The 56,753-nt window shown below is 47.7% G+C and overlaps 1 protein-coding gene across 1 annotated transcript; it reads right to left on the bottom strand.

Annotated features, from left to right (window-relative positions):
- Positions 1 to 14,229: 14,229 nt before the first annotated feature.
- LOC140398220 (A disintegrin and metalloproteinase with thrombospondin motifs 8-like) lies at positions 14,230 to 56,072 on the bottom strand. The gene is made up of 8 exons (XM_072486617.1): positions 54,880 to 56,072; positions 49,737 to 49,869; positions 42,842 to 43,009; positions 33,837 to 34,129; positions 32,003 to 32,189; positions 30,256 to 30,428; positions 18,521 to 18,696; positions 14,230 to 15,833 (listed from the first exon to the last, which is right to left on the bottom strand). Exons 1-8 carry the CDS (start codon positions 55,789 to 55,791, stop codon positions 15,095 to 15,097), a joined length of 2,781 nt encoding a protein of 926 aa, XP_072342718.1. The 5' UTR covers positions 55,792 to 56,072; the 3' UTR covers positions 14,230 to 15,094.
- Positions 56,073 to 56,753: the final 681 nt, after the last annotated feature.

The raw sequence follows: 56,753 nt of genomic DNA, 5'->3' as shown, positions 1-56,753 counted from the left end.
GGAAGACAAGGAGGCGCTCATGAGGCGTTTGGTTAGTAGTGGTACACAGTAGCGACCGGATGGAGTGGAGGGCGTCTGGGAGGACCTCCTGCCACCGTGAAACTGGGAGATCCCTGGACCGTAGGGCCAGTAGGACGGTCTTCCAGACCGTGCCGTTCTCCCTCTCTACTTGCCCGTTCCCCGGGGGTTGTAGCTGGTCGTCCTGCTCGAGGCTATACCCTTGCTGAGCAGGAACTGGCGCAGCTCGTCACTCATGAAGGAGGACCCCCTGTCGCTATGGACGTATGTGGGGCAACCGAACAGTGTGAATATGGTGTTAAGGGCTTTAATGACTGTGGCCGCTGTCATGTCAGGGCAGGGGATGGCGAAGGGGAAACGGGAGTACTCGTCCACCACGTTCAGGAAGTATGTGTTGCGGTCGGTGGAGGGGAGGGGCCCTTTGAAATCCAGACTGAGGCGTTCAAAGGGACGGGAGGCCTTGATCAGGTGCGCACTATCCGGCCTGAAAAAATGCGGTTTGCACTCTGCGCAGATGTGGCAGTTCCTTGTGACTGTACGGACCTCCTCCACGGAGTAGGGGAGGTTGCGGGACTTTATGAAATGGTAGAACCGAGTGACCCCCGGGTGGCAGAGGTCCTTGTGGAGGGTTTGGAGACGGTTAATCTGTGCGTTGGCACATGTGCCGCGGGATAGGGCATCGGATGGCTCGTTCAGCTTTCCGGGACGGTACAAGATCTCATAGTTGAAGGTGGAGAGCTCGATCCTCCACCTTAAGATCTTGTCATTTTTAATTTTGCCCCGCTGTGCATTATCGAGCATGAAAGCTACCGACCGTTGGTCAGTGAGGAGAGTGAATCTCCTGCCGGCCAGGTAATGCTTCCAATGTCGCACAGCTTCCACTATGGCTTGGGCTTCCTTTTCCACTGAGGAGTGGCAGATTTCTGAGGCGTGGAGGGTTCGGGAGAAAAAGGCCACGGGTCTGCCCGCTTGGTTAAGGGTGGCCGCTAGAGCTACATCGGAGGCGTCGCTCTCGACCTGGAAGGGGAGGGACTCGTCGATGGCGCGCATCGTGGCCTTTGCGATATCCGCTTTGATGCGGCTGAAGGCTTGGCAAGCCTCTGTCGACAGAGGGAAGGTCGTGGTCTGTATTAGGGGGCGGGCCTTGTCTGCGTACTGGGGTACCCACTGGGCGTAATATGAAAAGAACCCCAGACAGCGTTTTAGGGCTTTTGAGCAGTGAGGGAGGGGAAATTCCATGAGGGGGCGCATACGTTCGGGGTCGGGGCCTATTATCCCATTGCGCACGACATATCCCAAGATGGCTAGCCGGTTTGTGCTAAAAACGCACTTGTCCTCGTTGTATGTGAGGTTCAAGGCTTTAGCGGTCTGGAGGAATTTTTGGAGGTTGGCGTCGTGGTCCTGCTGATCGTGGCCGCAGATGGTAACGTTGTCGAGATACGGGAACGTGTCCTGCAACCCATGTTGATCAACCATTCGGTCCATCTCTCGTTGGAAGACCGAGACCCCGTTTGTGACGCCAAATGGGACCCTTAGGAAGTGGTATAATCGCCCGTCTGCCTCGAAGGCTGTGTACTTGCGGTCACTTGGGCGGATGGGGAGCTGATGGTAGGCGGACTTGAGGTCCACGGTGGAGAAGACCTTATATTGGGCAATCCAATTGACCATGTCGGATATGCGGGGGAGAGGGTACGCATCTAGCTGTGTGTACCTGTTGATGGTCTGGCTATAGTCTATGACCATCCTTTGCTTCTCCCCTGTCTTTACTACTACCACCTGTGCTCTCCAGGGACTATTGCTGGCCTGGATTATGCCTTCCTTCAGTAGCCGCTGGACTTCGGACCGAACGAATGTCCGGTCCTGGGCGCTGTACCGTCTGCTCCTAGTGGCGACGGGTTTGCAATCCGGGGTGAGGTTTGCAACAAGGATGGGGGCTCAACCTTGAGGGTTGCAAGGCCGCAGATAGTGAGTGGGGGTATTGGGCCGCCGAATTGGAAGGTTAGGCTCTGCAGATTGCACTGGAAGTCTAATCCCAGTAATGTGGGCGCGCAGAGTTGGGGAAGGACGTAGAGCCTGTAGTTTTTAAACTCCCTCCCTTGCACCGTTAGGGTCACTATGCAGAAGCCTTTGATCTGTACGGAGTGGGATCCTGCAGCTAGGGAAATCTTTTGCGCACTGGGACGGATGGTCAAAAAACAGCGTCTTACCGTGTCGGGGTGGATGAAGCTTTCTGTGCTCCCAGAGTCGACCAGGCATGATGTCTCGTGCCCGTTGATCAGCACCGTTGTTGTCGTCGTCTGGAGCGTCCGGGGCCGTGCTTGGTCGAGCGTCATTGAGGCCAGACGTGGTCGTAGTGCTTCAGCGTCTTCCTCGAACCCCGTGGAGCCGTCGATGCTGGGGTCCATTGTTGCCGTCCAAGATGGCGGAGGGGGTGAACAAAATGGCCGCCCCCATGCATCGCACATGGCTGGGGGGTCACAAGATGGCGGAGGGGGTGGACAAAATGGCCGCCCCCATGCGTCGCACAGGTCTGGGGAGTCCCATGATGGCGGCGCCCCTCCTCCCCTCGTGGTGGCCGCGACCCAAAATGGCGGCGCCTGCGGGTCGCACATGGGGCGCTGGGGGGGTTAGGGAGCATTTGAAACGCGCAGGACTCCTTGTTCTCCGGGGACAGCGGTGGCCGGGACCCAAAATAGTTGCGCCTGCGGGTCGTACATGGGGCGCTGGGGGTGTTGGGGAGCGTTAGAAACGCGCAGGACTCCTTGCTCTCCGGGGACAGCGGCGACCTCCCGGGACCGGCACACAGCCGCGAAATGGCCCTTTTTCCCTGCAGCTCTTGCAAATTGCTGCGCGGGCCGGGCAGCACTGCCGGGGGTGTTTCGCCTGGCCGCAGAAATAGCAGCGGGCTCCCCCGGGACGACTTGGCGTCTGAACCGCGCAAGCCTGTGGGGTGGGGGGGGGGGGGGGTTTGTTGCGACGGGGGTCCACGGAACCCAAGGTGCTGCCGCGCAGTCGGGGCCGTACGCGCGGGCGTTTCTCGCGGCCACATCTAGTGAGGCTGCAAGGGCCCGTGCCTATGAGAGTCCTAGCGACTCTTTTTCTAAAAGTCTTTGGCGGATTTGGGGAGAGTTCATACCAGCCACAAACGCATCGCGAATTAACATTTCCATGTGTTCAATCGCGTTTACCGGCGGGCAGCTGCAGGCCCGTCCCAAAATTAGCAGCGCGGCGTAGAATTCGTCTAGCGATTCTCCGGGACTTTGCCGTCTCGTTGCGAGTTGGTAGCGTGCATAGATCTGGTTCACTGGGCGAACATAGATGCTTTTTAGTGCTGCGAACGCCGTCTGGAAATCCTCTGCGTCTTCGATGAGAGGGAAAATTTCCGGGCTTACCCTCGAGTGCAGGACCTGTAGTTTCTGGTCTTCTGTGACCCGGCCGGGGGCCGTTCGGAGGTATGCTTCGAAACAAGTCTGCCAGTGTTTAAAAACTGCTGCTGAGTTCACTGCGTGGGGGCTGATCCTCAGGCATTCCGGGATGATCCTGAGCTCCATAGTCCTTTAAGCACGCTTAATAAATTGTAGCGCACAAAGACTCACGAGAGACGAATAGAGATGAAGTCGATGAGGCTTTATTAAGCGTGACTTGTTCCCCGCAGTTCAGCAACAGACTGGCCTGCGGGGGAGAACTCCTGGTTCTTATACTCCGCCTTCAGGGCGGAGCTGGAGGTCAACCGCCAACCAGGACCCGGGATCTGTCAGCCAATGACATCACGGCTTCACAGTCCCACATGACCCCTAATGCATATTACCACACACTGTATTATGTGTAAGGTGGTAAACCACTGCTGATGGCTCCACCTCCCCCCGAGCCAGTATAAAGGTGGCTGGTCTCTGCCTCTGATCCAGTTCGGGATCTGAGGCCAGGAGGCTTTCTGTTTAGTGTATTAAAGCCTCAGTTATATTCACCACTCGTCGTGTGTTCATTGATGGCATATCAATTTAATACACTAAACATCTGGTATGAATTCCCTCAAGCCGGATCACCTGGAGCTGGACCCACAGGTAGCCGTCGCCACGGCAACGTTCGAGCACTGGCTGAGCTGCTTCGAAGCGTACCTTGGATCCTTCACCGAAGACTTCACCGACCTCCAAAAGAAGCAGATCCTCCACGCACGGGTGAGCCCGTAAGTCTTTCTCCTCATCAGGGACGCCCCCTCATATACGGAGGCAATAATGCTGCTGAAGGGACACTATGTTAAGTCTGTGAAGAGGTGTATGCTAGGCACCTGCTTGCCACGAGACGGCAGCACCCGGGGGAATCACTAGCAGAATTTCTGCATGCCTTGTGGGTACTCTGCCGGAACTGTGACTGCCAGGCAGTATCAGCTACACAACACGTGGAGCTGCTGGTCAGGGACGCTTATGTCGCAGGCATGAGGTCAAACTACATCCGCCAGCGATTGCTAGAAGGGGGGGACACTCGGCCTCCCAGAGACAGTGCAGCTCTCCAACTCGCTGGAGGTGGCCTACCAGAACATGGGGGCCTACACCTCTGACCGCACGGCACCCTCGTGGTCCTCGTGGGCGTCGCCATCACCTGACCCGAGTACGGCGCAAGCCTGTGCCGCGCCGCAGCCCGCCAACGCCGCCTCTACCAAGGGCAGCACGGTAGCATTGTGGATAGCACAATTGCTTCACAGTTCCAGGGTCCCAGGTTCTATTCCGGCTTGGGTCACTGTCTGTGCGGAGTCTGCATATCCTCCCCGTGTGTGCGTGGGTTTCCTCCGGGTGCTCCGGTTTCCTCCCATAGTCCAAAGATGTGCAGGTTAGGTGGATTGGGCATGATAAATTGCCCTTAGTGTCCAAAATTGCCCTTAGTGTTGGGTGGGGTTGCTGGGTTATGGGGATAGGGTGGAGGTGTCGGCCTTGGGTGGGGTGCTGTTTCCAAGAGCCGGTGCAGACTCGCTGGGCCGAATGGCCTCCTTCTGCACTGTAAATTCTATGAAAACTATGAAAACTTCCTCAGGGTTCCCTTTGGCGTCACCAATGAGGTATCGGTCTTCCAATGAGAAATGGACCGAATGGTTGATCAGTACGGGCTGAGGGCCACGTTATGGTGCTTACACAATGTAACCATCTGCGGCCATGACCAGCAGGACCATGATGAAAAACTCTGGCACTTCCTCCACACCGCCAAACACCTGAACCTCACTTACAATAAGGAAAAATTTGTTTTCCGCACAACTCGCCTGGCCATCCTCGGCTACGTTGTGGAAAACGGAGTCCTAGGGCCCGACCCTGACCGCATGCGACCCCTCATGGAACTCCCCCTCCCCCACTGCCCCAAGGCCCTGAAGAGATGCCTGGGGTTCCTCTCCTACTATGCCCAGTGGGTCCCCAATTATGCGGACAAGGCCCGTCCACTTATTAAATCCACCGTTTTTCCCCTGATGGCTGAGGCCCGCCTGGCCTTTAACCGCACCAAGGCAGATATTGCAAAGCCGCGATGCACGCTGTGGATGCACGCTCTCGTCCCAAGTGGAAAGCGATGCGTCGGACTTTGCTCTGGCCGCTACCCTCAACCAGGCGGGCAGGCCCGTGGCTTTCTTCTCCCGTATCCTCCATGTCTCCGAAATTCGACACTCCTCCTTCGAAAAGGAAGCCCAAGCCATTGTAGAAGCTGTGCGACATTGGAGGCATTACCTGGCCGGCAGGCGATTCACTCTCCTCACTGACCAACGGTCGGTTGTCTTCATGTTCAATAACACACAGCGGGGCAAAATCAAGAATGACAAGATTCTGACGTGGAGGATCAAGCTCTTCACCTACAACTACGATACCAATGAGCCCCCAGATGCCCTATCCCATGGTATATGTGCCAGCACACAAGTAGACCGACTCCGGACTCTCCACGATGTCCTCTGCCACCCGGGGGTCACCTGTTTTTTTCTCTTTATAAAGGCTCGCAACCTGCCTTATTCCATCGAGGAGGTCAGGACCGTGACCAGAGACTGCCAGGTCTGCGCGGAGTGCAAACCGCACTTCTATCGGCCAGACAGAGTGCACCTGGTAAAGGCCTCTCGCCCCTTTGAGCGCCTCAGCATCAACTTCAAAGGGCCCCTCCCCTCCACTGACCGTAACGTGTACTTCCTCAACATTGTTGATGAATATGCAAGATTCCCCTTTGCCATCCCATGCCCTGACATGATCTCCGCCACCATCATCAAAGGCCCTGCACTGTCTTTTCACCTTGTTCGGGTTCCCCACCTACATCCATAGTGACCGGGGTTCTTCCTTCATGAGCGACGAGTTGCGTCAGTTCCTGCTCAGCAAGTGTATCGCCTCCAGTAGGACGACCAGCTACAACCCCCGGGGCAACGGACAGGTGGAGAGGGAGAACGCGACGGTCTGGAAGGCCGTCCTCCTGACCCTACAGTCTAGAAGTCTCCCAGTCTCCCGCTGGCAGGAGGTCCTCTCCGATGCGCTCCACTCCATCCGGTCGCTCCTGTGTACTGCCACCAACGAGACTCCTCACAAGCGTATGTTTGCCTTCCCCAGGAAGTCCACCTCTGGGGTCTCGCTCCCGTCCTGGCTGACAGCCCCAAGGCCCATCCTCCTCCGGATGAATGCAAGGAGCCATAAATCAGATCCCCTTGTCGAGAAGGTTCTGCTCCTCCATGCCAATCCACAATGTGCCTACGTGGCACATCAGGACGGGCGACAGGACACAGTCTCCCTCTGGGATTTGGCACCTGCAGATTCACCAGCGACCATCACCACCACCCCCGACCCTACACCGTCTCCCCCCACCTCTACGCACCCACCTCAAGATCTGGCGCCCGCAGGCCAACCGGCGACCTTCACCACCACCCCCGCCCATACACTGCGCCCCCCCCCCCCCGCCCCCCCCTCCACCGAGTCAACAACTGGGTGAAGAAGAGGACAATACACTCCCGGACGTGCAGGTCTCGACACCGGTGCCCACACCACAGCCGGGACTATGGTGATCACGGCGGAAGGTCAAGGCCCCCAACAGACTTGATCTTTAAGCCCACTTCACCCCTGCTGGACTCTTTTTTTTTAAACAGGGGTGAATGTGGTAAACCACTGTAATATATAATACATATATTGTGGTAATGGCCTAATGGCCACTGTATTATGTGTAAGGTGGTAAACCACTGCTGATGGCTCCGCCTCCCCCCGAGCCAGTATAAAGGTGGCTGGTCTCCGCCTCTGATCCAGTTCGGGATCTGAGGCCAGGAGGCTTTCTGTTTAGTGTATTAAAGCCTCAGTTACATTCACCACTCATCATGTGTTCATTGATGGCATATCACAACGGTGCCTGGTACAAATGCTGTTTGTCCATTTCCAGACTTGACTGAAAATTGCATCAACGGTTTTAGTTTCTTTTTCATGAGGATATATCTTTTCCAATACAGATTGTATTTGACTATTTGAGCAGTGAGTAATAAAGAACCAATCAAACAAGGTTTTCTGGAGTCAAAGAAAGAGCAAATTTATTAAACACTAAACCTGAGAAAAGTAATAAAAATGTGACCAAGCAGTCGACCGTCATGCAGCCATTGAGGCCACACACACACACATCAGAAATAAAGGGGGTTCAGAACCTAATACAAAAAATATTAAAACATATATGGTTAATTGTCCTTTGATACTCCTTGAGGTGTATATTTAATCATTGCAGCTGATTTGGGTTAGCTGGTTTCTTGGATATAGAAGAGATTGCAATTATTGCAAAAGCTTGGTTTGTTGGTAGGCTTCTAGTCGAGTTGGCTTCTTGAATCAGACAAAACACACTGCAAAAGTAAGAGCGGGAGGGAACGGCCTTCTACCTATTTCCTCTGCTGAAGCCTTTCTTGACATTGCTTGTGTCACCTGCAACCTCCTTCAAGCCTTGCCTTGAATTACTTCACCCATTATGTATTGCCACGAGGTTTTGGGTATGTTTGTCTGTGGCAGCCATTGGCCGAGACTTTTCATGCCCCACCCCTCCCCCGCATCCGGGAGAGACTTTCTTGCAGTGAGCCAGATATACCTTCAATTCACCGAGAGGCAGAGAGAGCGAGTGAACATTAGGCTTTATTAGTCATGAACTTCCCTAGCCAGAGTCGGCTGTACAGATGAATGCCGTCCACAGGCGGCCAGTCTATATATGGCCCTGGTGAGGGAGGAGCCAGAGGCGAAGCCCACCGGGGTTACAGTACAGTACCTGGAAGCAGCTCGTATTACCACTTCCAGGTCATAGGTCATAGGTTACAGTATCATGCATGCATTAGGTGAATACATTCACCACAGAGCCATTGGTCACTGGTGGGATATTTTGGTCCTGCCAAGGTCTATGGCATTTTCCATAACTCACCCACCTCGCTGTTGCCGAACCTGCCATGGGGTGTTTGACTTTAGCGCCACTGGAAGAGCTGGGACTAGAAAATCCTGGCCATTGTTTCAATATCCCTTCTTGGGTAATTGTGAGACTCAGTGGGTGTCTGGAGTATGGAAAATGCCTCTTTTTTCACAGAGGATGATTTGTTAGTTCCTCACATTCACCTTAGAATGTGGCCTTGCATTTTCAAACAGTTTGCTTTGTCTCAGTTCAAATTGCAAAATTTCCAGTCAGTTGAAAATTGAAAAGTCACATTTTCAAACGTAAAGAGGCAGTGCCTTGTGCCAAGATGAAATATTAACCTGAGACCCTGTCTACCCTATCAGGTGAACATAAAATGCTCATTCTAATCCTATGAGCATGAATGAGTTTTGAATAAGTTAAATCTGACCCAAAAGATCCAATAACACTGTTAAAAGACGATCAGGGGAATTGTCCCAAATGTCCTGGCCGACATTCATCCTTCAAACTAACACCACCAAAAAGGTTATGGGGCAAGAATCTTGGTGGTGGGATGCAGCCCATTGTTGGCCATTGCTGTCAATCGGATTTCCCATTGAATCCATCCCATGCCGCCAAGAAACCTGTGACGGGGCGCACCATCAGCGGCACCAGAAGCTCCCCCCCGGCGATAACAGCGGGAAGATCTGGTGTACTGAAAATGGTAGAGGATTATTCTTATGGCATTTGTTTTTATTCATTCTTGGGACGTTAACATTATCGGAAAACTCAGCATTTATTTGCCATTTCTAATGTGAGCCACCTCCAACTGAGTGGCTTCTTGGTAAATTTCAGAGAGGCGTCAAGAGTCAACCATATTGGTGTTTGTCTGGAGTCACATGTAAAGCAGGGAATGAGTTTCTCTCCTGAGAGGAATTTGTGAACGAGATGGGTTTTACAACAATCCAGTAGTTTTATGATCACTATTGGTGAGACAAGAATTTTATTCCAGGGTCATTCATTAATTGAACTTAAATTCCTCCAGATGTCAGGGTGGGATTTGAAATTAGGTTTCTGGAGTGTTAGTCTCGGCCTTTGGATAACCAATAATATTATTATGATGTGACCTTCTCCCAGTGGTATGATAGAAAATACCCAAACATTATCCCTCAGTAATGTATCATGTAAAACTATGTCTATTCACTAATGGTTCCTTTGGTTGAGACAGTGAGTGGCAGAGTCAAATAAATCAAATAGTATTCACTTTTACAAATCAGGCTAGGGCTCTTACGCCATGACACTGTTCAGAACATAAGGGCACAGTTTTGGCAAGACTGAGATCAGTCTCAAAGAACAAAAGAACAAAGAACAATACAGCACAGGAAAAAGCCCTTCGGCCCTCCATCTCAACTGAGACTCCATGAGCGAAATTCTCCATCCCGCCCCGCCACATTTCTGCCCCGACCCGCCGGCGGGATGCTCCGTTACACCGGCCGGTCAATGGGGTTTCCCATTATGGGGCAGCCCCACGCCGTCGGGAAACCCCCGGGCGCCGGCAAAACGGAGACTCCCGCCGGCGGAGAATGACGCCCCATATGATTGAGTAGCTTGGTAGCATTCATTTTCTGGGTCCACTCATTTATGTTCACTTGGACCTGGTAATACAGGGCATTTAACATGGGAACATATCATAGTCAGACATCAACACTTGTAACGGAGGGGGTAAAAGGTAACATTAAACATTGAAGAATTAATCTTTTTTAAGTTTAGTTCTCTGAAACTATTAGATAACCTGGAAGTATGTTTGAAAATAGATAAAAATTGACAAGCTGCTTGAAATGCCGTACAATGGTTAGTGGGGAAAGGTTTGTACTGTGGCAAGTATCCAGGTGATTGATGTTAATTTAAATTAATGGCAGTAAAGCCTCTAAAATGGAGCAGTTGAACACAAGGGAGGAAGTTGAGCATTAGGACATTTGTGAAGATGTATGTTTATAATGTAAAGAGGTTTGGCAGTTAATCAAGGGAGTATAATTGAATTCCTAGAGCGAGGAACCAAAAAAAATGATCAAAGCTGCATAGAAACAAGGTTTTATTTTCTACAAAATCCCCCCACGTAGGTAGATTTATTATTTAGAATGTAATGTATTAGTTATTACAATTATTTAAATATTCAATAATCATTGTGCATGAATGAATAACCACTTCCCCTGTTCATGTGTGCCATTAGACTTCAGGATCATAGCAAATTGTCTATACATTTTGATTATTATAGTAAATGTGGCACAATTATTTACAGTAGTTCCATTATAATTGTGGGCATAGACATTTTTAACATTAAAAAAAAATTTAGAGTACCCAATTATTTTTTTCCAATTAAGGGGCAATTTAGTGTGGCCTATTCACCTAACCTGCACATCTTTGGGTTGTGGGGTGAAACCCACGCAGACACGGGGAGAATGTGCAAACTCCACACGGACTATGACCCAGAGCCGGGATCGAACCCGAGTCCTCAGCGTCATAGGCAGTAGTGCTAACCACTGTGCCATAGTGTCACCCAGGGCATAGACATTTATATGGGAAGTTGACAGAAAGTCTTTAAATCTGTAAGATAGGTATGTGTTTTTAAAATGTATTCTTGCTCGAGAGTTATGTTATAAATTTGACCTTAACTTTTCAAACATTTGTGTGCTCACTGGGAACGTTGCACCATCTTATTCTATGGCAGTTGGAGTTCATTCCATTGGGCAAATGGAGAGGAATGAATATCATTAACGGCAGTAATGCAGATGACATTGATGCTTACTAGACAAACATACTCAGAAATGGTCGAAGTAAAACGTGCTCAGAAAGGATAACACAGATCACAAATCCATTTAGACAAAAGTATCCCTGTTTCTAAGATTATATATAATAATTTGATTACATTTGTTCTGCTTAAACCCGAACTGTCGTATGATTAGAATCTGTACTGTCGGATCAAGAGGGACAATTTATAGATCCTTCTACCACATCCACCTGAATGACTTAATGCAGTCAGTGTGTCCAACCTATGGCACTTAAATATTTCAAGAAAAATGCACAGATGTCTAAAAGGTATTGTTTCTTCAACGCAATGGACCAGGTTTATTGCATAAAGCATTAGATGCTCAACTAACTCGTTTAAAAAAATCTGAATTAGAATTTTGGACCAAAGGATTGAATTTGGAGTGGTATAGAATGCAAGGAGAATGGTGGGGTACAATGAAATAATAAGCTGTGGCAATGTATCTTATACGATAGTTACACCACGTTTACTTATGGTGGGATTTTCCGTGCAATCTGCCGTGTGCTTCGTGGTGGTGGAAGCAGCCCACTATTGGCCAGTGGCGGGAACTTCTGGCCACGTCATTGTCAGCGGCATTTCCTGTTGAATGCACCCCATGTGCCGTGAAGCCGGAGGTGGAGGCGTGCTGTCAGCGGGACTGTAAGATCCCACTGGCGTGAACGGCTCGAAAGTTCCAGCCATTGTGTTCTAATGCCACTCCGATCCAGGTTTCTTCATACCCAGATTCATCTCCTCAGTGTAGTGGCAATGGGATCACGTAGAAGGTCTATTACATCTTATGACTCATTCAAAAGGTAGAAAATAACATACAATAAAACCAATGTCTGCAGGCTAAAAGCTACCATGTCAAATTTATTTAAAGATCAAACAATACACAGAACCAATAATTCATAGGAAGATTCTTAACCGACAAAATAATTAAATTAAAAGTAGTGAGTCCATTAGGTGTGTAAAATACCCTTTTTAATACTGTATTTGTTGCAGTTTGCTGAGTAACATAACTATTGGATGATGCAATAATGTACAATCCTAAACCAACTTTCCAGTTCATCAGCGGATTGTGGACCTTTTGCTCAACCTGAAGTCGAACAACAACCAGAGATATGTCATGTCTTCCATAATATATTCTATTTCTCAAATGTAAATGAAGCCTGCTAAGTTTACAGGCCACAGAACTTGTTTTCATGCATGCAGCGTTCTTAGTGGCTCACTGACCCATTAACCTAAATCTATCTCTTCCATATTCGGCATTCATGAAAACTTCTGTTTGTTAAAAAAACTTTTGTTTTGTTGAACGAAGACTTTCAGCTAGTCAGGGAAAATCCCGTCAGGATAGAAAATTATTGGCCAGTTCAGAATTTTGGTTATTCCCACAAATTTGAAGTACAGGCCAAGCCACTATGGACTATGCATGATGTGCAAAAGGAGTGGTCCTACGAATTGACTATCTGAATATCCTTTACTCATTCCAAACTTTATCTTATTCTTGCTGAACAATTGAGCGAAAGATGTGAAATATTCTATATCAGTCATGGGAAGAATCTGAATTTAGAGCTGTTTATAAAAGTTCGACTGAGAGGTTGCTCTGCATAATGAATAAGATCAACCTTTGATCTAAATGTGAGAAGTTTACCCTTCAATATTCCTGAATTTGAAGTTCTCTTGAAATGCAAAGCTGAAATTTGCCTCTTTTGCGCCAATTCTTGTACATTTATTTTCCCCCTTACTTGCCCAGAACATAATAAGTAACATATCAACAGAGAGATGACAGGCCATTCTGTAACTAGATAATAAAAAGATGTGTGACTGATATTTTTCTTAGTAGAAACCACACAGTTTGTATTGATATTGCAGTTATAAATTTGAAAATGCCTGAATAAAAGCTAAAGCAAAAGGTTGAGATTTTTAGAATCATAGAATCCCTAAAATGCAGAAGGAGGCCATTCGGCCTATCGAATCTGCAGCGACCCTCTGAAAGACCACCCTACCTGGGCTCAATCCCCCGACCTATTCCAGAGACACAATCTTAATGGGCAATTTAGCATGGCCAATCCATCTAACCTGTACATCTTTGGACTGTTGGAGTAAACTGGAGCATCCAGAGGAAACCAACGCAGACACAATGAGAATGTGCAAACTCCACACAGACAGTCACCTGACGTCGGAATTGAACCGGGTCTCTGGCGCTATGAGACAGATCACTGTGCCACCGTGCCGCCTTAATAGAATAGAACAGAATCCCTACGGTGCAGGTCTGGCCCATCGAGTCTGCACCGACCTTCTGAAAGAGCACCATACCTAGGCCCACACCCCCATTCAATTCCCCCTAATCCCACCTAACCTGAAAATCCCTGAAATCTAAGGAGCAATTTAGCATGGCCAATCTTTGGACTGTGGGAGGAAACCCATGCAGACACAGGGGGAATGTGCAAACTCCACATTGACAGCCACCCAACGCCGGAATCAAACCTGGGTCCCTGGCACTGTGAGTCAGCAGTGCTAACCACTGTGCCATGCTGCCCCTGTTTCATTCTTTTGATGTAATCCCAGGCTTTTACCTCACGACAATGCCATTGCACTCCTGTCAATTATGTCAAAAAGAATAAAGGGATTCTGGGATATGGTGTACGGGCCGGAGAGTGGAGCTGAGTCCACAAAGGTGAGCCATGATCTCATTAAATGGCGGAGCAGGCTCGAGGGGCCAGATGGCCTACTCCTGTTCCTAATTCTTATGTTCTTATGTTCTAATTATTGCAGTGTCACCTCGAGCAACCTGATGGTTCAGAGATGAACTTCAACATGTATGTTTGCTTTGACTGATTTTTGGCAGCCAAGCATCCTTTTGTTTTGAAATAAGATTTGGAATGTATTATTTGCAACAGAAATTAGAGACTTGCATTCACATGGGTAAAACCAATGACTTTGATTTATCTCCTTGAACAATAATGAAGAGGATACAAAGAAAAATAATGGAATAAAGCACGAGACAATAAGATAAGGAAATAATTACTGAGGAAAAGATTTTTAAAAATACCAGAGGGTAGAATAAAAGTTAGAATCCATGATTTATTGTGCGAGATTAAACAGGGCTGTTGACAGGACAAATTCTGCATTATTCACTAAAGTGGCAAAGTTCAGACATAAAAATCAAGATTTTATAAAATTGAGTTGATTTATTTCAATGCGCTCTCAGTTTGAGCAGAGTCTCCTTATTTGTCACATGAGCTAATAGCCAGGTGTACAAAGTAAAGCATCTCTTTAGATAAAGGGGAGAAAGAAAAGTCTCTCGTTTGTAACACAGCAGCAACTAAAAAAAATGAAGTCATTAAGATATAAACTGTACAAAAATAAATAGCTTTAAAAGGAAGCTTAAAAATAACTACACTCCTTCATTGAAGGTATATGATACCTCAGGTACTCTATATATAGTATTGGAATGCTACATCTGAATTAGGTTTAAAATCTTCAATAAAATATACACACAAGATGTATGGGACTGATATGTAACAAACTATTATAGACACACCAAAGGCAGTAACTCTTAATTCTTAAATTACAGTTCTATGATTACAAGTTTGTCGTCTTCGCAATGGCCGACTTGTCGAGCGTTAAGACTGAAACAGCAGCATATAAGAAAATCTTACAGTATATTAGCCTAACTTCTGAAAGGCAACGTTCTCTATCATCTGAGGTAGATAACTATCTGGCAAAACAACAAAAAGAAGATATACAGTGGTATTTTCTGTCTTACTACATCAAACAGGTCTACTTTGTTGACCTATTTGGGTCAGTTAGTGCATTTTCTCCATTTTCCTATGGCTACACAACCCTGAAGCTAAGCAAGGTTGCGTCTGGTTAGTAGGGGCTGTCAGATTGTATTTCTTCTTGAAAATAAAATAGCCATGTTTAGCACTCCTGTAGGAAGCACTCCTCAGTCACAGATTTGGGTTGTTTGGAAAAATCGCATTTATCGCCTTCTGCAGTTTTGCCAGTGTATTCAACACATAAAGCAGTCCGCTTCCTTTCCCCCTTGCCACAAGTTCTTGAGCAGGTAGACCAAGCACCCAGCTGCCAAAGTGGGCATGGCATATCAGCACAGGGTCTGATGTCCTCTGGCTTCAATGCCCAGTTACATTCCAAGGACACTTTGCCATCATTGTCCTTGCACTCTACATTTCTCCTTTGCCAACCAGATCCACAGCTCCGAGAACATTCTGACCATTCCCCAAGAGTATACTGAGAGGTCATGGATTGTTTGATGGCATTGGGGGACTTCTTGTTTACTTTCACCTTCGGCTTGCTGAATAACACATCTTTGGGGATGAAAAAACTGTACTTTACCCTGGGAAGCAATGTATCTATACTAATGGACAGCAGCTGAATTGTCAGTGGCTCTTGCAGTTGTTTGAAGCTTTGAATTCTTTCCAAGGTGGTAGAGGACCCACTGTACTTGAGAATAGCCCCTCCAATTGGAATATCGTGTTCTACTGTTATCACTGAATAGTCTCCATTCAGAATGTACTTATCATCCAGCAACTTCACAGCCAGGTAATTACCATCATGTTTAATCCCTTTGTGGCTCCGTTGTTTGATATCTATATTGGTTGCTCCAGCAGGGATTGTCACAATGTCATTATATCCATACCTAGGAAGACAAAAAAAAACCCAGTTAAATCCATAAAAACTAATGTCTAATTGCAATGAATTCATTATTGTTGCTGGGTGAAATGAGGTTCTGCCACAATTAAGGGTGTTCTTACTTTGAATGAAGAATGCATTAAACGCAATCTCAGGGTTCTGGAATTATGGCAGAATTATCACCAACAATTTCTGAATCTTTGATGGAATCTCAACAAAGTAAACGTGCGGCGATGAAGGAATGTTCCCTTTATTGTTTAACGTATTTATACTGGGTTGAGGTCCAATTTGCCTAAAATCTCCATCATTGCTAAAATCATGGAACTATTGAGTCCATCATACACCTATATTCATGCTAACTCTTTAGCTATAGCGGACTCCTCTAGTTCCATTTCTCTCCTTTTCCTCGGCATACTTTTATATCTCTCCTTTTTCAACTTGTTATCCAGATTAGTTTGTGCCTCAATAGCCAATTGTGGTATGTTTGAATAACCATCAGTGTGGAGAAAAAAAATAATCAATATTTATCCTTCCACGAGTATTCCTAATGCTATGCATCTTTTTAAAATCAATTCAACAATTCAACAGTGACCCAAGCTGGGAATTGAACCCGAGACCCTGGTGCTGTGAAGCAACAGTGCTAACCACTGTGCTACCATGTCGCCCTTTATCACAGGTATAAATCTTCAATCCAATATTATTCCAATGACTATTGTACCCTTTCCATGACTTGGAACTCCCGTCCAACAATCGGGTCCCCAGAACACCAACTGTCATCGAACTATCCTTTTATACAAATTCAGCAATACTGACTCATTTTTAACACCAATCGCCCGATGTATAAAACCCAGAATCCCATTGCCTTTTAAAGGCCTTTGCTATCTGACTTCCAGTTTTTATACATCTATATCTGTAAAGCTAAGGCTGCCTATTCCACCACTCTTGCACCTTACTGTTTTGGGTATACTTCCCTTCATTGTATTTCCCCCCCAGGACATCCTATTTCATATTGCATTGCATCTGCCACTCATCTGTTAATCTGTTTACATCCGCCTGTAATATCTTCCATTCTTCCTGACAATTTGGTCTTGTCTTTATTTGATTTGATTTATTCAATGCTATTATTCTTGTGCCGACAAATCTTTGGTAAAAATAAAAACAAAGTAAAAATCTCCCAACATAGCTCCGTTGGACCATAAATCATAGGAGCAGGCGGGCCATTCAGCCCATCGAGTCTGCTCCACCATTCAATGAGATCATGACTGATCTGATAATCCTCAACCACTTTCCCGCTTTATCTACATAATCCTTGATTCCCTTGCTGATTAAAAATCTGTCTATCTCAGCCTTGAACATGACCCAACCTCTACAGCCCTCTGCTGTAAAGTATTCTACAGATTCACTACTCTCCTCATCGATGTCTTAAATGGATTACCCCTTAGTCTGAGATTATGCCCTCTGGTCCTAGACTCTCCCACAAGGGGACACATCCTTTCAGCATCTACCTTGTCAAGCCTCCTGTGAATCACATAAGTCTCAGTAAAGTTGTCTCTCATTCTTCAAAACTCCAATGAGTACAGGCCCAACCTACTCAACCTTTCCTCATAGGGAAATCCCTCTATACCCAGGATCAACCTAGCGAACCTTCTCTGGACTGCTCCAATGCCAACATATCTTTCCTTAGATAAGGAATGACCCACATCTCGCCAATCTTGAAATACATGAATCTGTTCGCTTACTCGTTGTACCAACCTTTTGAGAAGCATTTGGGACCAATTTGACTCCACTCATTCAGGTATTTCAGATTTTTAAATTTAATCTATTTTTGTTTCCCTTCCAAGTTTGTCAGATATCCAGACTTAGTCAGGAGGATTTAATGGTGGAGTATATTTGACTTCTTTACAGATTCACTATTAATTGGTTGTCCAAGATGCTTTGTAAAGCTAATCTGGGCTGCAGGACCTTGTAGGCTAAGAACAATGGACCATAATTTGAGTCACTTCAGTGCAGACAAGGCAAACTAATGTAAACTGGATTGGCAAATGGATCAGGTACTGTTTAAACTAGATTCTGTGTGACCCAGAAAGAGGGGTGAGCAATCAATAATGCCATCTGCTGGGATAGCCCTCCCCAAAGAAAACAAAGGTTTGAAAGTCAGTTAGAACTAAAATTAAAACTTAACTCTTGTCAATGAGGATCTATCATATCAATCTTGTAGCCATAGATCCAACCATTATATATACTTTAAGAGATCTATGTAAACGTTTTTGTCATGTGTATGTTATTGGTAATTTGTATTCATGGTCTCTCTCATTGTTTGTTCACCTCACACCATCATCTTTGACTAAGAGAGTGGAAATATCCTTAAGCTTGTTTTCTTTCATTCCCAAAGTAACAAGCTTGCAAGTGACCAATTCACCCTTTAGAATATGTCTGAGTAATAATTCAAACAAGATATCTAATTAAGAATCTAATGTGCGAGTAGTTTAACTATTGCCTACCACAGACAATAGTTTAACCAATACTACCTCATCAGTAGTTTATCAAATTTGCTAAGTATTTTTCTCCAGCTGCAAAATCTAATCATATAAATATTTCTAAAATACTAAGCACACATCTTCCACTGTATCGGATAGATTTGTCAGCCGGTTTTAATTTTGAACAGCGTAGAAGCTACGATAGAAATGGACGTACTTAGACTTGGTCAGAGAGCCACTTATTTTCCTGCATGATGAGCTATTCCCATCACAGACTGCGCACTTGTCAAATCTCTTGCTGGATCCAATGACATGGTCACAACCCGCTTTTACGCATTGACCTTGAACACAAATCGATGTTGTATCAGGACCACACGACGTTCCATCAATCACCTGCAACACCAATAATGTATTTAAATTAGTTTCCATTCCATCACCATAAAGATATTTTCATGAGCAACATTTCAAAATGTGATTAGTAGAATGGAGCATTGATTTAAACCAGGGTCAAAATTTCTCAGATGGTTGAGTTGCGCTTCCCACCAAGCAGAGCAAACCAAGTGCCCCGCAGCTACGCCACTCCCAAATGAGCACTCAGTGGCTGCAGGTTGATCTTCCCCCACCCCCGCCCGACCTGGGAAGGAGTCCTAGAGAGCTGCCATAAACATCTAGCTATGACTGCAGCTCTTGAACACGTCAAAAACAGTTCAGTGCTTTCTACCATGAAGAAGAGAAAGTGAAAGCACTTAACTCCTAAACATTTCAGTTAGGTTCAAAGCAGGGTACTTGAGATACGTTCAAGCGTGAAGGGAAATAAAAATAATCAAGTGGCTGTCTGGAAGCTGTTACCCTGTCAATTGCAGCCTATTAAAAGCTATTTCTCTTTGAAAGTGAATAGAAGTCTTTCTGCGCAAAGGATCGGAGAGGGTTTAAAGCCTTGTAATGTGTTTTGACTTTCTAACAGCTGCTGCTTTCTTGACATCTATCTGAGGCAGCAGGGGTAAGGGGCAAATAAGTGAAAAAGCAGTGATTTGTCAGTGTTTCTGCCTGGACTGCTCTTCAGCTTCCAGGCAGGTGTGACTGATTGGCGGTGGGGTGGGGGGGGGTCTCTGATGAGGATGCTCTGATATAGAGGGCGGGGGGGGGGGGGGTGTCTCTGGTGGGCCTATCGTATGTGTGCTGTGGGGGGAGGGGTGTGTGACCCAGCCAGTCCCGTGGTGGTGGTGGGGAGGATGCCTCCACATGCCAGCGTGGGGGGTAGGAAGGATTTGCTCTGTGTAGGGGGGAGGGCAGATGGGGGCCAGCTACTGCTCCTTGCTATTGGGCCTCCGGCTCAAAGTGACGGCCTAATAATGGGATTGAGAAAGGAATCCCTTGCGTTCCCCACTATACATAAATTTGCATGGCTGGGGAGAGTGAATTGCTTTTGGACACTGCTCCGAGTATCAGCGCAAACCAGAAGCAATTCCGGCAGATCATCCAAAATGGAGAATCCAACTCTTTATATGTTCCGACCAAAATCTATAATAATATACAGCATGATTAATTGTGTAGGACAGGCATATAAAAATTCCATAAAAGTTTGGAGTAGGCATTAGAAAGGAAATTTGCAGTGTTTTCCAGTCTGACTGAAATAACTTTCTTTCCTGAAGCACAAAAGGTTGGGAATTTTACATCAGATTTTTAGTCTAGAGGATTTGATAGTTTGGACCCAGTGACCCTTTTAGTTACGAAATTAGGCTTCAAGGTGCCATTTGGTGTTAATTTATTATTAACATTACGCGTGTTCATTTATCTTTCCCCACACTGTTGTATTAATGGTAATCATTTAGGTGAACAGGACACCAAAATAAGCCTTGATCTAATTGGCTGGTCTAACAAGAAATTAGTCAACATTGACATAAAAGTGTCAATTTGATTATATATCTGAATTGTTTCCTCAGGAAAGGGAAATTAGGAAGAGGGTATTACATCTGCAGTTTATGGTTTCTTATTCCGCCTGCATAGAGTTTAAACTGCTAATTAACTACTGTCGCCAACATTGGGCTGTGAAGAATTTTTTTTTCAGTATCATAACATTTTACATGCCAGAAGGAGGCCAATTGGTCTTTTGCCAGCATTCCAATTAGTCCCATTCGTCCCATTCCACAGCCTTTTCTTCCATCGCTTTAAATTTCTCATTTCAAAATATTTTCCTTGCTTCCATTTTAAAAGCTCTTTTCAACACTGTTTCTAACATGGCTTCTGTTTAAAAGTAAATATTTCCTCTATTCCTTCCCTTTGTTATTTTGGTGTTCGTCTTAAAATGTACGTCCTCTGGCATAAATTTACTGATTTCTCCTAGTACAGCCCCTCACTTATCAGATTCATTGAGCAGGATTTTCCACACACCCCCGTGGTGTGTTTTGCAATGGCAGAGGCAGCCTGCCATTGGCCAGGAGTCGGATCTCCCAGCCCTGTCGACAGGGTTTCCTGTTGTTCGCACTTTCCGCTGTGGCGGGGGATCGCCATTGGCGTGACCGCAAGATCCTGCGGGTGAGAATGTCTGAAAATTCCGCCCGTAATATCCAAGCCTATCTGACGACTGTATGTGCAAGTACCTATTGCCTCTATTAAAATCAAAGACAGACGCCGTTTTTTTTGGCCTGGTGGATCCCATTGTGGTTGATGCGGTGAGCTAGTCAAAGGTCCATTGACTTTGAAGGGACTGGAATATCTTGCCGGTGGGCAGGACCGGAAAAACTCACAAAGTAATTTCATAGAAATATGTTAAATGGACATTAGTACTGGAAAGCAACAGGTTTGGGCACTAAATCCTTTTCTGACTATTTTATGAGATACAATAAACTAATACAGTCAACCAAAGTATCAGATTTTCAGAACTTGTCATTTGAAGTTACTTTTCAGAAAACTGTAAAAGGACCCAACATATTTTGCAGTTGGCCCATATGTAATTATTTGTGCTTTATTGCAAAGAGAAGGAACTTTGCAGAATATATTATTTACTTTTATGATGCAAAATTAGTGTCTCCAAAATAATTAAATGCAAATGCCACAATATAGTTAAAAGCCTTCAACTGATCACATCAAAGCTTGATGGTGCCAAAACAATGATTCATAGTTATAATTCATCCATTGCAATAAACAGAGCACCGAGGTGCTGACAGCATGGCTATTATCCTTGACAATCTGGCCAGTATCTAAAAATAATTAAACATAAAAATGTTTCAATATCCTTTAAAAATGCAGCATATAGCTGAGTTACGTTGAGGATACCCAGTGGTTTCTTATTTTATCTTATTCTGCACAAAAGAAGAAAAATGCTTGAGAATAGGATTTGTTGATCATAACTGGGTGTTTGAAATCCCAGCAGCGAGTGATGCCAGCATTGGAATGTCACTCTTTGCTGCTGTGTACATGCCTTTGCTTTGTAAGTTTATGGTGGACGGTAAAAAAGTAAAGATGCTGGAAATAGAGGGCGGGATTCTCCATTTGAGAGGCGAAATGCTGATGCCGGTACTGAAGAGGGTGGGTGTTCCATGGTCCCGGTGGGGGTTCGACTGCCAGAGCCATTCAGGACATGCTAATGGGCCAGCATGCGTGGAACTAATGCAATTCCAATGCATTGGCGTGTGATTTGCTGCACTCAAGAGCCTGACAAGCTGCAGCTGCAGAAAGTACTCCACTCACCGCACATTGTCATTCCAGCCAAGAACATGGCACCGAGCGGCCCCGAGGTTCGCGGATGCAGAGTTGGAGATATTGCTGAATGCCGTGGACAAGAGGCTGGACAGCCTGTTCCCTGGGGTGGGAAGTAGGCTGCCACCCGCCGATATCGCGGGCCTGGGGGGGAGGTGGCCGAGGCCTTGAGCGCCGTGAGCCCCACCGTGAGGACCGGAGAGCAGTGCCATAAGAAGCTGCACAGCCTCCTCTGGGCAGCCCGGGTGAGTCACCAACTCCATGCCCCTGGTACCAGCCCATCCTGCACACCCACACCCATCACCCCCGCCTCCCCGCACCCCCATGAGGCCTCGACCAGGAGGACCGGAAGGCAGTGCTGGGTGAGGATGGGCAACTCCCTCAGGCCACCAGGGTAAGTCACTACCATCATACCCTTGGTACCACCCCCACACCACACACCTGTAACCCAGCCACCCCTCTCGGAGGCGACCAAACCCCACGGGACAGCAGTCCACTCGCATCCCACTCTGCACCAGGTGCTAACACCTATAATGCCCACTGTGGCTGGGTGCCCTGCACACACAGGTTAAAAGCTGTGGATTCCCTTTGCTGCCCATGTCCAAGTGTCTCGTACTGTGCATTATCTGTACCCCAGGAGTAGGCGGCCCACAACCGCCAGGAGCAGGAGAAGACCGGAGGGGGCCGCAGGACCTGTGGCCCCTCACAGTCATGGAGCAGAGGGCAATGGACCAGGTTAGCGGGATGGGAGAGCGGGCAGTCGCAGAGGCTGAAGTCGGCATGGGACATCCCTAAGGCAGTGAGTTAGCTCTCCCCACACACAATGCCTACCCATGATCTCACAACGTGTCCCCTCTTGTGTCTTGCAGGGCTGACGAGGCGGAACCGACTGGTATCCCTTGCCACCAGCCGCAACCGCGCAACACTCTGGAGCACCAGTCTGGGGATGACACCGACTTCTCATCACAGCTGTCACCAACACCTTGCACCATCCCAGGGACTCTCTCCTCGGTGAGTCATTTTAGTGAAGAGGCTCCATGGACACTTTCTGGTGCATACGGCACATCAGGTGGAGGTAGGAACTCCCGAGGGGGCGGATAGCCAGAGGGCGGCACAGCCTCAGGAACCAGCTGCCGTCCAGACAGATCTCGGGCTTTAGGAAAGGACGGACCCATCAGTGTTGGTTTAGGACAGCATGAGGGGGTATCAGCAACCATCCACTGCCTGAAGGTGCAGTAGGAGGTGTCCAGGAGCAGGAGGCGGTGCCAGTAATGCATGCCACATATGCCGACACCACACGGTGGCACCCGCAGTGGAAACTTTGGTTGCGAGAGTCACAGTCATGGGTCAGGATGATCAAGGCCTGGGGCACAGTGTGCGGGCATAGACTGGGTCAAAGAACAGGGCAGCCATGTCACTGGCAGCCATGTAGCAGGGCCACATGGATAATGTTGCAGCTCTACAGAGCGTGGCCCAGTCACAACAGGACATGGCTGCGGACGCAGATATCATTGGCCAGGGGGTATGGAAGGCGTCCAACATCACCATAGTTTACTGACAGTTGTGCCGCTGTCAGGGCCAGGGGGAGCAGTTTAGGGTGGGCAGGAGATGGGCTGTGGAGTCGGGTGGACGGGCATGGAACACCATTGCCGCAGCCGGCAAGGCAGCCATGCAGCTGCGCACACTGCTAAGAGCCCACATTGAACCTAGTGCCATGGGTTGTAAACTTGTCCCCCTAGAATATCCCCCTGATGCCCTCTGGCTCCAGCTGACCCATCAGCTGTGTGGGCACAGTCCAGCACAACCAGTGCCATCTTTTTGGCTGGGATAAGTGTGTGTGGGGAGTGTAATGTGTATGTGCGGCTGCAGCTTGTCAGCCTCCCGAGTGTCGATCACAGACCCGGCAAATCATTCTTCATTGGAATCAACTGTGATCCATGCGGCACTGGTGCTAGCACCTCGACGGTAGCGGAATCGGTCCCGGTGCGGCGCCGGTTTTTCTGTCGTAAAGGTCTATGGATTCTGCGTTAGCATCCACCCTTAGTCTTGTGGTGGTATGTATTAGGGGTAGTACGGTACCTGTGAAGCCGAGACAGGTGACAGGTCCCCGGTCCTGGTTGGATCTGCCGCCTGATGGCTCCGCCCAGAAAGGTGGAGTATAAGAGCCTGAGTTCTCCCAGCAGCCGCATTCTGTAACTGAGCTGCTGGGGAACAAGTCTTGCTTAATAAAGCCTCGATTTACTTCATCACTTCTCGATTTGAGTGAGTAATTGTTGCGCTACAATTTATTAAGCAAGCTTAAAACTATGGAGCTCCGGATCGCCCCGGAATGTCTGCGAATCAGCCCCCATGAAGCAAACTCGGCGGCCGTGTTTAAACACTGGCTAGCATGTTTCGAAGGTTACCTTCGAACGGCCCCCGGCCGGACCACGGAAGATCAGAAAATGCATGTCCTGCATTCCAGGGTGAGCCCAGAGATCTACACGCTCATCGAAGACGCGGAGGATTTCCCGACGGCGCTCGCTATGCTGAAAGGAGTCTACATTCGGCCCATAAATCAGGTCTACGCACACCACCAACTCGCGACGAAATGGCAAATCCCTGGAGAATCGCTCGACGAGTTCTACAGCGCACTGTTGATTTTGGGAAGTAACTGCAACTGCCCGTCGGTGAGCGCGAACGAGCACACGGAGCACCTAATCAGGGATGCTTTTGCGGCAGGTATGACTTCTTCTCAAATTCGCCAAAGACTGTTAGAGAGAGACTCGTTAGGACTCACAGAGGCACGGGCCCTTGTGGCCTCCCTCGACGTGGCCTCCCAAAATGCCCGTGCCTATGGCCCCGACCGCGCGGCAGTCCCTTGGGCTCCGTGGACCCCCGTTGTGACCGACTCCCCGGCACCCCCACCCCCCCGCAAGCCTGTGCGGCTAGAGCACCAGACCATCCCGGTGGGCCCCGCTGCTATTTTAGCCGGCAGGCGAAACACCCCCGGCAGCGCTGCCCGGCCCGCTCAGCTATTTGTAAGAGCTGCGGCAAAAAGGAGCATTACGCAGCGGTGTGCCAGTCCCGGGGGGTCGCCGCAATCTCCGTGGGAGAACGGGGACAGCAGACTCAACCCCCCCAGCGATCCATGTGCGGCCCGCGGGCACCGCCATTTTGGATCCCGGACACCACGCGGGGAGGATGGGCGCCGCCACCTTGTGACCCCCCCCCCCCAGCCACGTGCGATCCATGGACACCGCCATCTTGGCTGATAGCCAAGGACCCCAGCATAGACGGCTCCACAGGGTCGGAAGAAAGCGCCACGATGCAACAACCAAGACTGGCTTCGGTGACCCTGGACCAATCGCGGCCCCAAACGCTCCAAATGGCAACAACAACGGTGCTGGTCAACGGGTACGAGACGCCATGCCTAATCGACTCTGGGAGCACGGAAAGTTTTATCCACCCGGATACGGTAAGACGCTGTTTTCTTTCCATTCGTCCGAGCACCCAAAAGATTTTCCTGGCAGCGGGATCCCATTCCGTAGAGATCAAAGGGTTCTGCATCACGAACCTAACGGTGCAAGAGAGAGAGATTAAGAATTATAGGCTTTATGTCCTTCCCCAACTCTGCGCTCCCACTCTCTTAGGGTTAGATTTCCAGTGTAACCTCCAGAGCCTAACGTTCCAATTCGGCGGCCCAATACCCCCACTCACTATCTGCAGCCTCGCGACCCTCAAGGTTGAACCGCCTTCCCTGTTTGCGAACCTCACCCCGGATTGCAAACCCGACGCCACTAGGAGCAGACGGTACAGCGCCCAGGATCGGATGTTTATCCGGTCTGATGTCCAGCGGCTGCTGAATGAAGGCATAATCCAGGCCAGCAATAGTTCCTGGAGAGCCCAGGTGGTAGTTGTGAAGACCGGGGAGAAGCAGAGGATGGTCGTAGACTATAGTCAGACCATCAATAGGTACACGCAGCTCGATGCGTACCCTCTCCCCCGCATATCCGACATGGTCAATCAGATTGCACAGTACAAGGTCTTTTCCACCGTGGACCTCAAGTCCGCATACCACCAGCTCCCCATCCGCCCGAGTGACCGCAAGTACACGGCCTTCAAGGCAGACGGGCGGCTCTACCATTTTTTAAGGGTCCCATTTGGCGTCACGAACGGAGTCTCGGTCTTCCAACGGGAGATGGACCGAATGGTTGACCAGCACGGTTTGCGGGCCACGTTCCCATACCTCGACAATGTAACCATCTGCGGCCATGACCAGCAGGACCACGACGCCAACCTCCGCAAATTCCTCCAGACCGCTAACGCCCTGAACCTCACCTATAACGAGGAAAAATGCGTTTTTAGCACCAACCGTCTGGCCATCCTAGGATACGTAGTGCGCAATGGAGTGATAGGCCCCGACCCCGAACGCATGCGCCCCCTTATGGAATTTCCCCTCCCCCACTGCTCCAAAGCCCTGAAAGGCTGCCTGGGCTTCTTTTCGTATTATGCCCAGTGGGTTCCCCAGTACGCAGACAAGGCCCGCCCGTTAATCCAGTCCACTACCTTCCCCCTGTCAACAGAGGCCTGCCAGGCCTTCAGCCGCATCAAAGCAGATATTGCAAAGGCCACGATGCACGCAATCGACGAGTCCCTCCCCTTCCAAGTCGAGAGCGACGCATCCGATGTAGCTCTGGCGGCCACTCTCAACCAAGCGGGCAGACCCGTGGCCTTTTTCTCCCGGACCCTCCACGCCTCAGAAATCCGCCACTCCTCAGTGGAAAAGGAAGCCCAAGCCATAGTGGAAGCTGTGCGACATTGGAGGCATTACCTGGCCGGTAGGAGATTCACTCTCCTCACTGACCAACGGTCGGTAGCCTTTATGTTCGATAATGCACAGTGGGGCAAAATCAAGAATGACAAGATCTTGAGGTGGAGGATTGAGCTCTCCACCTATAACGATGAGATCTTGTATCGTCCCGGAAAGCTGAACGAGCCGTCCGATGCCCTATCCCGCGGCACATGTGGCAACGCACAAGTAGACCACCTCCAAACCCTCCACGAGGACCTCTGCCACCCGGGGGTCACTCGATTCTACCATTTTGTGAAGTCCCGCAACCTCTCCTACTCTGTTGAGGAGGCTCGAACAGCCACCAGGAACTGCCAAATCGGCGCAGAGTGCAAACTGCACTTTTTCAGGCCAGATAGAGCGCACCTGATAAAGGCTTCCCGTCCCTTTGAATGCCTCAGTTTGGATTCCAAAGGCCCCCTCCCCTCCACCGACTGCAACGCATACTTTCTAAACGTGGTGGACGAGTTCTCCCGTTTCCCCTTCGCCATCCCCTGCCCCGACATGACAGCGGCCACAGTCATTAAAGCCCTCGGCACCATCTTTACACTGTTCGGTTTCCCCGCGTACATCCATAGCGACAGGGGGTCCTCCTTCATGAGCGACGAACTGCGTCAGTTCCTGCTCATCAAGGGCATTGCCTCGAGCAGGACGACCAGCTACAACCCTCGGGAGAACGGTCAGGTAGAGAGGGAGAACGGTACAGTCTGGAAGACCGTCCCACTGGCCCTACGGTCCAGAAATCTCCCAGATTCCCGGTGGCAGGAAGTCCTCCCGGATGCCCTCCACTCTATCCGGTCGCTGCTGTGTACCACCACTAACCAAACGCCTCACAAGCAGCTCCTTGTCTTCCCTAGGAAGTCCTCCTCCGGAACGTCGCTGCCGACCTGGCTGGCAGCCCCAGGACCCATCTTGCTCTGAAAGCATGTGCGGGCGCACAAATCGGAACCGTTGGTCGAGAAGGTTCACCTTCTCCACGCAAACCCTCGGTACGCCTACCGACGGCCGACAGGACACGGTCTCCCTGCGGGACCTGGCGCCCGCTGGAAACACACACACACTCCCAACACCAATCACCCCCTCCCTCCAACCGGCGCACCCCACGACCGCTCCCTTCCCGGGTGGATCGGTCCTCCTCCTGTGCCCGCCCAGGAGTAAAGAAACAGGGACGAACAGCGCAACGCTCCCAGAGACGACAGTGCCCGAGCCAGCACCTGCACCACCACCGGGGCTGCGGCGATTGACAAGGGCGACCAGGGCACCCGCTCGAATCGTGGAATCTGCATGAAAGAAAATCTGTAAATAATTCTGACAAAACCTGTACATAGTTAACTGTTGGGCTAAATGCATAGCCACTGTACGAAAATAGTTCCAGGACCAGCCTTGTAAACCCCTACCACCATGCGAACCACCACCCCGCCGGGTTCTTTTTTAACAAGGGGTGAATGTGGTGGAATGTATTAGGGGTAGTACGGTACCTGTGAAGCCGAGAGGCTATTGGCTGACAGGTCCCGGGTCCTGGTTGGATCTGCTGCCTGATGGCTCCGCCCAGCAGCCGCATTCTGTAACTGAGCTGCTGGGGAACAAGTCTTGCTTAATAAAGCCTCGATTGACTTCATCACTTCTCAACTTGAGTGAGTAATTGTTGCGCTACAAGTCTCACCCCTGGCTCTCGGCTCATTTGAGCTGCATCTCTGGGTCCAGCTCTTTTTTTCCTCTAGAGCGTCAGCATGTGGCTGCTATTCTTGTTCCTCATCAGAGGTGCAGGTAGAGCAGCATAAACTGCTTCCTTGCCATAGTGGCAACAAGGAAGTGCAGATCAAGGTGACTGAAGTCCAAGAAAGACAAAATAGCTCCCAGGGAATTGGAAATTGCATGTCAAACAGTAAGATCACTCTATCAGAAAGTAGGTGAGTTGCAGCCTCATGCTAAAGCATGGCTGCAGCTCTTCAGTTTCATGGCTTGAAGGCTTCCCAGCCTGTCAGTTTCACCGAACATGCACTCCCTGCTTTTTTTTCTCTCATCTGGTTGTCCTTGGCATGCTCCACACAGCTCTGGAAATCTGCTGTGAGGCCTGTTAAAGCCAAAGTTTGGGCTCAAATCCTCGGTTAATTGCCTCTTTAAATATTGTAATTACAGGGCGGCATGCGGCACAGTGGTTAGCACTGGGACTGTGGCGCTGAGGACCTGGGTTCGAATCCCGGTCCTGGGTCACTGTCCGTGTGGAGTTTGCACATTCTCTCCATGTCTGCGTGGGTTTCACCCTCACAACCCAAAGATGTGCAGGTGAGCTGGATTGGCCACGCTAAATTGCCCCTTAAGTGGAGAAAAAATAATTGGGTACGCTAAATTTATTTTAAAAAGTAAATATTGTATTTACTTACCGACAGCTCCATAGGGGCGAGCAAACCCGCCTGGGTTAAGCTGGAGTTTGGACAGGATCATGGTGAGTTTCCAACCCGATGCCAGACTTTTCTGGGCTTTAAGTTCCACCTCCTTCATCCAACCACCCGTACCCAAACCCATTTCCTTGTGGCAGTACTAATTCTGCCCCATATCTGCAGACCACCAGCTTGAGTTTCTAGAGCAATGGTCCAGTAACATAACAACAGTGCCTTCAATACAGATGACTTATTCTTGCAATGAGCGATTCATTTCATTTAGTAAAAAAAAAGAATCAATTATCAGGCCTGCTCTCGAGAACGTAATGCATCATCGGGATGAAGTAACATGGGAACCTGACAACATAGTTAGATACCAGGAAGTATCTCAAAAATACAGTGTCATGATATGCAGACATGCAGATAATAATATACAGACAGGCACAGACAGGCAGCTAATGAACAAAGAGAACAGGACATGACCAATGAGCAGGCAGGACACTCAGGGGTGGTATCTCACTATAAAAGGCACGAAGCACTCACACTCCACCTCTTTCCACTGATGAACATCTACAGAGTGAGTCAGGGTGTATTTACAGTATCACACCTCCAGCCCGTGGCTAAGAGCTAGTCTGGTTCAGTCAGACAGAGTAACCACACTTAGGTTAGCAGAGAGTCAAACTCATAGAGAACTGTGCTAACTGTGCTACTGGTTCAATAAATCAGGTTGAACTAACTTCAGGGTCTGGAGTACTTTTGGTTAAAGCTGCATCCAGTTGCAGCCTGTGTTATCCCAGAGTACATAACACAACATACAGTATTACTGAAAGTTTAATTATTATGCTGTAAAATGACTGAAACAAAAGTAAAATACAGTGGATACTAAAATACTGAAATAAAAACAGAACACGCTGGAAACATTGAACTGGTCTGGCAGCATCTATGGAGAAACAGATGTTGTTTGACCTGTTGAGTGTTTCCAGCGTTTTCTGTTTTTAGTTATAACTGTAAATTACTGTCTATTCTAAAGGAGGTACTTACTTTGGATTCAAATACTTTAAACTCGGTATTCCCTCTGTCACGGCAGAACAGTTTACATCGATCTCTTGGGGAAACGCCAGAATATTTGGGTAACCAGTTAATCGTGTTGCCAACAAAGTCTTTGTAATTCCTGCTGTTGTACTTTTCGCATTGCTCCTCTCTGAAGCTTTTTCCTATTGCAAAATAAACAGAGTCTAGAAGTTATTTTCTTTGTGTCACACTGGGAGTGGGCCCTCTCTTATTTTAAAATATTTACTCTATTGTAATATGACTCAGATCCAAACTGCCAAAAGCACAGGCGCTTTTCAGAACAATGTAACAGCACAATCTGTGTGCCAGACAAAATTATAATACGCTTACATTTCTGGAATGAATAAGGTTGAAGTGTATGGTGTTCCTTTTAAACCTTGAAAAACAGCATTTTACAAGAAGGCCAAATGCAAATTAGTCACAGGATTTCTAGACAGCATTAGCATCCCTCGCATATTTCACTCCATTTCAGGTCCCTTGGCCAGTACCGTTGTGATTCACAGAGTGGATCCAACCCAACTGATTGTGGAGCATGTGTTTTGGACCAGGGAGTGGAGGAAGGTTCTCCAATTGTCATTGTGATCATCAGGTACTGGTTGTTGGAGACGTAGGCGGCAGGAGGTACTGGAGACCCAAGAAGATAAATTTTCCACTTCACCTTCCATATGCGACTGGAATGCCTGATGCTGCTACTGGGACTTAAGTGTGATGTCTCATGCCTCAGCACAATCATCCATCAATTTCTGAGCACAATAAACCAAAATATTTCAACGCTCACATTTGATCTATATCACATATTTGGTTTATTTGTAAAGTGTTAAAGTTAAGTGTTTATTCATAAAAAAAAGACTTGGGGCAGATGGGACATGTGTGTTACCATGGTTGTGATTCTTAATGGCATTGGGGTCAGGATCAGAGGCAGGCCAGCCTGAAGTATGGTGGTTCTCTGCCATGATTCCGACCTGGAGTCATTTTCAATGAGGGTGGCTTGGGGGGCAGATTTGCTGGCCGCCAATTATTGTAAATTATGAAGTCTAACAAGGTCCCGTTCTTGCATTGACTGGAACTTCGAGTCAGCAATGCGAATAGCCCATGTTGGACTGGACCATGTCTAGTCCAATCCGATGGGCTCAGGGGAGGTGTGGAGGATCCCTGAGAGAAAACCTGAGGGAACCCCTCACAACGGACCCAAAATGGCAACTGAACCACAGTTGCAGCAGTTGACAATCTGTTAGAGGGGTTACTCCTCCAGGATTATGGCTAGGGAGCTGTGGCATTTTAAAATGCATAACTTACCCACCTTTGCTCCTTGCAGTCTCCATGATCGACTCCCAGCTCGGCCAATGCGGCTGCTAATCACAGACTGCTGGAGGTCCTCCCATTGCATACCATCCCTGATTGGACGACCAGTCTGCTTTCTGACCTTTAATTGGCTGGAGATTATGGTGGGGGTGTCTAAAGTACACTTTGTGGGGTCAGGAACCATAACTGGTTCCCATGTCTGGTTCCTGACCTGGGATTGGAAATTTTATATCAGAAAGTATATTTCAGACAAACCTGTCAATGAAATGGAACTGATGGGTTATGATTGGTGAATGTGGAAGAGCATGTGACCTATTTACATTTCAGCGGGGTAAATATTATCTTCTTTATAATCGCACTTATTCCATAGGTCATCTCTCCAATTGTTCATAAATCGCTAAAATGATCCATTTACCATTATTGTTCGGACAATCTTGTGTATTGCAGGTACGGTATCGTGTTCGCTGTCCTTCACAATATTTTCCACCATTTTGAGGCACTGGATCATTGCATTCTCTGAATGAAAACTGCACACCTCCACCACAAGTTCTGGAACATTCTCCCCAGGGGTTCCAGGACCCCCAGCTTCCTTGGACTACAACCTGCAAACGAGACAAAAGCTCAACACCCGCTTCTGACCACATGGTGTCTCAGGAGGCCATGCCTGTCGACTTTAAATAAATTTGTGCAATTGTATCACAATAATTATCGTGTGCTTAATCCTCAAATAGCAAAGAAAAATAGGCAGCCCCAATCATAGCAATTCCAATCTTCTACCAAGGCTATGGTTCTCATTTTTAAAAAATGCACCACTAATAATAATAGCTTATTGTCACAAGTAGGCTTCAATGAAGTTACTGTGAAAAGCCCCAAGTCGCCACATTCCGGCACCTGTTCGGGGAGTCCGGTACGGGAATTGAACCCACACTGCTGCCTTGTTCTGCAATACAAGCCAGCTATTTAGCCCACTGTGCTAAACCAACCCCTCTAACTTTGTCTCTCACATTCCATCAATGCTTTTTCAAATGATCACCCACAATTATTTATGATGTTGCAGGCTTTGAACCCCCTTACTCCATCATATATACATGTGGAAAGGATGGTCACTGCAAGATTGTGTCTATGAAACAGAGATGCTAATAGATTTGTGGAAATTGGGTGAAGCAATTGGTCCAGAAATTGTCCTTAGACTAGATTTAAAATCTAGCCCAAACACTTTTCCACTTAGAACAATGTCAGTATCAAGAACCTCTTAGGCTAAGAACATATGCCCAATGCAACTTAAATTTCCCTCGACTTTGTCCCAACTATCGGTCTTAACTTCAAAAGAGCACTTTCTGTAGCATTCAGAATTTTTCCCATGAAACATTATGACGTCTTTGAAGGACAGGACCAACTTTGGCCGAATTATGGATAGTTTTGTTCTGTGAACATGGGATAGGTTGATGCTATATAGCTTTTTGCACAGGACACATACAGGAAGGATAGAGAGAAGACTTTCACCCCATCAACCTGGGCTGGATTCAAACCAAATAGCAGGGCACCCAATGTCTGTGGCTCCTCTGCCTATTTCCCTGTCTATCATTTTTACATTCCATTCTGTTTCATAACTCCAACCTTGTTATCTGATCAGGACACTAATATTAAATGGCACTGTTTAATACTGAAGTAATACGACAACATTTACAACATCTGCAATCATTTAAAAATCAGCATTCACTTTATTTGTGAAACATAATGAGTTTTCTCAAACTTACTATCACATTGCAAAGGTTCCTATGTGGACGTATTATGGGGCGGGTGGGTGGGGGTAATCTTCGATTACTGGCTGCCCATTATTTGCCCAAGAAACAAATCATAGATAGTTAAAAGTTTAGGGTGGGACAACCGGTCTACATCTTAGGGCCCCACACCCGCTTTATGTGATTTCCAGGTAGTTGTTCAAACGGGTTAACAGCACCCCTGCTTGTTTTGGGCAGGAGGAAACTCACAGATGCAAACTGAAGTCCTATTCTGTTGCAATACAACACATTTTGTGTTATGAAAGTGCTGCTGCGACCAAGTGAACTACTGTCCTAAACAAATTGAGAATGCTTTTTAAAATATTTTCTCAATTTTTTATTCTTAATACACAATTATATTTTGAATGTCTTTAAAACCATTAGCATTAAAAGATCAATTAAAACATTTGAGGTGGTAAACGCCTAGAAAAAATGTCTGGAAAAGACCCACACAATTCTACACCTTACCTTTAAGGTAGTTACCTCGTCGCTGCCCAGACACACACCATCTACACAGATTTTGTTCTGCCCACATGGAGTCCCATCTCCCCACGGGAGACTTCCGTTCCTCGTGTGACACATGGGTTGATCCTCAATCCTGCACCACAGCTGAGAACAAACATCGGAGTCTGAAGTGTTTGGGCAGTGTCGGTACTCCTCTCCGAAAACCTGCCGGCACTGTGTGTCCAAGTCATATGTCTGCCCTGGCAGCTCAGTAGGCAATGGAACTGAATAAGCAGGAGCGTCGAGCAGACAGTTACCTGAGAAGAACACCAGATGCAATTAAGTTTTTTGTTTATACTTCGCATGTTTAAAGGATGTAGAAGAATTTTTAATGAGCATATTCTATTTTGACAATATTATTTTATTTCACATAACTCATATATGCCTGATATTTCTTTAGGTACTCATGACATTATGCCTGAACCTTTTGTCCATTTTACATCTGCTTTTATGTCTATATTTATAAAGAACATTAAAACTGCATCAATCCACTATTCAGAAAGGAAAGTTGTTAATTTTAGCATGGAATTGATAGTAGCTACCTGCTAATTTCAGCCCAGAAACTCCATATCCCTAGCTGGAGAATGATGCGGAATGATTTAGGGGAAGAGGAACATACTGGAGAAGGGAAAATCAGTTTGCATTCAAATAATAATTGAAAATCAATTGTCAAGATGATTTTTACAATTAGGTAGGGCTGTGAGCTCAAATTGTAGCTCTTCCCGATAGCATATGTCCATTTATACATCTAGGTTAGTCAAGCTAATAATCCATTGAAATATTAAAGATGATAACATTAGTCTATGCCAGGAGCATGAAATATGCTTCCAATCAAAAATCAGCCATCGGTTTTACACCGCACATGATTTTCTTTTCCATTGAAGTCAATGGGGTTTCAATTCAATAGGAGCCTGTTTCATGCTATTCTCGTAGACCAACTTCACCCTGCAAGAGTCCAAGATTGCATTCAAGAAATGTCAATAGAGAAAAAATGATAAGGCAATGGTATTGTGGCTTCATATACAGGCAAAATTAATAAATATTGGCACAGTATTTACTGAAATAGAAAGTAGAAATGTTGCAGCAACAGGTCAGTTAGCACCTGAGGAGGAAGATTTATTTTAGATGGAATCCACCATAACTGAAATATTAACCTACTTATCCATTTCACATCATATCTGTAGTGTACTTCAGAATTTCATTTTTGTTTCACCAATGGAAGTAGGCGAATCACACTTTTTAAAAATAATTTTTATTGTCACAAGTAGGCTTATATTAACACTGCAATGAAGTTACTGTGAAAAGTCCCTAGTCGCCACATTCCGGCGTCTGATCGGGTACACGGAGGAAGAATTCAGAATGTTCAATTCAACTAACAGCACGCCTTTTGGGACTTGTGCGGGGAAACCAGAGTACCCGGTGGAAATCCACGCAGACCACTGGGAGAACGTACAGACAGTGACCCAAGCTGGGAATTTAACCGGGGACCCTGGCGCTGTGAAGCAACAGTGCTAACCACTGTGCTACCGTGCCACCCGTCAGCTTGTGCAATGTGCTAATACAAACAAAGAAAATGAGCTACTTTTCTATAATGACCAATATGATAATGGAGTCAGTTGAAAACTACTATTGTACTAGATACGGTCATTTTTTTTTAAACAAAAAGAAAACTCTCAATATTCTTGCTCTGCCTTTATTGCAATGTTGAAGAATTGGAACAGTATCCAATGTATGCTGGAATATTGTGAGCAGTGTTTGGCTAAGGAAGGATGTGTCGGCCTTGGAGAGGGTCCAGAGGATGTTCACAAGAATGATCCTGGGAATGAAGAGCTTGTCATGTGAGGAGTGGTTGAGGACTCTGGGTCTGTACTCAATGGAGTTTAGAAGGATGAGGGGGGAATCTCACTGAAACTTACAGAATATTGAGAGGGCTGCATAGAGTGAATGTGGAGAGGATCTTTCCTCGAGTAGGAGAAACTAGAACCCGAGGGCACAGTCTCAGACTGAAGGGACGATCCTTTAAAAGAGAAATGAGGAGGAATTTCTTCAGCCAGAAGTGGTGAATCTGTGGAACTCATTGCCGCAGAAGGCTGTGGGGTCAAATCACTGAGTTGCTTTAAGGTTCTTGATTAATAAGGGGATCAGGGGTTATGGGGAGAAGGCAGGAGAATGGGGATGAGAAACATATCAGCCATGATTGAATGGCAGAGCGGCCTCGATGCTCTGAATGGCCCAATTCTGCTCCTATATCTTATGGTCTAATGTCATTGAAAACTACTGAGAAAATAAGAAGTAATATGGGAATTTCAAACTTCAACTGGTGAAGTTGAACTGAAGGCACAATTCTACAACACAGCACAAATTTGGAGATTGATGACTTGAAATGGTATTAAGATACAACAGTACGGGCAGCACGGTGGCCTTGTGGTTAGCACAGCTGCCTCATGGCGCTGAGGTCCCAGGTTCGATCCCGGCTCTGGGTCACTGTCCGTGAGGAGTTTGCACATTCTCCCCGTGTCTGCATGGGTTTCGCCCCCACAACCCAAAAATGCGCAGAGTAGGTGGATTGGCCACACTAAATTGCCCCTTAATTGGAAAAAATAATTGGGTAATCTAAATTAAAATAAAAAAAGATACAACAGTACAAACTCTTAATATGGATGTCTAAAATTATCCCTCCACCTTTTCTTCACATGAGCTGGAATCCAGTTTAAAATAAGTGAATTAATAACTCAACTAAAACAGCAGAGGAAGGTATTTCAGACACAGGCATTTAGCATTTGATAAGTTCCACTTCATTGGGCCTAGAAATGGAAGGAATCTCGTTAGAGGGACTTGCAAATATACAAGTTGTTATACCAAGAGGATATCAGGTTTGCGACTCTCCCCATTAGCTTTTCCCCTGGCTACAGTGCACTAAATATTTATCACCGGATATTTTCACCTTAGACATCCTGGGCAAAATTATTTGTTTGGGAGACTGTGTTGACGCCAGGTCTGAATTGCATGCCATTCACATTCCCATTGGGGGCACTATTTCTGGAGCAATTCAGGACATGCTAATCTGCCAGCAGTCTGCCCACGTGGATGTGGAGCAATTTTCATTCCCACCGGCGTTGGATTCGCTGGGGCCGGAATTGGCGCTGGAGAGCTTGACCAGTTAGAGCTGCTTATGAGCACTCCCCTGCCCACACACTCTCATTTCAGCCAGCAAGATAGCTCCACAAAGAGCAGCACTATGCTTTGCGGGCATGAAGCTTTATCGAATGTTGGATAAGGTGTAGGAGAGGCAGGACACCACCTTCCCCAGGATGGGCAGGAGGCTACAGCCCGCAGTCATAACCCGGGCCTGGGCGGAGGTAACAGTGCTGTGAACCTCACCAGGGGGACTGGCACGCAGTGCAGCAAGAAGGTGAATGACCTCCTTCGGCCACCACCTCTCTTCCCCTGGCATCACCCCTGCCCCATACATCACACCCCCATTCCAAAGAGGCCAATCAAAACCCATCTGTCTGCACCTCCCTGATATCCCAACCTGCACCAAACCCTAACACAGGTCCTCTTTGGCCAGGTGACTTGCACACACATGCCACCAGCTACAGACCCCTGGTGTAACTCGCCGGAGGGGTCATCCTGGTCCTCTGGACTCTCACCCCCACCGAGCAGAGGATGATGGCATTATTCGGGAGGTGCAGGAGAGGGCTTTTTCGCTGAGGTGGGGGTCAGTATGTGCCAACCAAGTGATCTCCTAATGCAAAATAATATCCCTATAGCAAGTGCCTATACCCAACCCCCCAGACCATGCCTTCCCAAGATCTTACCACATGTCTTGTCTTTTGTCTTGCAGGATCATCAGACTACGCCGGCCCATCTGAGGTACCTCGCCCCAGCCACAACCCCAGCACACCCAGAAGACTAGTCAATGGACGACATCGACTTCACCTGCACCCTCCACCATAACAGAGACTATCACCCCAATCGAGCATTTTAGTGAAGAGGCTCCTGGGTCACCATCTGGAGTGCACGTCACACATGCTGCAGCACACCAGGTCGAGGTAGGAACTCCTGAGGGAGCAGATAGTCGGAGGGCTGCCCGATCCCAGGAAACAGTTGTAGTCCGGGCAGGTTTATGCCTCTGGAAAGTATGATCCCATCACTGGTGGAGATGCAGATGCAGAACCGGATTTACAGGAGGGGATGCCAGCAATTTTCCAGCACCTAAAGGTGCATTGGAGGAATCCAACAGCCTTCAGGTGAGGAGATTAAGCTGCGTGGTAAACAGGCCAACACTGAACGGTTGGTGCCTGCAGTTGGAGCATTGGGGCAAAAGGTCACAGCCATGGGTCAAGACGTCCAAGTCATGGGGCACATTGCGCAGTCGACCGCTGAGGCTGAGGACAGGGGAGCCCAGTCACAGGCAGCCATGTACCGGGCCCACATGGACATTGCTGTGGTGCTCCAGCGACCGGCCCAGTCACAAAATGTTATGGCTGAGGCCGTCGTGAGCCTTGGCCGGGCTGTGACTGACCTGGACCAATCACAGAGGGACATGACTGAGGCGCAGAGGGACATGACTCACTTGTTGATGGGCGTGGCCAATCTCCATCTCCACAGTTGATGGCATCGAGATTCTGGTTGAGACAAGAGTGGACCCCCAGAACTGGCAGTGCTAGGTGACAGTAGCACTTCCAAAGCTCAATTCGGCCTCACCTCTATCCCATAGAGTAGTTCGGGGGACATCGAGCAACAATCCAAAGGAGGAGACAGTGAAGGGGCCCTTGTTGATGCCTCTCGCAGGGTGGATGCTGGAAATGCTCAGCGCTTCTGAATCTGCCCCCCCCCCCCACTTCCCATCAGCCACTGGCACATCAGGATGGCACCTCGTCACCTGTGACACCAGAAAGTCGGCCGGGCCCATGCACATCCAGGGACCTCTAGAGGATGGCCATCAAAGCAATCTCAGGTCAGAGGGTGAGATACACAGCAGGCCACCTCCACGTCTGGGGTGCTGCCTGGGGTCACACCTACAAGGAGCGATAAGCCACGTAAAATTACAGGTTAAATTGGCACCGGAGCAGCACATAGATTAGAAGTAGGGGTCAATAGGGCACAATAATGTAAAGAGCCTCGATTATCACCTTTTTACCAATATTCCAACCTGCCTCAATCCTCTGAATGAAAGGAGTGAGGGATGGGCTGGGCTGGGTGTGGAGGGTATGACAGGTGGGGGGGGGGGTGTGGGGGGTTGGTGGTGTGGATGTTGTGGGATGGAATGGGGTGGGGCAGAGCCGCCACGATAATTGGATGTTCCACTTGGACTCACCCTCAGAGGTGGCAGGGGATGGGCCAGACGTGCAAGGCCGTCTTGTAGGACAGCTAACACAGTGAATATCACATCACCACTCTCCATCTGCATAGCCGCACATTTTGTCCCATGCCGGGCCAACCCAGGGTCCATGACTGTTCTTTCTTGGCTATCCTCCTCATCAGATGAGGCCTGGTGTTCCTCCTCCTTCTCCAGCATGTCCCCTCTCTGCTGCGCGATGTTGTGCAGGGTGCAGAAGGCCAGCACGATGTTCAAGACCCTTCTAGGGCTATATTGGAGTGCCCGCCATAGCGGTCCAGGAATCGGAAGCGCATCTTTAGGATACCGATGCACCGCTCGATGAGCTCCTCGTTGCTGCATGGGCGCCGTTATAGTGCTTCTCCATGTTGGTTTGGGCCTCCAGACAGGCATCATTAGCCAATACCGCAGCGGATAACCCTCGTTGCCCAAGAGCCAACTCCTCACTCGAGGGAGCACCTCAAACGTGCCAGGAACCGACGAGTGCGCTAGAACATATGCGTCGGGCTTGCTGTCTGGATATCGGGCACAGACGTGCATGATGTGCAGCTGGTAGTCGCAGACCAACTGCGCTTTTAGGGAGTGGAAGCCCTTCTGATTGAGTATGGGAACCCCCTGATGAGCCAGTCCTCATAGGGTGACGTGTCTCATGTCAATCACCCCCTGGACTTGAGTCATGCCAGTGATGGCAGTAAATCCTGTTGCCTGGGTATCCTAGTGGGTGTTGTCCAGATTGTGGTTTATATAGTCCGCAGCCTGGGCGCATAGGGAATCTGTCAGAGTGCGGAAGCACATGTGTACGGATGTCTGAGATGTCCCAGACAGGTCCCCGCTTGGAAAGACCCAGAGCGTAAAGGTTCAGGGCGACTGTCACCTTGATGGCCACCGGGAGTGGTTACTGCCTCCCTACCCCCGAGGTGCCAGGTGCATCATTATCTGACACAGGTGGCACATGCTCGCCTTGGTTATCCAAAGGTTTTGGTGGCACAGGTGGTCCGGCATCTCCTCGAAGGACAGGCGCTGTTGATATATACGTGCCCTGATGCGGCGCCTCTTCGCAGCCCCTCCTCAGTCTGTTGGATGGTCAGCACTGGAGTCTCACTGGCTGGTCGCTGCTCCCCTTGTGCACAGGCCCTGCTCTCCTGAGCAGGGCCTGTGCCTTCAGTCTCCATGCATCCGCAACGGCAGCTGTGGCAAGGTAGATAGCAAACATTCCCGGCTGTACTCCGAAATTCATTCTTTGCAGGCGGCAAAAGAGAAGACATGTTAGCAAGGTGAGTATTTCCTTGACTGACCAGATCCAACAGGCTACATGGTGCCACTGAGTTGCGCTTCATTCCACCCTCCACATGTTCCCCCCAAACCCACCCCAATCCCTCAGCCGTTCCCTCCGATATGTGTCCTTTCACACTGCACCCCTGGCCCCATCAGTAAGAGGCAACGGGCCTGTCAGGTAGGGAGCTTCTATCCTCACTACCCATCCCTGTCAACAGAGGTACCAATGGTTGTTACATCCTGTGCCAATGATAAGCTCTGCGGCTCCTGCCCTGTCTCTCCAGTGGGGTCTACTGAGGGTGTCCACATTGGGTGGGCTGTGTTATCCCACCAGCAGGATGGCACCTGGTTGGGCAGTGGAGAGGGTCACGGTGTGCCACCAATCGCCTCCATGCTTAGAGGCTTGTGTGGGGGCAGGTTGTACAAATGGGGGTGAGGCAGGGAAATGTGTATCTGGGAGCACAGCTGCAGTGTGATGTGGGTCCTGGGTGTGACACACAGGTTGTGACAACTTGCCTGGGGGCAGGATGGATGGGAACAGGAGCGTAGTGGACAGGCAGGGTTTGGAGACAGCTGCCGGTCCTGTGGCGTGGGCTGATAGTGTCATTGGTGAGAGGGGCAGTGGGCCAGGGAGGGTGCCAAAGGCCACGGTGCTTGTGTCCTTTGTTTGGAGTGAGCTCTGCTATTCCCCTGCAGTGGGACTGCACTCCTGATGAGTGCACTGAGGAGTGGCAGCACCTGGTGGCCCACTGATTGGTGGGCCAGTTGGGGTCCGAGATTTCCATTGAGGTGGCCTGGGTGGGCTTTCAAATGGCCAGAGGCTCTGTGAACATTTAGAGGATAAAGGGAGCAGTCAGCAGAGTGAGCAGCCAGGGGCATGTAACCTCTACCAAATGAATGCGTTTAAAACAAATACTGCAGCAATTGCGGTTTGAACCAGGCCACCCCGATCCTGAGGGGGACATCCTGAATCCGCGGAGCTGTCACCATGTCGCTCCCCGCTACACCCCCCAGCCCTGGTAGTCACTCCTCAGCAAGCAGTGACATTTTTTATTTTAAAGTTCAAACTTTGCTTACCTTCTCTTTCCCCCTCAGCAGCCACGGTGCGCAGAACCCGTTTGTAAATAACTGTAGTAAACCATGCCCGCCTGACTTCCACCTGAGTGAGGTGGAGCATCACAGAGGCCTGGAGCATATTGGATCAAATGCACTAATCACACTTAAATGAATGCAAATGCCGGTTTTGTTTACCGGCATGGAGCGCGAACCTCGATATCGCCACCAGCGAGGAACCAGAGCATGATGCCCGAATTGGCGCCGGGAACAGACCTCGAATTAAGCCAGACGCCCAAGTGCGGCTCACGTTTGCGACGTCGCGAGGTGGAAAATTTAGCCCCCTGTGTATCACAAGTAGCTAATGAAGAATAAACTGTATTTACAGGATTGCACTGCGATTTTGTAATGCTAAATATCCTGGATAAAGATGCATATCCAGAACTCGATTCATCAACTAAACCTTCTGTAAAATGATCAACCTTTTTAAATTTATTGACTGCCAGCAAAAAGATGTCTCAGTTGTAAGTGGATTCCATTTCAAGTCCTTACTTCTCCATCCATGTACATCGCTGTGACAACTTTACTGGTAGCCAGAAAAAACAAACTTCATTCAAATAAATGTTTGGAATCATCATGGTATGCGAATCTTTTCCTGACGCATATTGCATGGTTAACCATGCATGCACTATTTGTGTTAAAATTGTTTAAACAGGTGGGTTTTTTTGTGATTATTTCAGTTAAGGGTTTTGGTGCAATTTGGGAATGAAAAAAAACTCCCATTTACACATAAATAGATTATCAAAAGTCAGGTTCAAACATGGCTAAGATATAATTCAGTGAACCTTGCTTCTCCACGTATACAGGTCTCCTGGGTTTAAACCTTACCACCCACAACATCAGCATTTGTTCCAAGTTACCATTGATATAGTCTGTATGAGTCAGCTTGTCGATATGCTGCAAATCAGTCGATGGTTTCAGGCTGATAATCCGGGGCATTTGGAAACTGAATCAAGATAGTTCTCATTTGATGCAATCCAGGTTCAGCCAACAAAGTACTATTAGTAAACATTTACAACAACGTAGACATTTTCCCTCAGTTTCAAAATATGGAGGATTTGAACAAGTAGCTAGATATCAGGACATCCCCATGAACTTTACAGTAGTTTTCAACAATAATATTATCTTATATAAACTAGAAATAAACGGTTCTTGAGCATTAGCTATGCAGCAAGTGCCTATGTTTTACCAAAACGGAGAAGACAACACTCCATCATATTGCAGCGAAATCACTTACCGTGACCATTGTTAAAGAACTCTGTGATATGAAATGCACTACAAGGAGACCAAGGTAGAGTTCTGTTCAGATGGATAAACAATGGAGCCATCATATGGTTTTTCCCCATTTGACCAAACAGCTTATCACATGTCTTTGAATCATCGTGTGGCATGCTCAATTCGTGACCTATCACAATGACAAAACATGAACCTAGTCAAATCCAAACTGAAAATAGCAAGACTATACAATTATTGCAGTATTGTTGGATAAATATACTGCAGGGATGAAATCATTCTAAAAGTAATTACTGTTCAACTTTTAGGAACTTTACTGACTATAGGGTATCATTTTTAAAAATCAAACAGCAATCCCAATATCATAGATATTGCAGAAGAAGGTAATTCAGCCCATTGAGTCCGCATCGACCCTCCGAAACAGCACCCTAACCAGGCTCCCGCCCTATCCCTGAAACCTCATAACCCCTCCTAATCTGCACATCCCTGGACACTAAGGGGCAATTTAGCATGGCCAATCCACCTCAACTGCACATCTTTGGACTGTGGGAGGAAACTGGAGGAAACCCAAGCAGACACGGGGAGAAAGTGCAAACCCCACGCATAACTGATTGCTTGGGAATAGGTAAGAATAAACTTTTGAAGATATTACAAATATATCAATATTATTTTTTTGAAATCTAGAATTAAGCCACAAGCCACATTCCATTATATCGTCACTAAGATACACGATGGAACTTTAAACAGCATATTGGCTGCTGTTAGACTTCCTGTCTGACGAACTGAACAACAGATGGAATTGTTGATCAATGACTTCAGATAAAAAGATGTAACTGATCCAAGTGCAGAATACCATTGCATTAAGTAATTTCCCATTCACCCTCAATTGTATAGAATTTTCGGTCCAAACATAATACTGAAATGTGCCATTCAAATAGAAGTATATACATACTTTCCAAATATTTATGATTAGTGCTTTATTGTGTTGACTATTGCCAATCCCGCCTATCATCTGCACACTAAACAGCTCTTCTAAAGTCCACATTAAGTAGTGATAGTATTTGAACGTAGATTGAAATCAGAGTGAGATGAGGGGCTCATTAAAATCAAGCATTGAAGTCAAGCATAATGGTAACTAAAATATAAATTGTCTCAAGAGTATCAGAATCCACTGCGCCTTTAATATTTTGTAAGTTTAACACTCGTTTTCACTCAATGTAGCGACAGAGAGAGCATAGTTTGATAACAAGATTAAGATGTTATCTGTTTTTGCAATGCTAATTAGTGAATATGAGGATACTTCGGTTTCAGGTTTTTATGGCCAACAGGTTAAGACTAATGCCCATTCACATTTATGCAAGGTAGTGTTATTCGTGGCTACCTTTGCAACTGCTGGGCCAGGGGAAAAAACAACTTGTACATATGTCTAGTTACATACATCACCGAGTTCTAAATGTGTCCAATCATTTGAATGTGTTTTAGTGGCTCGTGTTAATATTAAAAATTGAGAACTAAATTTCAAATGTTTACAACCTAGACCACTGAACCATTTACAATGTTGCTTTACATAAATCACCGCTATAATGCAGCTGATGTGAAACAAATGCATTACCAGACTATCTTCCTTGAGCTGGTCGCAAACTGCCAATTTAGATTCAATTTGCGTCACTTCACACCTGAATTACATTATCCACTTTTGCTCCCCACAAGGTCAATTTTCTTCATGTTGCATGCAAAATGTGTAATAGAATGGGCTAATTGGAGAGCAGGAATGTAAATGTGCAGAACCATTTAGCTGTAAAACAAAAAAAAATGATATCTAGTAAAATGTTTACAGCATTCCAGATGTGTCCCGCACCTTACGACCGTGGATGATGGAAATGTGCCAGGTCTCTCAGGAGTACAAAACTGGCACTTAGCCAAGCCTACTCTGGGCAAAGCAACAAATAATGTTTAGGATGTCCAACTTTCAGTGGTAAAGTGTAAAAACATGTAGTTTAAAAAAAAAAAGCCTTTCTGCAATTCAAAAGAAAATCAGAAACCCGGAACAAAACAAGATTTTTCTAAATAGGTGGAAATAACTTTTTTGCAAGTATCTGATTGTCCCAAGCAGTTGATAGATGACTATCCCAGCTGTAACAATGGGAGCATTGTGTCTCTGTGTTAATAATCAGGTCAGTGCTACTGTACGCCATAGATTACTCATATTCTAAAAGGTAAATTCTGAACATTATTTTGTCTTGTGCACTTTTATCCTATTTACAAGGGCTTAAGCACTGAGGGTTGGGTTTGACATTATGTCGGGTGGCTAACCCACCAGCTTCCCGTCCACCCCCGAGCTCACCTCTGTGATAGGTGGAATTAAATAATTAAAGATTAATTAGGCTGGTTAGAAAGCCTGTTGACCAGGATAATACTCTGCCCATGACATAATATGGTTGACGCGGGTAGGTGGGCAGGAGTGGGCAGGCCATTTAATTGCAGCTGAGATGAAAAAAGACGAGGGGCACCTCATTTTGAGCGGTGCCCTGTGTGAATCTGGGGCACCCTCCAAGGTGTCACCCACCCCCACTTCCCTTTCTCTCCACTAGTGACCACTATTGAGCTCTGTCCCTGCTCGTACTACTAGAGCTGCCAGCCAATCTGACTGGTCAGAGGTTCTCGGATGTTGGAGTGTGTGGCGGCATGCAGGTCAAGCTTCACAGTGATTTAATGATCGACTTAGTTTCAATTATATTCTGTTATCTTTCTCCCTTCCCTACCCCACCACTCAATTTTTGCTAAAAAAAAAGTTTGAATCGAATCTCATGCTTATTTTTGTCATTGGAGCAAGCTGTCTGGATGTGGCAAGTGAAAAGACAAATAAATTCAACTTAAAAGATGTATAGAAATTGAAAATCTGCTGGTCTTAACCATATTAGACTGAATAGTCTGTCAGTGCATATCCTATCCTGTCCCTATCTTGTCATTCCCCTTCCCACATGAGCTGATTACCTGCTGCTGTATAAATACAACTGATATTTTTAAAAAACAGACCCTTCCTGTGCAACTACTGCTGCTTTCTGAAGATTTTTCTATGCTCAAACTCTGGAAATCCTTCCTAGAAAATGTTTTTCTTCCCTTCTCGAACCTGTATTGCAGGTGATGCTTCATAACAAAAAGGTAGCAGCACAGTGTGGTTAGCATTGCAGTCTTACGGCGCCGAGGTCCCAGGTTCGATCCCGGCTCTGGGTCATCGTCCATGTGAAGTTTACACATTCTTCCCGTGTTTGCGTGCGTTCTGCCTCCACAACACAAAAATGTGCAAGATAGATGGATTGAACACGCTAAATTGCCCCTTAATTGAAAAAAATGAATTGGGTTCTCTAAATTTATAAAGAAAAAACCCCTCCAAAAGGTACAGAATTTTAGAAAAATGTTTAGGATGACACTGAATCAGTCTGTTCCTTACTGACCCAGCTGGAGGTCTTCAGGCTCTGTAGCTTACACTCCTGTATTGGAGCTAGAAGCTCTGGTTTCAAGGAGAGGAGTTGGTGCAATGGCATTGTGAATGGACTGGAAATCCTGAGACCTAAGGGGCGAAATTCTCCCCCAACGGCGGGATGCCCGCCGACTGGCGCCAAAGCCGGCGCAAATCAGACGGGCATCGCGCCGGCAAAAAGGTGCGGAGGTCTCCGCATCTTTGGCGGCCTAGCCCAAACATTGAGGGGCTAGGCCGACGCCGGAGGGATTTCCGCCCCGCCAGCTGGCGGAAATGGCGTTTGTTGCCCCGCCAGCTGGCGCGGAAATGCGGCGCATGCGCGGGAGCGTCAGCGGCCGCTGTCAGTTTCCCAGCGCATGCGTGGGAGCGTCAGCGGCCGCTGTCAGTTTCCCGCGCATGCGCAGTGGGGAGAGTCACTTCCGCCTCCGCCATGGTGGAGACCGTGGCGGAGGCGGAAGGGAAAGAGTGCCCCCACGGCACAGGCCCGCCTGCGGATCGGTGGGCCCCGATCGCGGGCCAGGCCACCGCGGGGGCACCCCCCGGGGTCAGATCGCCCCGCGCCACCCCCCAGGACCCCGGAGCCCGCCCACGCCGCCTGGTCCTGCCGGTAAATACCAGGTTTGATTTACGCCGGCGGGACAGGCAATTCCTGGGCGGGACTTCGGCCCATCCGGGCCGGAGAATCCAGCGGGGGGTCCCGCCAACCGGCGCGGCCGGATTCCCGCCCCCGCCCAATCTCCGGGAGCGGAGACTTCGGCGGGGGCGGGGGCGGGATTCACGGCGGCCAACGGCCATTCTCCAACCCGGCAGGGGGTCGGAGAATGACGCCCAAGGTCTCTGACTGTGAAAAATTCAACAAAAATCTGGAATTAAAAGATGACCATGAAACCATTGTTAATTGTTATAAAAATCCATCTGGTCCACTAATGTCCTTTAGGGAAGGAAATCTGCAGTCATTACTTGGTCATGTGACTCCAGACCCACAGCGATGTATTTGAATCAGTTAAGGGCAATTAAAGATAGGCAATAAATTTTGATGCAGTCAGTGAAGACCTCATCCAAAAAGGCTCCACTTGGAGGACTTGCTGGCCATGGAAAGAATGTTCCTAATGCTGTACACCAGGTTTCAACACTTCTCCACCATTCCCCAAAGGGGAAGAAATGTGTATGTATATGAATTAAGCTGAAAATTGGACGGACAGCAGGAAGTCTGGGCGGCACGGTAGCACGGTGGTTAGCACTGCTGCTTCACAGCGCCAGGGTCCCAGGTACGATTCCTGGCTTGGGTCACTGTCTGTGCGGAGTCTGCACGTTCTCCCTGTGTCTGCGTGGGTTTCCTCCGGGTGCTCCGGTTTCCTCCCACAAGTCCCGAAAGACGTGCTATTAGGTAATTTGGACATTATGAATTCTCCCTCCGTGTACCAAAACAGGCGCCAGAATGTGACGATCAGGGGCTTTTCACAGTAACTTCATTGCAGTGTTAATGTAAGCCTACTTGTGACAATAAAGATTATTATTAATTATGTTATTATTATATTATAGTTATTGATAGGAATGGTCATTACGCTCATGAAGATCCTAAAGATCCACCCAATGCAGCATTCTAATGTAATCTTAGAATGATTCCAGGATTTTTTCCTGCCTGGTTATATCCATTCCAGCTGTTTATCATTTCTCGTATTTGTTATTGTAAGTAAAGGACTTTCTGTTACTGGTGTGAAATTTGTTTCTTTTGCTAGTTTAGCTTCAGCTGGGATGTAGATTTAATTTCTCTATACCAGACACTATCTTACATATCTTTTACGATGCCTCTTCCCAGTCTCCTGTTTCCAAGATCTCTGGAACATTTTGGGGGATTGAATTTCTGCAAAAACTGGACTCAAGCATCATGGTCCTGAGAGCTACATTATGCTACTTGTAACGTGGACAGCACTATTTTTAATCATTACATGTACACTATCGTTTATACAGAAATACTGAGCACTTTATATTTTTAGCTTCCCCCGATTCCAATCAAGTATATAGTCCCATGTGTGACATTTGAGCAGTGTCCAGTTTAGATACTGAATCAACACCTGCATTGTTTTACAAGATAGCCAGTAATATTCTCCATTCTCATATCTTGAGGTGTAAGGATTTTTTTCACGCATTGGTGAGTTAACCAAATGTAGCAGAAAAAATTAAAACATGGTTATAAAATAATAAAGAAAATGAAAATTATGGTTCCACTCTATGCCCAGCCCTCACAAATCAGGCACAGTATAGGTTAGATGTAACAAATCAAGCTCCCTGCCAGCTTAATTATCATTCATTTCAGGAAAGCTCCATTTCTAGCCATGGTAAAATAAGCTGAAATCAGTGAGTGTCATTTCTGACACTACAATTGGTCGATTTGCCTCTGATATTGGTACACAGGAAGGTGAAGAACAGCAACCACACGGGAGCAAAGATTGGGAGGGTCTGGTAGAAACAGAGAAATGTTGTGGAAATTGTCCACAGTAAGAGCACAGAGTGACTCTAAAGAAGCACATGCCTTTGAACACTTATGTCAGGGAATGGAATACATAGTGCAGTGCCTGACACAAGGCAGCTGCTGGTCTCTTCGGGATTATCATAGAATTTACAGTGCAGAAGGAGGCCATTCGGCCCATCGAGTTTGCACCGGCTCTTGGAAAGAGCACCATACCCAAGGGCAATTTATCATGGCCAATCCACCTAACCTGCACATCTTTGGGAGGAAACCGGAGCACCCGGAGGAAACCCACGCACACACGGGGAGGATGTGCAGACTCCGCACAGACAGTGACCCAAGCCAGAATCGAACCTGGGACCCTGGAGCTTGAAGCAATTGTGCTAGCCACAATGCTACCGTGGTGCATTGACACAGATCAAATGTAGATATCCAAGTGACAAGATAGAGATTGTGATGTACTAGAATAGTGAGCATCGTCTATCTGAAGCCTTAAATGTTCAGATGGGTAGATCATACTGTTTGGGAGGAAACTTACTGAGAAACATTTATGGGTAAATGTCTGTTTTACAAATAGATGCATTATGGCAATCTGAGTTTTAGCAATATATCAATGATATTCAATCATATGGTTTCTATATAGCTATTTGTTTCCTGAATACCATTGGGCAAAAATCAAAATCAAATGATTGACAGTAATTAGCCAGGTGTGAATGGAGAGAAATATTCTGTGCAATAATAATAGTAGAATAAATCCCAACTAGCAAAGAATAAAACAGCCAAATATTTTAGTCACTTAACGATGAGGAAGAAAATGGACACAAATATGGTCAAGATGTATAGAACGGTTAAGACATCGATGGCCGATGGATTATATGCAGAAAACTGCATGAAATAAACACATTCCAGACACACATTTAAGGGCATTAATTATAGTTGTCACTGTACCTAGTTCATGTGCTATGGTGTAAGCTGCCTGAAGTCCATCATCCTCGATCACGGCACAGCTCCTACTGGTGTGACATATGGTTCCATCGTCTGCCACTCCAAGGGTGTTACAGCTCTCGTGGCCACAGATGTCCTGTGAGGAAGGAAATGAGACAACTTTGCAACTATTCTCACTCCAAAATTACAATGGTCATTTCATTTGAATCAAATTGCAATTTGAGGTGAGAGTGACGGCCCTTAACATCAAGGCAGCATTTGATGGGGAGTGGCACAAAGACCTCCTGTAAAATTGAAGTCAATGGGAATCAGGGGGGAACTCTCCACTGGCACAAAGCAAGATGGCTGTGATTGTTGGAAACTAATCAACTCAGTCCCAGGATGCCTTTACTGGAATTCCTCAGGGCAATGTCCTAGGCACAAACAGCATCAACTGCTCATCAATCACATTCCTCCATAAGGCTAACAGTGGTGATGTTTACTGATAATTGCACCATGTTCGATACCATTCATGACTCTTCAGATACAGAAGCAGACAGTACCAGTATGCAGCAAGACTTGGACACTATTCAGGCTTCGGCTGATAAGTGGCAAGTAACATTTGTGCCATACAAGTGCCAGGCGATGACCATCTTCAACAAGAGAGAATCTAACCGTCTCCCATTGACATTCAATGGCATTCGCATCACTGAATCCCGCAACATCCTTGAGGTTATCATTAACTATGAACATTTTCATTTCATTTTCAACTAAAGACTTAACTGGACCAACCATATAAATACTGTAGTTACAACAGAAGATTAGAAGCTGTGTCACTCACTTCCTAACTCCCGTTAATCATCTACAAAGGCACAGGTCAGCAATGTGATGGAATACCCCTCCCCAACAGCGCTGTGGCTGTACTTACACCACGTGCAACCAAATTAATAATAATAATAATAATAATAATAATTGCTTATTGTCACAAGTAGGCTTCAATGAAGTTACTGTGAAAAGTCCCTAGTTGCCACATTCCGGCACCTATTCGGGGAGGACGGTACGGGAATCGAACCACACTGCGGGCTTTGTTCTGCATGACAAGCCAGCTGTTTAGCCCACTGTGCTAAACCAGACAAGAGTTGGCTATTCGGCCCCTCGAGTCTGAGCCATCATTTAGTAAGGTCATGGCTGATCGGATTGTGGCCTGGACCCCACATTCTGCCTAACTCCCCCCTCCTCCCCCCCAAAAAAAACTCTTTGACTCCCTTGATCTATCTACCTCTGCCAAGTGTTCGATGACCCTGCCTCCACCACGTGGATTGCAGCGGTTCGAGCGGTCCGATTAAAAAAAATATAAAGCCATTAATATCACAAACATATGTCCAAGTGCCACTGAATTATGGATCAGACACACAACGCATCCGATTTAATATTTTTTTTACAGTTGTTTTGAAAAGAAGCAGCCCTCGTTTTAATTCGCCCCACAGATCCTCGTGGATGGCTGCACCCGAGGAGAACTGTTTATACAAATCGACTTTGTAGATGTTTACAAATATCTGTCATCACTCCCGGGTGACTTGATTGTTGAAATCTGCAATAACCATTCTACACAGTGGGTGGAGGATTTGGGTGTTGCAATCTTTACCTGGGCAGTATTCTGATTGAGGGCTAACAACGGGAAAGGCGTTTGTCAAATTTACTCTCTTCACAAGGAGGGAAATGGTCCACATCTCATTGTTAAACAGTGAGATAGAATGATTATACCCAGAATATACGTGTTATTAAGGCTAGCCCCGCTACTCCAGTTATTAACATCTCAGTGGCTGCAAGATTTTATTTATAAACAGGTCGCGTCGTAACTTGGGACATAAATGCCATAGTTTTCTAACATATCACAGATATGAAAAAAAACTCCATCCAGACAGGGCTCTGATGATTCAATCTGTCACCAGCTTCCCTGGGGCCTGCTGTAAAACCAGACCCACTTGTACATTTCCCGCGGGGTTGATGCTGACCCGCAATTCACCTTCTGTGAGTTTTCCAGGGAAGCAGACTGAATGGAGGGGCGGGGGGTGAACCAACCTCCCAGCTCTCATTACAGTGAAGAAAGACGCAGGCGGTGGAAGGAATCGTCCCTGTGATCACATCCAAGCTGACGAATCAGAGCTAATGGGAGACAGCCAGACACAGCACTAACTCGGCGGTAGCAGGACTGTGGGAACATTCACTTCCTTCTTCGTTCATCGTCCCACTGAATGGAGACCACATTGAGGATTATTACCTGCAGACCACTCTTTCCGGGTGCTGACAGATGACAGAGAATTTATTTGATCACAATGCCCGGATACACATACACACGTAGTCACAGAGACACACACAGCGACAGACACAGAGGCACACAGACACACGGGTAGACAGATATGGAGACACAGGCAGAGACAGGCACACAGACAGACACATACACATAAATACGCACAGAGACAGAGGCAGACAGACAGAGACAGGCACACAGAGAGACAGACAGGCACACACACACACAGATACGCACAGAAACACTCAGAGGTAAACATTCACAAAGGCAGACAGACACCGAGACAGACAGACAGAGGCAGACACACAGACAGGCACATAGGCAGGCACACAGAGAGACAGACAGACACACACACAGACACAGACTGAGACAGTCACGCACAGACTGAGGCACATTAAGACACACAGAGACACACTGAGACATACTAACTGATATCAGGAGTTAGCTCTGTGGACAGGTGACATTGTTTATAGAGGCAATTTCTTATCCAAATTACTTTTTCACCAGTTCCAACCACCCCCGTCCCCCCCGTCCCCCCGCCTCTGGTGTGGAGTTTGTGCCGAGGTGGTTCCACTGATCAGGTGCCTGTTAAACACTCCTTCAAGAGGCGGGAATGTGGAGAAGACCCGCTTTGCTGTAACACTGCAGGTAAACTCCACACCACACAGGGAGGGCTCAGCCACCACGAGGGAGCGGCCACTGCCTGTAACTGAGCTCAAGATCACTGACATACATTCAACCATTCCCAGGGTTCGTGGGCCGCTCCTGTGCAGTCCTCGAGCTGGCAGCAGTGACAATATTTGGGGATTTCGCTGATCCTGATCCGAGACTGTGGTTACCATTTCACAAGAGTTTTTTTTTAAAGGTGAAAGCAGTTTGCATTCAATGGGTTCTCTCCTCTCCCACACTAAATGCCAATTTGATCCTGCCATCCCTTACCCACTTTCCTCCCTGTCCCGTTGTATTTCTGATTCAAAACTGTCTCACTCCATTGAGGGCAGAGGGAGAATGCCAGCTAATGTCGACCCTTTAATCCGGATGGAGGGGAGAGTCAGTCCCAATGCCACTGCCCCTCCTGATAAACGGGACTGAAACACAGGAGCTGGTGTAACCCCTGCGCCGTCAGTGAATGTGCAAAGACTCAGAGCGACTCGCCCTGGAGTTGACGGAATAGCTTAGACTCACCATCCACATTTCAGTCCCAGCGTTTAGGGTTGTGGAGGGCGGGGGGAATCACATTGACCGAGATTTGCCAGACTGATTCAACTTGAAGATGACTTGGCTGGGAACAGATTTTTTTGAAAACTCGCTCGATAATATCAATAATAGAGCCTGGAAGTTAAATTGGATCCCGTTTTGGATTCATGGATTAGTCCACTTCGTAACCGTGGCGACAGATGGAATGCGTTCGCGACACACAGACAGACAGAGACACACAGAAACAGAGATACACACACAGACAGAGAGAGACACACATGTGAGATACACACATAGAGTAACACACACACAGTGAGATACACACACAGATAGGGACACACACACAGTGAGATACACACACACACAGACACACAATGAGGTACACACACAGACAGGGACACACACAGTGAGATACACACACACAGAGACACACATAATGAGATACACACACAGACAGAAACACAAACAGTGAGATACACATATACAGTGAGATACACACTCACAGAGACACACACAGGCAGACACACACACACAGACAGAAACACGCACACAGTGAGATACACACAGAGACAGGGAGACACACAGTGAGATACACACACACTGACATACAGACACACACAATGAGGTACACACACAGACAGGGACACACACAGTGAGATACACACACACACACACATAATGAGATACACACACAGACCGAAACACACACAGTGAGATACACACACACAGTTAGATACACACAGACAGAGACACACACAGACAGGCACACAGACAGTGAGATGCACAGAGAGAGAGAGAGAGAGACACGCAAACAGTGGCACATACAGACAGAAACACAGATACAGAGATACACAGACAGAGAGAGAAACAGAGACTCACAGACAGAGAGGCACACAGACCCACACAGAAACAAAACAGATACACACACAGACACACGCAGATAGAGAGCGACACTTACAAATAGAGAGACACACACAGAATGGCACAGAGACAGAGACACACACAGGCCGAGAGACACAGACACACACACATACAGAGAGACATACACACAGAGGGACACACACATAGACAGACAGGGACACTGACACGGACATACATAGATAGACATAGACACACATGCACAGAGACACGCAGAGAGAGACACGCGCACACAGACACAACGAGAAACACACAGAGGTAAAGGGAATCACACAGGCACACACACACACACACACACGCAGAGAGAGAGAGAGACACACACACACACACAGACACACACATACATCAGGGCAATAGTAACTCTGAATATGGAGTTCAATCAAAACCTTGAGGATGTGTCACCAATAACCAGCCCTCCCCTCCCCTCTTTGTCACATCGGGGTTTAGTGTGCACAGTAAGTGTAGTTAACGTTAGAATGAATGGGGGAGTTGGGGAGGGAATGGCCAGTCAGTGGAGAACACTGACTCCAGGTTAAAGGAGGGAGATTTTAAGCAGGGATTTTGATGTGGATCGTTCTTCCCGAAAGAGTACACGGTAATTTCAAAGCAAAAAGGAATTAGATAAAATTTGAACATTTGGGAAAACGTCAGGGATTTGGCGAATAAGGGATTGGACAGCTCTTTCCTGAACGGGCTGGCGCAGCCAGGACGGGCCGAAGGGCCGCTCTCTCGGTTGATTACCTTGCGGGTGAACAGGATGGCGGTGTCAAAGTGCTCGGGGTGTCGGTCGCTGGCCTGGTTGTAGCCGAGCTGCCAGTTGCAGAAGTTGCGCAGGGTGAGGCCGGCGTTCCTGGAGACATTCGGCCCCTCCACCTCGTCCTCCACCAGCAGCACCTTCACCACCACCACGTTGACCAGGTTCCGGATGCTGGGCTCCTTGTAGAGGCGGGACACCATGGCCATCAGGGTGAGGAGGTAATGTTGCAGAGAGGCTCCGTGGAAATTCAACATGGTGTGGTCAGCTACCAGCATGGTCTCGATGTACCGCGCCTCGGACACGAACCTCTTGGTCCTGGGCTGGGCTGCATGCCCTGGGCTGGCCTCCTGCCGGGGGGGCTCTGTCCTGGGCTGCTGGAGCTCAGAAAGGGTGCACCTTTCCCCCTCTCCCTGCCCCCCTCTCTTTCCCCACCTCCACTGGAGGAGGTGGACCCTGGAGAGGTTTGCCCCCGGGCTGGCCGGCTGGATCAGGTACTCCTCCCCGGTGTCGGTGTAGAAAGCCCCCTGGATCCCCCCGCACAGACTGACGGCCACCATGGAGCCGGGGCTGGAGTTGACCCTCCCGGAGTAGAAGCAGCCCCTCAGCTCGGTGCCACTGGCAGTGGGGGCAGCCCCGCTCCTCCTGCCCACCCTCTGCACCCGCAGAGTAGGAGCCAGGAAGCTGGAATCGGGAGCCAGGCTCAGGATGAACTCTCCGCCGAATGCCCGCAGCTGGTAAACGGGGAGATCTGCTTCCAGTCCAGGCGCTGCCCGCGTCTCATCCAACCTCACCGGGATCACCTCCACCACACAGGGATCGACATCCCTCTGCCCCAGCGGGAGACAGGGCAGCAACACTGGGAGGGTGCTGAGCACCAAGAGAATTGCACACACCATCTCCAGCAAATGCTCACAACCAACAACAACACAGAAATATACGAGACTGTATTGTTTTTGCTGTAGAAGTCTATCACTGGTTTATCTGGGCTGATAATTCAACTAGTTCTTTCCTCTTTCTTGCGGCAAGTTAGTGTCTAGTCGCTCTGATCTGCACAAGATCTTTTGCTGGGGGTTGAACGGACTGAGTGTCCGGATCTCCCGTCGCTGCAGCACCAACGAGTGGCCGCAAAACGCCGGCTTTTTATACTCTCTCCACCGCCTCCATTGACATAAGCGCTCTTATTTTTACCCAGCCCTGGCTTTGATCAGTTGCCCGTTGCCTCCACCTCCCCAAACAGCTTCGCTGCAAACTTTCCACCAACCGCAGCCCGGCGCCACGCCTCTCCTCTCTCTCTCTCTCCCTGTCTTTCTCTTTCCCTCTCATTTCTCTTCCCCCTCTCTCTCCCCCACCCTTTCTCTCATTCTCTCTCTCTTCCTCTCTCATTCTCTCACTCCCTTTCTCCCTCTTCCTCTCCCTTTCTCTCTTCCTCTATTTCCCTCACTTTCTCTCTTTCTCCCTCTATTGCTTTCTCTATTTTCTTCGCTTTCTCTCTCTCCCTCTCTCTTTCTCTCTCCCTTCTCTCTATTTTCTTCGCTTTCTCTCTCTCCCTCCCTCTTTCTCTCTCCCTCTCTTTCTCTCTCTCCCTTTCTCTCTGCTTCGCTTTCTCTCTTCCCTCCCTCTCTCCTTTCTCTCTATTTTCTTCGCTTTCCCTCTCTCCCTCCCTCTTTCTCCCTCTCCCTTCTCTCTATTTCCCTCGCTTTCTCTCTCCCTCCCTCTTTCCCTTTCTCTCTATTTTCTTCGCTTTCTCTCTCTCCCTCCCTCTTTCTCTCTCCCTCTCTCTCCCTTCTCTCTATTTTCTTCGCTTTCTCTTCCACCCTCCCCCTTTCTCTCTCTCCCTCTCTTTCTCTCTATTTTCTTC

The sequence above is a fragment of the Scyliorhinus torazame genome, chromosome 21, assembly GCF_047496885.1.
Source record: "Scyliorhinus torazame isolate Kashiwa2021f chromosome 21, sScyTor2.1, whole genome shotgun sequence".
Classification (NCBI taxonomy): Eukaryota; Metazoa; Chordata; class Chondrichthyes; order Carcharhiniformes; family Scyliorhinidae; genus Scyliorhinus; species Scyliorhinus torazame.
This window is presented reverse-complemented; position numbering and strand designations above follow the sequence as displayed.

What these genes read in the sequence shown, in the direction of transcription:
- LOC140398220 (XM_072486617.1), bottom strand. Translation starts at nt 55,791, where the DNA reads ATGGTGTGTGCAATTCTCTTGGTGCTCAGCACCCTCCCAGTGTTGCTG. An exon ending in CACCATAGCACATGAACTAG is followed by an intron (nt 43,010 to 49,736) that starts GTACAGTGACAA and finishes TCATTGTGATAG; the next exon opens with GTCACGAATTGAGCATGCCA. An exon ending in ACGAGGTAACTACCTTAAAG is followed by an intron (nt 32,190 to 33,836) that starts GTAAGGTGTAGA and finishes TCTCGTTTGCAG; the next exon opens with GTTGTAGTCCAAGGAAGCTG.